Below are 72,089 nucleotides of genomic sequence, written 5' to 3' on the forward strand. Positions count from 1 at the left end.
CATTATCTAATTGTGTCCTGGAAACATGTACTGTATTTAACTATCATGCTTTTACCCATGCCAGAATAAAAGAAATCCACTGTGCATAATATATTGGATTCATCCTCTAGATCAGGGGTGGGGAATCTGTTTTCTTTCAATGGCCATTTGGATATTTATACCATCCTTCGGGGGCCATACAAACTCCGCCCACAAAGTACATCCTGACTCTGGCACTGGTGTCAGGGCGTAATCTTTCATTGCATGCCCTTCAGTGTTCTGTAGTGAATACTGCGTGTGTGTGCTAACAGAGCAAGAAGAAATTAATGAGCTTGTGGCAATCAAAATACAGCTCCCTGCCCAAGAATTAGTTCCCTGAGAATCTGCTCGAGGGCCGGATAAAAGGTCCTCAAGGGCCGTAAATGGCCCTGGGGCCTGAGGTTCCCCACCCCTGCTCTAGATGTTTATAACAAAAACATTTACAGAAAACTCCTTCTTGTTGGACTATTTAATTCTTAAAAGGGCAGATTCTGGCGAGTGTGTTATAAAGCCGTCTGATCTTGTGAGATCAAAGTGGTAGCCTGGAATGCTCGAAACTTATTAGAATATTGTGTCTTGGTATTATTTCTAATCTTTATTTCCCTGCATGTATTAGAGGAATTCTTATAATGCAGTAACTCTTTGTTTACTGCTGTGCCCATCCGATAATTCAGATTACATATTGGAAGCAAACCTGGGGCTGCAAAAACACGACAATCATCACTTCTATTAACGGTGAGTGTGTGATCACAAATGACAATATATTGGTTTCAATATTTCAGTAAAGGCAGCATCATTTCTGTATTTCACTAATCAATAAACTGTCAGTCAAATCCCACCAAGGACAACATCTGCAAGGAGTTTGTATGTTCTCCCCGTGTTTATGCGGGATTGCTCCGTGTTCTCCGGTTTCCTCCCACACCCCAAAGACATAGTGATGGGGCTCAGAATCTAATTTCCTTATTAGGGACAGTGATGATAATGTCTGTAAAGCAATATGGAATTAATGGCGCTAAATAAACGACTAAAATAAATAAATCAACTTCTAAACCAACTTTTGCACCAGCGCCCTTCCAGAAATTTTGGCACAGGGTGCCCAAGAGCTTGCATGACATTGTTATACACAAAGCAGAATCGGAAAATTACACTACCCTCATTTTAAAAGGCTCTGCTTCGTTTACAATATTTGTTCGGTAAAGATAGGCAAATGTTACCCTTGCAAATTTGGTCCTGCGCTATTCCCAAAATAGCAAATTACAAAGGATACACTAAAAAAAATGTATGCAACAGGCACTCATCAAAGATATATAGCACACTTGTCACATTATTGAAGTCCTGAGACAAAACAAAGCTTAAAAAGTCATAAAGAGGAACAAGATAGCGTTCCAGGCGATGGCCATTTTTGCGTGAACAATTCTAACAACGTAATGACGACCTTGGATGAAACTCAGATGTCGGAAGGAAGTTCAAACACTACAGCTCATTAGTGGCGCCTGATTAGCTACAGTGCTACATGGCATACTAATTTCAGGCAAGCCCCGGAAGACACATCTCTGGAATGGTACCAGTGCAGGAGCAAGGAGGTATCTGTTATTTTTATTTCACATTGAGGAATACAGTATTTAACAGGTCAGTTGCCAGTGAATAGCAAAAACCATACTCTACTCTGGGAGAATAGCCCTAAACTGCATGAGATATGATGACAGTCATTTCATGTCCTTCAAGTGACCCCTCCATGGTATTTCTCTAGTTTAATAAAATAAGTTTTCAGTGCAAATCCAAGGTTTTCCTTTCCACATTTTGATTAAAATAATTGAATAGTTTCATCCCACTCATCAACAGGCCACAATCCATTGGGCAGAACATTGGAAGGGGAGTTTTTCCAGTCCCAGACTTTAACAGGCACTTCCCAGTTCTTGCCATAATTTGCTTCTATGTAAGCTACAGTTTCACATGGTACTTGGACCTTAAGCTCCAAAAATTCTGTCCAACAAAGCGTAAATTTCGGAAATAGGTATCTGAAAAAAATAAATAAGTATCAGAATAAAACATGGCAGCCATTTAAATTCTGTCATAATAAAAAAATCACCGATCTAAAGAAATTCTTGTAGAAAAATTAGTAAGCAATAATAACTAAAGTTTTGCTATAATATAAAGGATCCGTTCTAAAGTCTTTTAGATAAAAGTAAAAATGAAAGGAAATGCAGATACAGATAGCGGAGAATATTTTGGTGGAGAATGGAGCCGCCGACTCATTCTTCCACCAATCAGCTAATGTGACCACTGATTGAGCACCTTTTCCGGCTGCCACAGTGTTTTCTTTGACTGGTCTCCCTGAGGTCAGTGATTGTTTCGTGATTTTGGTCTACTTGGCATTGCTCTCACCTAGCCAGAATCCTACTCCACACTGATGAGGGGCAACACCCCGAAACAGCTGTCTGTGGATGGATACCTGGCCTTGGTATTTCCCTTGTCATATCTGTAAACTCGTAAAGAGCTGGATATTGACTTAAAGGGCCACTTAATATGGTGATAATGGTGGTTTCAGAAAGGAGCCACCCTTTTGCTGGGTCCTTCCCTGGAGGAAGATATGGCTAGTCCCATGTTTGAGACTCTTAAATGAGGCTTCACGGACTTTATTTGTATATTCGTATTTCCCAGGGAGCATTGCACCTAGGATTTCATTGATTGAGTGCCTTTGCCGGCTGCCGCAGTGTTTTCTTTGACTGGTCTCCCTGAGGTTAGTGATTGTTTCGTAATGTGACCGAAACAGCAGACGTGATGATGTCACTACATCGCATCTGTTGTGCGGAGACTCAGTGTAACGGAGCAGAACACCATGGAAACATGAGCAAAGTGAATATTTGTTGGTTTTTTTATATGTCTATGCGATGTGTGCCTATATACAGTTGTGCTCAAAAGTTTACATTACCTGGCAGAATTTTTGCTTTCTTGGCCTTTTTTCAGAGAATGTGAATGATAACACCAAAACTTTTTCTCCACTCATGGTTAGTGGTTGGGTGAAGCCATTTATTGTCAAACTACCGTGTTTTCTCTTTTTTAAATCACAATGACAAACCAAAACATCCAAATGACCCTGATCAAAAGTTTACATACCCTGGAGATTTTGGCCTGATAACATGCACAGAAGTTGACACAAATGGGTTTCAATGGCTACTAAAGGTAACATCCTCACCTGTGACAAATGCCAAGAAAATTGTTCCGGATGCAAAGAAAAACCCACAAATAACATCAGCTGAAATACTGGACTCTGAAAACTAGCAGTGTGGCTCATTCAGGATGCACAATAAGGAGGCACTTGTAGAAAAATGGGCTGCATGGTCGAGTCGCCAGAAGAAAACTATAAGGCTGCTTTCACATTTGCGTCTGTGTGCGCAGCGTTTCATTGGCAGCAATCCGCATGCGTCATGTTTCCCCATCTTTAATATAGTGTACGCAGGGGTTCACATGAAAATGCGTACGCATGCGTCATTTCGCGGTGTGCGGCGGTGTCCAGAACGCATGATGTTCATTTTTTGAGGCGTCAAAAATCCCTCAAATATGCGCAGGCATGCGTATGCGGATGAGTGCATAAAAAAAAGCATTACTGTCTATGGAAACGCATGTGAACGCAAGGACATGCGTACGCATGTGTTTGAAATGCATGCGGTTTTCAAATAATCATGTCCGGGAAATGAGACACGCCCATTGGGTGTGGCTTGTGTCAAGGAAATTCTCCGAAGGCATGTGCTGAAAAAAACGCATGCAAATGCAGCATTTTTTTGCCGTCATGCGTAAGCTGATGCGGATAAAAAACGCTCCGAAAACATGCGTTTGTATGCGTTCTGACATGCGTTTGGGCATGCAGACGATACGCTGTGCACACAAACACTAATGTGAACTTGGCTTTACCGCGCAAATGCCACAAAGTATCTCGCCTACAATACGCATAAAAGCACAGAGACAAGCCTCAAAACTTCTGGAACAATGTAATTTGGAGTGATGAGACCAAAATTGAACTTTTTTGGCTACATCCATAAACGTTATATTTAGAGAAAGGTCAACAAGGCCTATGATGAAAGGAACACCAGTCCTACTGTAAAGCACAAAGGTGGATCGCTGATGTTTTGGGGAGGTATGAGCTACAAAAGGCACAAGAAATTTGGTCAAAGTTGAAGGAAAGATAAATGCAGTACGTTATCAGCAAATACTGGAGGCAAATTTGCAATCATCAGCCCGTAAGCTGCACATGTGACGTACTTGGACGTTTCAACATGACAACGATCCAAAACACAAGGCCAAGTCGACCTGTCATTAGCTACAGCAGAACAAAGTGAAGGTTCTGAAGTGGCCATCTCAGTCTCCTGACCTCAATGTCATTGAGCCACTCTGGGGGAATCTCAAGCGCACAGTTCATGCTAGATAGCCCAGGAATTTACAGGAACTGGAGGCTTTTTGCCAAGAATGGGCAGCTTTACCATCTGAGAAAATAAAGAATCTCATCCACAATGACCACAAAAGACTTCAAGCTGTCATTAATGTTAGAGGGGGCAATACACGGTATTAAGAAATGGGGTATACGAACTTTTGATCAGGGTCATTTAGCTTTATTCTAGCTACTCGACCATGCAGCCCATTTTTAATCAAGTGCCTCCTTATGTGCATCTTGAAACAGCCACACCGCTAGTTTTCAGAAAGTCCAGTATTTCAACTGATGTTATTTGTGGGTTTTTATTTGCATTTCGAACAATTTTCCTGGCATTTGTCACAGGTCAAAGGTGAAGATGTTACCTTTAGTAGCCATTCAAACCTATTTGTGTCAACTTCTGTGCATGTTTTCAGGCCATAATCACTAGAGTGTGTAAACTTTTCATCAGGGTAATTTGGATGTTTTGGGTTGTCATTATAATTTAAAAAGAGAAAACACAGTAGTATGACAATAAATGGCTTCAGCCAACCACTAACCATGAGCGGAGAAAAAGTTTTGGTGTTATCATTCATATTCTCTAAAAAAGGGTCAAGAAAGCAAAAATTCTGCCGGGGTATGGAAACTTTTGAGCACAACTGTATATGTTGCTATGTGGGGGCTCACACTGTATATAGGAGACTTTATGCGGACTTATACTATGTATAGAGGGGCAATGTGACAATCATATTGTATGTAGGGGGCTGCGTGGGGGCTCATACGTTATATAGGGGCTATGTGAGAGCTTACACTGTGGAAAGGCTATGTGGAGGCTAAAACTGTATGTAAAGGGGACATGTGAAGACTCATACTGTATTTAAGGGGGCTATTTGGAAACTCATTGTATATAGGGGCTGTGTGTGGGCTCAATACAGTATATAGGGGGCTATATGAGGGCTCATAAGGTACATAGAGGGTATCAGCATACTTTATTCTGCTCAATATTAAGCGATTCAACTAATATAAAATAATTCTAATATGTTAATATCAATATTGAGGATAATTATTTTCAGCCTATTTGTTCAGCCCTCCACAAAAGCCACAATCTCTCATATGGCTCCTAGGGAAAAATTAATTTCTCACCCCTGGTATTAACTGTATATGAATACTTTTCACTTGCACATTGGAGGTTCAATATCACTTTATGTACACAGGTAATTTTTACCGCACAATGAACACCATATAAATAAAACAGAAAAAAACAATGGCTGAATTGTGTTCACCATTTCAGCACATTTGGATTTTGTTCCATGTTTTTCAGCATATTGTATGGTACAACGAATGGTGTCACACAAAACGTTAACAAACAAGCCCCTACACGGCCATGTAAACGGAAAAAAAAAATATGACTAACAAAAAACCACAGAAAGAAACGCGAAAAAAAAATGCCCAGTCCTTATGGGAGAAATAACTGGAATTCCTCGTGGACAAAGCGGATGAAGGTATTCTAATATATTTGCTATTTTCTAGGGTGATCTCTTTTCTCCCAACCTGTAGGAACAATGGGGAAAACTACAAAATAAAAAAATATTTTAGAAGTTACACAATAATGGCTTATTCAGACATCAGTATTTTGTATTAGAATTTGTGCGCCAAAATCAGGAGTGCAACCTACAGAGTTAAAAATGTATAATGGAGGGATTTACATCTTTTCTGCCTTTGGTAGCCCCTCATGGTTTGCAAATAGACCAAAAAAAACTGATGTGTGAATAAGGTCTAAAAGTGGAATGTAATCCTAAATCAGATGAGAAGTCATTAGAAAGCGACTCACATTTTTTGAAAAATAAGTCACAAATCTAAATTATGTTCTTCACTTCTCTTAAATTCCCTAACCCAGCTCAGATACGGTAAGACTGCGCTTGGCGTCAAATATCACTATATTTGCTCATCTCCAACTATACAAGAGCCACTTTGTAATACTTTCAAGCAGGACCTCTTTGACAGTGCCATACAATGCACGAGACCTTGTTTTTCACTGTTTTGACCCCCAAGGACAATAAAGAATATGTAAAAATCACAACAGTTAAGAAATGATAGACAAAAATGATATTTAAAAAGCTTCTACTTCAACATAGATAATATAATATATGCCAAATAGGTCAACAGTCATACCCTAGCTATAAAAAAGAAAAGTTCATACTTAAATTTCTTGCCACTTTTGGCCTGTGTGCCTCCATTCCACATATAGTCCTGTTCTTCATAGAAGAAAAAAAGGTCAAGTTTCACATCATCTCTCCCAAGAAAAGAGAGTTCCAAGCTATCTTCTACCTAAAAATGAAAGGACATCAGACAATATCATTATGTATGAAGTGAGTTTAAATTACTGTACGTAAGAATACTAATTCATTATTGAAGCTTTTTTCGAGCCTCTGATGCAGCTACTGTCAAATCCTGTCCTTGTATAATATATTTAGGTGACATACATGATGTATCTTACACCTATTGTCCCATATCTTTGACATATACCGTAATCTGATCACTGATTGATATTATTGATCATCTGAACTAAAAGTTTATAAAAATTCTCAGCATAATCTGTTTCAATGTGTGATATTCTTTTATTATCTGATCAAATTAATATCAGACCTACAAGCTTTCTGATACTTGATTTATTCCCTTAAAGCAAATTTGTCCGCAGGTTATTGCTACCTTATCTGAGAGCAGACTGGGTGCAGCAGTTCTGATAGTTTTTAGATTTAGCAATGCAACAGAGCTGAGAAAGCTAGCCCCGCCCACACTCTCTATATACAACTAGCTGAAGAGCCCGGCGCTGCCCGGGCATAGTAACTAACTGTGGTTAGTTATAGCAAATTATAATTATCCTCCATCCCATAGTACCGCATCATACATATCCACGATCCCATAGGCCCGTGCCCATATACCCATCATACATATCCTCCATCCCATAGTCGAGTGCCCATATACCCATCACACATAGAATCATAGAATCGTAGAGTTGGAAGGGACCTCCTGGGCCATCTGGTCCAACCCCCTGCTCATCCTCCATCCCATAGTCCCATGCCCATATACCCATCACACATATCCTCCATCCTATAGTCCCATGCCCATATACCCATCACACATCCTCCATCCGATAGCCCCATGCCCATATACCTACCATACATATTCGCCATCCCATAGTCGAGTGCCCATATACCCATCACACATCTTCATCTCATAGTCCCATGCCCATATACCCATCATACATATCCTCCATCCCATAGTCCCGTGTCCATATACCCATCATACATATCCGCCATCCCATAGGCCCGTGCCCATATACCCATCATACATATCCTCCATCCCATAGTCGAGTGCCCATATACCCATCACACATCTTCATCTCATAGTCCCATGCCCATATACCCATCATACATATCCTCCATCCCATAGTCCCGTGTCCATATACCCATCATACATATCCGCCATCCCATAGTCCCGTGCCCATATACCCGTCATACATATCCTCCATCCCATAGTCCAGTGCCCATATACCCATCACACATCCTCCATCCCATAGTCAACCATTATGACATCATAATGAGCGGCGGGGCTTGCAAGCTATGATGACATCAGCGTCGCCATGACAACCATATGACATCATAATGAGGGGCGGGGCTTGATACACACACACACACTTTTTCCCCATTATGTAGATAGGTGCAAAATTGTTTGGTGAATTGGAACGCGCGGGGTTAAAATTTGGCCTCACAACATAGCCTAGGACGCTCTCTGGGTCCAGACGTGTGACTGTGCCAAATTTTGTGGCTGTAGCTGCGACGGTGCGGATGCCAATCCCGGACATGCACACATACATACACACACTTGAGCTTTCTATATTATATGTCTATAGACAGTGAGCTGCTTATCACATGAGGGGGCGGAGTCGGACTTGCAAGCCAATGACAGGTAGTCACACCATTGTTAATCAACAGGTGATAAAACCTTCAGTGTAACAGCACACAGCTTGACATGCGACACATCTTTAAATTTAGTGTTTTAAAAGGGAAGGTACTGAAATTCTTATTTTTATATTAACCCCTTCAGCCCGTTCTCACCAAGCCAAATTTTTAAATTTTGACCAGTGTCACTTTATGTGGTAATAACTCTGGAACGCTTTACGGAATCACTTTGATTCTGAGAATTATTTTTCATGACACAATGTACTTTATGTTAGTGTTAAATTTAGGTTAAAATGTTTTGCTTTGTGAAATTTGTGAAAATATTGGCATTTTGGTGAAAATTTTGCAATTTTCAAACTTTTAATATTTATATCCTTAAAGCAGTTAGTCATGCTGTACAAAATAATTTATAAACAAAATTTCCCACATGTCTACTTTACAGCTTTACATTTCTCCTGAGTATGCTGATACCCCAGATGTGGTGGAAAACTACTGTTTGGGAGCATGGCAGGGCTCAGAAGGGAAGGAGCATCGTTTGACTTTTGGGGCACAAACTTGTCTGTAATAGCTAGCGGACGCCATGTCGTGTTTGTAGAGCCCCTGATGTACCTAAACAGTGGAAACACCCAACAAGTGATGCCATTTTGGAAACTACAGCCCTGAAGGAACTTATCTAAAGGTGTGAGCACTTTTAACCCACAGTTGCTTCACATGATTTTATAGTGTTGAGCTGTGAAAACAAAAAAAAATAAAAAAATTTGCACACAAAAATGTTGATTCAGCCCCACATTTTTTATTTTAACAAGGATAACAGGAGAAAATAGACCATACAATTTGTTGTGCAATTTCTCCCAAGTACACAGATACCTCATATATGGCGGAAAGCTGCTGTTTGGGCGCACGGCAGGGCTTCGAAGAGAAGGAGCGCCAATTGAATTCTACAGCGCAATTCTGACTGGAACAGATTTCGAATGCCATGTCATATTTGACGAGCCCCTGACATGCCAAAATAGCAGAAACTCCCACAAGTGACCCCATTTTGGAAACTATATCTCTTGAGGAATTCATTTAGTGGTATAAGGAGCATTTTTAACTCTCAAGCGGTTCACAAAATTGTATAACATTCCGCTGAGTCAATGGAACATTACCATTTTTTTCCACAAATATTTAACTTTTGCCCCAAGTTTAACATTTTCAAAAGGGATAATAGGAGAAAATGGACCACAAAATAATTTATGCAATTTCTCCTCAGTACACAAATACCTCATACAGTGGGTACGGAAAATATTCAGACCCCTTTAAATTTTTCACTCTTTGTTTCATTGCAGCCAATTGGTAAATTCAAAAAAGTTCATTTTTTTCCATTAATTTACACTCTGCACCCCATCTTGACTGGAAAAAAAAACAGAAATGTAGAAATTTTTGCAAATTTATTAAAAAAGAAAAACTGAAATATCACATGGTCATAAGTATTCAGTCCCTCTGCTCAGACACTCATATTTAAGTCACATGGTTTCCATTTCCTTGTGATCCTCCTTGAGATGGTTCTACTCCTTCACTGGAGTCCAGCTGTGTTTAATTAAATGGATAGGACTTGATTGGTAAAGGCACACACCTGTCTATATAAGACCTCACAGCTCACAGTGCATGAACTTTTTTGAATTTACCAAGTGGCTGCAATGAAACAAAGAGGGGAAATTTAAAGGGGTCTGAATACTTTCCGTACCCACTGTGTGTGGTCGAAAACTAGTTTTGAGGCACGGTGCAAGGCTCAGAAGGGAAGGAGCACCATATTGAAGAACACATTTTTCAGGAATGGTTTGAGGGTGCCATGTCACATTGGCAGAGCCCGTGAGAGGCGAGAACAGCAGAATCCCCCATAAGTGACCTAATTTTACAAACTACATCTCTCGATTAATTCATCTAGGGGTGCAGTGATCATATTGACACATGTGACATGTGTAACAGAATATTATACCATTGGGCGGTGAAGAAAAAATAATTACATTTTACATGATGGATGGTGGCACAGTGAAATAGCTGCTGCTACTTGTATGGGGCTGCGTATTGGAAGGGATAATGATAATGAAGGGCTGTGGGGAGAAGTGGGTAATAATGAGGGACTGTGTGAAGAAATTGGTGACAAAGATGGGGGATGATGAGGAGGTGTTGTGTATAAAAGGGGTGATAATGAAGGGCTGTGAGGAGAAAGGAGTGATGATGCAGGGCTGTGTGGAGAAGGGGGTGATGATGAGGGGCTAGAAGACAAAGGGATGATGATGAGTGGCTGTGCAGAGAAGGGGGTGATGATGAGGGTCTGTGAGGAGAAAGAAGTGATAAAGATGAAGGGCTCTGCAGAGAAGGAGGTGATGAGGGACGGTGAGAATGGAGTGATGACTATGAGGAGCTGTGTATAGAAGGGGTGATGATGAGGGGCTATGAGGAGAAAGGAGTGATGATGAGGGGCTGTGCAGAGAAGGGGGTCATGATGAGGGGCTGTGCAGAGAAAGGGGTGATGATGATGGTGATGAAAGGCTGTGCAGAGAAGGGTATCTAATAAATCACTAAAGAATACGTGAAAAGCGGAACCAGTATACTCTCGAATTCAATCCCTAAGTCAGAGGATGGTTCCCCTATGTGTGAGCTTACAGCTTTTGACGCTTTGGTTCAAGGTGCTCAGCATCTTTACCGACAGATCCATGTAAGATAGAAAAAGTATGCGGCACTCACCAGTAGCGTTCGTGAAAAAATCCTTTAATCCATCAGACAATCACAGGACATTAGAAGTGGATAGCTAGGTGTGAAGGCATGTTGGGAGTGAGGTGGACGACGGGCGTTTCACGTGTATACGCTTCAACGGGTCCAGGTGAGTAATCAGTTAGAGATACTCGCTTTTAAGGGGTGGTAAGGGTGACTTAATCAAAAGACATGTGAAACACACACAACATGCTTAGTCAAACTAAGGCTGGTTTCACATTTGCGTTTTTTAGCGCTGGAAAAAAACGCTAACCTGCGCATGCGTTTTTTCCCCTATATTTAACATGGGTGCGCATACCTGCGCGCTGCCATGCGCATGTATGCGATTTTCATGCGCTGCGTTTTTTTGGGGTATGCGTTGGTATTTTCCAGACGCAGCATGTTGCATTTTTTGGCCCTGCAAAAAAGCGCATGCGCACATATGCGCACGTTTTGCGCTAAAAATGGCCATTATAGCCTATGGGTGCGCATATGTGCGCATTGGCATGCTTATGTATGCGTTTTTTTGCACAAGCGTTTTTTTTTTTTAACCATGGAATTTAGGGGTTTGGGTTAGAGTTAGGGTTAGTTAAAGGGGTTTAGGGTTAGGGTCAGGGTTAGGGTCAGGGTTAAGTATGGTTTGGTTAAGGGTTAGGGTCAGGGTTAGGGTCAGGGTTATGGTTAAGTATGGTTTGGTTAAGGGTTAGGGTCAGGGTTAGGGTCAGGGTTAGGGTTAGTTAGGGTTAGGGTTAGGGTCAGGGTTAGGGTCAGGGTTAGGGTTAGTTAGGGTTAGGGTTAGGGTTAGTTAGGGTTTAGGGTTTGGGTTAGGGTTAAGTATGGTTTGGTTAAGGGTTAGGGTCAGGGTTAGGGTTAGGGTCAGGGTCAGGGTTAGGGTTAGTAAAGTCTTGGTTTGGGTTAGTGTGAGGGGCCACCTAATGTTGGAAAAAAACGCAAACGCGGTAAAAACGCACTAAAAACGCTTACAAACGCATAAAAACGCTGCGTTTTTTTCATGCATGCTCATAAAAATGCTTGAAAAAAACGCAGCAGTTGTATGCTTTTGTATGCGTTTTTTTAATGCGTTTTTTTGCGGGAAAAACGCGCTGCAAAAAAAAGCAAGTGTGAAACTAGCCTTACAAAGATTACAATCCTTTACAAAAATGCAACCAAGTCACTAAAGAATATGTGAAAAGCGGCAACAGTGTAGTCTTGAATTCAATCCTTAAGGCCGGGGTCACACTTGTGAGAAACTCGCACGAGTCTCGCGTCTCAATACCAGGCACTGCCGCCGGCACTCGGACTGGAGTGTGCAGCTGCATCTACAGTACTTCTATGCAGCCGCATACTCCAGTCCCGAGAGCCGGAAGCAGTGCTGGGTATTCAGACGCGAGACTCGTGCGAGTTTCTCTTAAGTGTGACCCCAGCCTAAGTCAGAGGATGGTTCCCCTATGTGTGAGCTTACAGATTTTGTCTGAATATAGAAAGTATTCAGACAAAAGCTGTAAGCTCACACATAGGGGAACCATCCTCTGACTTAGGGATTGAATTCAAGAGTACACTAGTGCCGCTTTTCACATATTCTTTAGTGACTTATTAGATACCCTTCTCAGCACAGCCTCTCATCACTGTCATCATCACCCCCCCTCATCATGACCCCCTTCTCTGCACAGCCCCTCATCATCACTCCCTTCTCCTCACAGCCCCTAATCATCAACCCCTTCTATGCACAGGTCCTCATAATCATCACTCCTTTCTCCTCACAGTCCCTCATCACCTCCTTCTCTACACAGCCCCTCATTATCATCACCCTCTTTCTCTACACTGCCCCTCATCATCACCCTCTTCTATGCACCAATTTTTTTTCTATCAAAGAACCCGTAATATAGGTGATATTCTTGTTTCTGTCTTTTACCTCCAAATAAAAATTGGTCCTCAAAATTATACACCAAAAGGCAATTTCAATTGTGGTAATTGTCCAAGCTGCCATTTAAACTCTACAGCTAATCCACTAAGCATTGGTTCAACTGTACACATTGTTAAGGATTTTATAACATGTAGAACACAGTTTATTATTTATGTTCTATTGTCCGTGTCAATTTTATTATACAGGAAAAACAATCAGACCATTGAAAACAAGATTTCAGGAGCATTACAGGATCTATTTCCTCAGGAAACGGTACTTTGAGATTAATTAACTGTATGAAAACTTATAACTCAGACCCAGAGACCTTGAGCTTTGCAGGAATAGAAACTGTTAGATACCCTGTACAGGGTGAAAATCATAGTACTATATTACTTAAGACAAGGAGCAAGATGGATACTAAAAACGTAAGCACAAGGTCCCATCGGTCTTAATGATAAAATTGATTTATCTGTCTCTCTACAGTAATGTTACATTTTTGTAAAGGATTGTAGTCTTTGTTAGTTTGACTAAGTATATTGTGTGTGTTTCACACACTTCTTTTGATTAAGTCACTCATACATCCCCTTAAAAGGGAGTATCTCTAACTGATTACTCACCTGGACCCGTTGAAGCGTATACACGTGAAACAGCCGTCGTCCACCTAACTCCCCGATAGCCTTCACACCTAGCTATCCACTTCTAATGTCCTGATTGTCTGATGGATTATAGGATTCTTCTCTCAAAGGCTATTGGTGAGTGCCGCATACTTTTTTATTTTACAAGGATATCTAATGCCATTATGTGTGGTACGCCCCAGAGAGTGCATCTAATGCCATTATGTGTGGTACGCCCCAGAGAGTGCATCTAATGCCATTATGTGAGGTACGCCCCAGAGAGTGCATCTAATGCCATTATGTGCGGTACGCCCCAGAGAGTGCATCTAATGCCATTATGTGCGGTACGCCCCAGAGAGTGCATCTAATGCCATTATGTGCGGTACGCCCCAGAGAGTGCATCTAATGCCATTATGTGCGGTACGCCCCAGAGAGTGCATCTAATGCCATTATGTGCGGTACGCCCCAGAGAGTGCATCTAATGCCATTATGTGTGGTACGCCCCAGAGAGTGCATCTAATGCCATTATGTGCGGTACGCCCCAGAGAGTGCATCTAATGCCATTATGTGCGGTACGCCCCAGAGAGTGCATCTAATGCCATTATGTGCGGTACGCCCCAGAGAGTGCATCTAATGCCATTATGTGCGGTACGCCCCAGAGAGTGCATCTAATGCCATTATGTGCGGTACGCCCCAGAGAGTGCATCTAATGCCATTATGTGTGGTACGCCCCAGAGAGTGCATCTAATGCCATTATGTGCGGTACGCCCCAGAGAGTGCATCTAATGCCATTATGTGCGGTACGCCCCAGAGAGTGCATCTAATGCCATTATGTGCGGTACGCCCCAGAGAGTGCATCTAATGCCATTATGTGCGGTACGCCCCAGAGAGTGCATCTAATGCCATTATGTGCGGTACGCCCCAGAGAGTGCATCTAATGCCATTATGTGCGGTACGCCCCAGAGAGTGCATCTAATGCCATTATGTGCGGTACGCCCCAGAGAGTGCATCTAATGCCATTATGTGCGGTACGCCCCAGAGAGTGCATCTAATGCCATTATGTGCGGTACGCCCCAGAGAGTGCATCTAATGCCATTATGTGCGGTACGCCCCAGAGAGTGCATCTAATGCCATTATGTGCGGTACGCCCCAGAGAGTGCATCTAATGCCATTATGTGCGGTACGCCCCAGAGAGTGCATCTAATGCCATTATGTGCGGTACGCCCCAGAGAGTGCATCTAATGCCATTATGTGCGGTACGCCCCAGAGAGTGCATCTAATGCCATTATGTGCGGTACGCCCCAGAGAGTGCATCTAATGCCATTATGTGCGGTACGCCCCAGAGAGTGCATCTAATGCCATTATGTGTGGTACGCCCCAGAGAGTGCATCTAATGCCATTATGTGTGGTACGCCCCAGAGAGTGCATCTAATGCCATTATGTGTGGTACGCCCCAGAGAGTGCATCTAATGCCATTATGTGTGGTACGCCCCAGAGAGTGCATCTAATGCCATTATGTGTGGTACCCCCAGAGAGTGCATCTAATGCCATTATGTGTGGTACGCCCCAGAGAGTGCATCTAATGCCATTATGTGCGGTACGCCCCAGAGAGTGCATCTAATGCCATTATGTGCGGTACGCCCCAGAGAGTGCATCTAATGCCATTATGTGCGGTACGCCCCAGAGAGTGCATCTAATGCCATTATGTGCGGTACGCCCCAGAGAGTGCATCTAATGCCATTATGTGTGGTACGCCCCAGAGAGTGCATCTAATGCCATTATGTGTGGTACGCCCCAGAGAGTGCATCTAATGCCATTATGTGTGGTACGCCCCAGAGAGTGCATCTAATGCCATTATGTGTGGTACCCCCAGAGAGTGCATCTAATGCCATTATGTGTGGTACGCCCCAGAGAGTGCATCTAATGCCATTATGTGTGGTACCCCCAGAGAGTGCATCTAATGCCATTATGTGTGGTACCCCCAGAGAGTGCATCTAATGCCATTATGTGTGGTACGCCCCAGAGAGTGCATCTAATGTCATTATGTGCGGTACGCCCCAGAGAGTGCATCTAATGTCATTATGTGCGGTACGCCCCAGAGAGTGCATCTAATGTCATTATGTGCGGTACGCCCCAGAGAGTGCATCTAATGCCATTATGTGTGGTACCCCCAGAGAGTGCATCTAATGTCATTATGTGCGGTACGCCCCAGAGAGTGCATCTAATGCCATTATGTGTGGTACCCCCAGAGAGTGCATCTAATGCCGATCAAATGTGATATGCCCAGAGCCATGAATCTAATGCCCATCAGATTACACTACTGCACCCACATAAGTAGACGGAGCAGTGTCACAAATTACAAACATTAGATACTGTGTATCTAATTCCATCCTGTGTGATACACTCCGCTGAGCCCTATATCTAATTATATCATATGATGCCCTACACTGAGCCCTGTATATAATCTCAGTCTGTATTACACTCTGTGTATCTAATCACAACACGTGATATACTTTGAGTATCTAACCCCAGCATATAATTCGGTGTGCAGCACTAACAGAATCAACGCAGCGAGCCATCCTCGGTGACACTTTCCACATCTCAGTATCACATTGCAGTCAGCAACAAAACGGCTTCTCGCGGTGATCCTAAACTCCATCCTTCCTTATCCTTTTGCAAACACCTAGAAGGGGCGGGGAGCAGTGACATCACACACATGAGCAGGCCCCGCCCACATTTACTGCAGTGCAGTAATGTGAGCTAGTTGTACACTAAGTTTTTATGGCAAATTTCCACTGCTGCTCCCCCTAGTGGTTATTTTTCATATTTTACTCTATTAAAAACAAATTCTAATATTAAAAACTATATAAACAATTAATACTTGACATTTTTTCATTGCTGATAAAAAAATTTGGGCAGATGGCACCTTCCCTTTAACCCGTACGTTTTCAGATTACGCAGCAAAACCTGTTGACAAATTCCCTTTAAACTGCATTGTGTTAAACTACTATTTGTTAATAGCTATGTCATTATGTTGTCCGTGTGGCTGCACAGGACAGTTTTGATCGTATCATTTAAACACTGCAAATGTAATTGTCTAATAATGTTTCCTTCCATGAGTAACTAAGTTAGTGCATTTATTTATTCTGGATGTGCAAAATACTAGCAACATCCACATATTGCGGTTTAGCACTGTGGCTTGCAATACAACTGTTAATTGGTGCTGCCATCTAGTGGAAATTTTGAGAAGAAATCATTTAAAAAGAAAAATGCAACTGTTATAATGATGACAAACTTTAGTAAAAACAGGTTATATTGGAAATAAATCATTTTGCTGGTACTAATCCTGAAATGATATATAAATATTAGAGCTCTTAGAGCTCTTTCAAGTCAACTCTAGAGAAATAATATTTTTTACATTCGCTACGTGCTATGGTTCAGGTACCTGCCCCTGTGGGATCCAGCAGGGTCACCCAATAATAGAAGATACTTAGAAAAAGTAGGATCTTGACTGGCTTCTGTCTCTGGACAGTATTAGAGAATTATTTATTCTAAGACTGCGAATTTGGAAAGAGTTAAGGAATATTGGCAGAAAACAGGTTAATTACTCGCCAAAGTTTTTACTTAAGTATTTAGGCTTTCTTTGAAACAGTAATGCCGAATACTTTTTACTCTTCTCCTGTATTGTCAAATAACAAAATAATAATGTCAAGCCAGAATTTAGAAAAAAAAAAAAAAGCCAATGGCAAACTGTGATCCAGATATGTGGGTGATTGGCAGAATGTGTAGAATATGACACTGGAAGACAATGATATTTTACACATTTGTATGTGTGAAAGCTTTAAATGAAGCACTGGTATTCTTAGCTTGGTTATTGCCATTTATACCTCTGCGCTCGATAATCTGTAAGAAAGGATGTAGTAATCTAGCAATAAATGACTATAACACATTTAAAGGGAGACTCAGCTGGATTTTACACCCCCCATACTAATGTCATCTGTGTAAATTTGCAGTAATGTTGATTAAATCCATAGATTTATTTAAGAAATCCTTGTTTCCACCTTTTAAAACAGCCATCAATGAATTTTTATGGAAATGAGCCGCAAGTGCAGCAGGGTTGGCAGTGCACTTGCAGCATTTTGGCCTCTCTCCCTATCCCCCCTCCACACCCAGTGACAAACAGTGTCTTCCCCGCCCAAGATCTCACACAGGTGTTGTCATGATGGTGCCTATACAAGATCTTGGGCCTGTGAGATAAAAGTGACCTATCAGTCACTGAACGGAAGAAGGCGGCGAACGGGAACATAGGGAGAAAGGCTGTAAGTGCACCGCCAACCCCACTGCATTTGCAATTAATCTGCATAAACGTGTCAATGGATTTCTCCAAGAAGGAAAACAAGGATTTCTAAATCAAATGTATGGATCAACATTACAGCGACTTTAGTGTAAAAACCTACTAGTAGATTCCCTTTAAGATATCTCTATATGTAACTGCTGGTAAAAACAGTACTCCAACCTTGCCAAACTTGTGCTTCAGTGAGAGTCCGGCTTTCTGAAATGCTGGAACTAGATCAGGCTTGTAGTTCTGTATAAAGATCCCTAAATCCACATCTTTACTGTATGTAATGATGTTGCACTGCCGATACCAACCTTAAAAAAAATGTCAGGTTATTAATTTTGATTATACAGCTTTATTATATGCTCCCCTGTTGCGAAGCACGGTGACAATGGTAACAGCTTAGTATTAAATCCCCAAGTTTCATGAGGTGCACATAACAGGAAATATATAAATGACCTAAACATTTCACAATATAAGACTATGTTAAAAATAACTCATCACATTAATATCTGATACTATAAAAAATCGTATTAGCTAATAACTCATTATATATTAAATATTACCTGTCAGTAGATGTGACAGAAAATGTAACAAAAACAAACACATGCTTTAGCTTCATCAGTACAACCCCTGGCAAAAATTATGGAATCACTGGCCTTGGAGGATGTTCATTCAGTTGTTTAATTTTGTAGAAGAAAAGCAGATCACAGACACGGCACAAAACTAAAATCAATTCAAATGGCAACTTTCTGGCTTTCAAAAACACTAAAAGAAATCAAGAACAAAAAATGTGGTAGTCAGTAATGGTTGCTTTTTTAAATCAAGCATAGGGGAAAAATTATGGAATCACTCAATTCTGAGGGAAAAAATTATGGAATCATGAAAAACAAACAAACAAAAAATCACTCCAACACATTACTAGTATTTTGTTGCATCACCTCGATAACAGCTTGCAGTCTCTGAGGCATGGACTTAATGAGTGTCACACAGTTCTCTTTATCAATCTGGCTCCAACTTTCTCTGATTGCTGTTGCCAGATCAGCTTTGCAGGTTGGAGCCTTGTCATGGACCATTTTCTTCAACTTCCACCAAAGATTTTCAATTGGATTGAGATCCGGACTATTTGCAGGCCATGACATTGACCTTATGTGTCTTTTTCAAGGAATGTTTTCACAGTTTTTGCTCTATGGCAGGATGCATTATTATCGTGAAAAATGATTTCATCATCCCTAAACATCCTTTCAATTGATGGGATAAGAAAAAAAGTGTCCAAAATAGCAACATAAACTTGTGCATTTATTGAAGATGTAAAGACAGCCATCTCCCCAGTGCCTTTACCTGACATGCAGCCCCACATCATCAATGACTGTGGAAATTTGCATGTTCTCTCCAGGCAGTCATCTTTATAAATCTCATTGGAACGGCACCAAACAAAAGTTCCAGCATCATCACCTTGCCCAATGCAGATTCGCGATTCATCACTGAATATGACTTCCATCCAGTCATCCACAGTCCACAATTGCTTTTCCTTAGCCCATTGTAACCTTGTTTTTTTCTGTTTAGGTGTTAATGATGGCTTTCGTTTAGCTTTTCTGTATGTAAATCCCATTTCCTTTAGGCAGTTTCTTACAGTTCGGTCAAACTTTGACTCCAGTTTCCTCCCATTCGTTCCTCATTTGTTTTGTTGTGCATTTCCTATTTTGGAGACATATTGCTTTACGTTTCCGGTCTTGAGGCTTTGATGTCTTCCTTGGACTACCAGTATGTTTGCCTTTAACAACCTTCCCATGTTTGTATTTGGTCCAAATTTTAGACACAGCTGACTGTGAACAACCAACACCTTTGCAACATTGCGTGATGATTTACCATCTTTTAAGAGTTTGATAATCCTCTCCTTTGTTTCAATTGACATATCTCGTGTTGGAGCCATGATTCAGGTCAGTCCACTTAGTGCAACAGCTCTCCAAGGTGTGATCACTCCTTTTTAGATGCAGACTAACAAACAGATCTAATTTGATTCAGGTGTTAGATTTGGGAATGAAAATTTAGAGGGTGATAACATAATTTTTTCCCACAGAATATAGTGAGTCTATAATTTTTCCCCTCTGCTTGGTCTAAAAAAGTAACCATTACTGACTACAACATTTTTTGTCCTTGATTTCTTTTAGTGTTTCTGAAAGCCAGAAAGTTGCCATTTGAAATGACTTTAGTTTTGTGCCATGTCTGTGATCTGCTTTTTTTCTACAAAATTAAACAACTGAATGAACATCCTCCAAGGCCAGTGATTACATAATTTATGCCAGGGGTTGTAGTATACACACGTGGTCAAAATTGTAGTTTCCGTTCGTTTAATAATAGAAAAACCCACAATAGTGACAGAAATAACTTGAATCTGACAAAAGTAATAATAAATAAAAAATCTATGAAAATGAACAAATGAAAGTCTTATATTGCTTTTCAACTATGCTTCCACGGAATTAAAATAATTTTTTTTATATTTTAAAAAAACAGGATTTTTGGGTTGCTTACCGTAAAATCTGTTTCTCGGAGCCTTCATTGGGGGACAAAGAGACCAAGGGTGTATGCTGCTGCCACTAGGAGGCTGACACCATGCAAAAAAAAGGTTAGCTCCTCCTCCGCAGTGTACACCCCACCGACCGGCAGGGAATTTCCTCAGTTAGTGAGAAAGCAGTAGGAGAAGTAACAGAATAGATTGAGAACCGAACAAACAACTCAACTGTAACCAATCAACCAAAGTAAGAACAGGAGTTGTAGAACATGGGAGGGTGCTGTGTCCCCCAATGAAGGCTCCGAGAAACAGATTTTACGGTAAGCAACCCAAAAATCCTGTTTTCTCGTTCGCCTTATTGGGGGACACAGAGACCATGGGACGTCCCAAAGCAGTCCCTGGGGTGGGAAACAAACTTCCATCAGGCCAGTGGACTCACCACCGCTGCCTGCAGAATCCTCCTACCTAGGCTGGCATCCGCCGAAGGGTAGGTGTGGACCTTGTAGAATTTCAAACGTGAGAACCGATGACCAGGCAGCAGCTTTGCAAAGCTGCAGCGCGGAGGCTCTGTGGCATACCGGCCAGGAAGCACCCACTGCCCGGGTAGAGTGCGCTCTGATCCCCGGAGGGGCCACTCGATGCTTAACCCGGTAGGCCTCCAAAATTGCCCGATCTGATCCAGCAAGCAATAGTAGCCTTGGAAGCCGGATGACCTTTCCACGCCCCATCTGGAATGATGAAAAGAGAGTCTGTCTTCCGCAAGGAAGTTGTCCTAGACAGATAGATTCTCATCGCCCTGACCAGATCCAGCTTGGTCAGGGACCGCTCCCGAGGGTGAGTAGGACTCGGACAGAAGGACGGCAGAACAATATCCTCATTGAGGTGAACGGAGGAGACCACCTTCGGAAGAAAAGAGGGCGGAGGCCGTAGAACTACCTTGTCCTGGTGAAGTACCAAGAAAGGAGAGCGTAAAGAAAGAGCCGCTAATTCCGACACGCGCCGGATGGAAGTGATGGCCACCAGAAAAGCTACCTTCCAAGAAAGGAGAGAAAGGGAAACATCCCTGAGAGGTTCAAAAGGAGAACCTTGCAGAACCTCAAGAACCAAATTAAGATCCCATGGATCCACGGGCGCTTGGTACGGAGGAGCCGTGTGAGCCACGCCCTGAAGAAAGGTTTTGACCTGAGGGTGGGAGGCCAACGTCTTCTGAAATAAAATGGACAGCGCCGAAACTTGACCCTTCAAGGAACTGAGAGCAAGCCCCGCATCCAGCCCTGCCTGGAGAAACGCCAGAACGGAAGGGAGCAAAAAACACATGGGCGCGATGTTATTGTCCTCACACCAAGTGAAATAGGCCTTCCAAGTACGGTAGTAAATCTTGGAAGACGATGGGCTCGGATCATGGTATGAATTACTCGACCGGAGAATCCTGCTCGTTTCAAAACCTCGGTCTCAATAGCCACGCCGTTAAATTGAGCGGCCGAGAATTGGGGTGGCAAGTCGGGCCTTGAGACAGCAGATCTGCCCTGTCTGGAAGCTTCCAGGGGACGTCTGCGAGAAGGTTGACAATGTCCGCGAACCAAGACCTTCTGGGCCAATTCGGGGCGATGAGAATGACTGGAATTCCTTCTGCTTTGATCTTCTTCAACAGCTTGGGAAGAAGAGGCAGGGGAGGGAACAGGTAGGGGAGCTCGAACTGCGACCAAGGAATGGCCAGAGCACCGGCGCCCACTGCGAGAGGATCTCGAGCCCTGGATACAAACTGTGGGACTTTCCTGTTGAGGCGAGAGGCAGCAGATCTACGTCCGGGGTTCCCCAACGACGGCAAAGCTGAAGAAATACATCCGGATGTAGGGACCACTCTCCTGCCGCGAGACCCTAGCGGATGAGAAAATCGGCTGCCCAGTTGTCCACGCCGGGAATGTGTACCGCGGAGATTGTCGGTACCGAAATCTCTGCCCACTGAAGGATCTTGGACACTTCTGCCAGTGCTGAGGCACTCCGTGTCCCTCCTTGACGGTTGACATATGCCACCGCTGTGGCATTGTCTGTCTGAATCCGGATAGGCAGGCCCCTGAGGAGCCTCTCCCAGTGTACGAGAGCCAGATAAATCGCTCGTATCTCTAGGACGTTGATCGACAGGGCTGATTCCCGAGTCGACCAACGACCCTGAACAGTGTGATTGCGGAACACTGCCCCCCCATCCGAGGAGGCTGGCATCCGTTGTTACAATCTGCCAGTGAATGGGAAGAAAAGACCGCCCCAAGAGGATGAGAGGTGATGTCAACCACCAGTTGAGAGACCGCTTGATCCAGCATGAAAGACGAACAGGGCGATCCAGGGACAGAGCAGACCTGTTCCACCTCAACAGAATGGCGTGTTGGAGAGGTCTGGCGTGAAATTGGGCAAAGGGAACTGCCTCTATCGCCGCCACCATCTTTCCCAGGTCCCTCATGGTTGTTCGGAGGGACGGAAATCGTGTGGTCTGCAGCGATCGTACATCCTGCTGCAGGGAGAGAATCTTCTCTCGTGGGAGAAAGACCCTTGACCGACGAGTGTCGAACAGTAGGCCCAGAAACACAAGGCGTTGAGAAGGAACCAGACAGGACTTTTTCCTGTTGACGATCCACCCGAGATTGGAAAGAGTGTCTAGGACGATCTTCAAACTTAGGCGGGCCTGGTGAAAAGAGGGAGCTTTGATCAGAATATCGTCGAGGTACAGAAAAAGAACGAGACCTCTGATCCTCAACAAGGCCATCAACGCAGCCATGATCTTCGTGAAGACTCTGGGAGCGGTGGCGAGACCGAAGGGCAGCGCAACGAACTGGTAATGTTCCTGGCGAACCGCAAAACGCAGGAACTTCTGATGTCCGGAGAATATGGGAACATGTAGATAGGCATCTTGGATGTCTATTGAACACATGAACTCCTGCTCCTCCATGGAAGCGATTACCGAACGAACCGACTCCATTCGGAATCGGCGAAGACGGACTCTCTTGTTGAGCAGCTTGAGATCCAAGATGGGTCTAACCGCCCCTTCCTTTTTTCGGCACCACGAATAGGTTTGAATAAAACCCTGTGAACCGCTCCGATTCGGGAACGGGCACAATCACCCCGGAACAGAGGAGAGAGGCGATGGCCGTAAAGAACCCCGGGATCAAGGCTGGATCTTTTGGAGGACGGGATTCGAAAAAACGATTCCGTGGAAGAGAGACGAACTCTATCTTGTATCCTGACGATACGACCTCCCTGACCCAGGCGTCCTCTACTGAGGCCAGCCAGACGTCCTTGAAGAACAAGAGTCGACCTCCCAATTGGAAGGGACCCTCGGGAGTCCGAGCATAGTCATGCTGAAGTGGACCGTCCAGATCTGGATCTGGATGGTCTGCCCTGTGAAGAGTGGGATCGCCAGGAGGGAGTGGGTCTGAATGAAACTTTCTTCCTATCTTGGCGTGCCTGCGGCCTTTGTTGGTTGGAGGAGGTCTCCGCCGTATTGAAACGGCGGAAGGCCCGAAAGGGTCGAAACTGACGCATTAGTGGAGGTCTGCGAGGTTTGGACTGAGGGAGGAGGGAACTCGTGCCTCCGGTGGCGTCCTTAATAATCTGGTCCAATTGGGAACCAAAGAGGCGCACTCCCTGAAAAGGCAGATTAGTAAGAGACTTTTTAGACAAGTCCGCCTGCCAGGCTTTGAGCCAAATTGTACGTCGGATTGCCATGACGTTGCTTGACGCCTGAACTGTGCAGGATGCGGCATCCAATGAAGCAGAAAGCAGATAATCCCCCACATGGGAAATCTGATTGGCGAGATCGGCCAATCGATCTGGTTGTGCTTTCTCTAGGATGCCCTGACGAAGATCCTCTGCCCAAGTACCTATGGCCTTTGCTGCCCAAGATGAAGCAAAGATTGGGCATACCGCCGTCGAAGCCGCTTCGAAGGCAGACTTCGCCAGGGATTCTATAATTCTATCATTAGAATCCTTTAAAGACGCCACACCTGAAAGCGGGAGAACCGTGTTATTAGACAGTCTGGACACGGGCGGGTCCACCGAGGGAGAGGCAGACCAGTTATCCGTGAGCTCTATAGCAAACGGGTACAGTACGCCGAGACGCTTTCCTCTTTGAAATGAATGAAAAGGAAATACCCTGGGGGGTGTTTCCTCAAGTCTGAACGAAACCTCCTGATCTGAGGATTTCGCAGGGGAGTCAGAGATTTCGAAGGTGTGGTTAATTGCCGCAATGAGGTTCTGTAATGTAACCTTCAAGTCCGCGTCCTGGCCAGATTCCAGCTCTACAATCCCTTCAGAAGACATATCCGAGAACGCTTCACCTGACTCGGGTGAGGAGGCACGGGAGGGCGACTGCTGGGAAGGACTAGGTGCAGATGAGGGGCCAGGAGAGGATTCCGGCCGGAGATCCTGCCTGGGCCTTTTGCGGCTTCTGGTAGCTGGCTCAGATGGAGCGTCTTGTGACCTACTGGACCCTGCAGAAGTGTCCAGGGGCAACTTGTCAAGAACGGCCACTAGGGACTGAGACACCCTGGTGAGGTCTGCCACAGATTGTGAAAGAGACGAGGCCCAGCCAGGAATGGGTGGTTCGCTTTCCTGTGGCGCAATAGGTGGTTCCTGGACTGGGTCATGCTGAACGGGATTGCTGCAGTCCAGGCAGATAGGAGTAGGCTGACCTGAGGGAAGCTTGCGATTGCAAGAGGAGCATGCGAAAAACTGGGTGCCCGTGGGAACTGGCGGACGGCCACGATCAGGCTTAGAAGTAGACATGGTGAAGGAAGAGAAGATGAAAACCTGCGGAACTGCCGGAAGGTTGGGGGACAGAAAGGCAGAGTAGGGTGTCAGTCTGCAGATGCAGAAGTACTCACGGTCTGGTGACCCCGAAAGAGATGAATTAGGCTCCTGCAACTGGCCAGGGACCGACAGGAAGTGCTGGTCTCTGCTTTAGTCTCCGGCTGTCAGGCTGCAAAGATGGCGACAGCCCGACGTGAGGAAGTAAAAAGCGCGGTTTCTGTGCAACAAGAAGGGCGGAGCTAGTCGCCTCCCCAGAGGGAAAACTCGCCCCCCCTTCCCAGCCACAAGCCTGAAGAGGCGGTGGGAGGGCTTAGGAAGGCAACGGCCTATGAGAGCGGACGGGGGCGTGGCCGCGACGGGCGCGAAGGCCCAAAATGAAGCCGGGGGCTAAATTAGACACGGCGGCCGCCTGTCAGCACGGGGCGGAGCGGAAGAACTGCGGCGCAGCCGCGCCCCCTAAGACGCCGCCCTAGCCCCTACGCAAGAATACCGGGGTGAAGAAAGCCCGCACCGCAGCTGGGGCCAAAGGGGATGCGGCGACTGGGAAGCGCCGGCCGCTGATAACCTGTGGCGCTACTTTGGCGCCACAACCCGGCGTCCTTGTGGAGACTCTGGGTGGCGTCTTCTTCCGGTCCAATAAAGGTACCTTCCATATCCCACGCTGTCTGTTCATGTCCTCTGTCTTCGCGCCTCGTCCAACCGACAGGCTCTGGTGGGCGAGTGGGTGGGAGGCAGGGGGCAAGGACCATCCGTTTTCGCTGGCACGTCCTGTGCTGAGCCCGTGGTCCACCCGGAGAGCTATGAGGATACGGGGTGGCAGTACACGCCGTACTCATAGTCTCTTTGTGGGAGTACAGTTGTGACCGTTCACACTGTATCCCGCCTAAGACCTGAAAGGGAACGACGCACATTGAGGTAGATATGGGTCCAATGAAGGACCCGTGTCCACCTCCTACTGACACTAAGCTAAACTGAGGAAATTCCCTGCCGGTCGGTGGGGTGTACACTGCGGAGGAGGAGCTAACCTTTTTTTTGCATAGTGTCAGCCTCCTAGTGGCAGCAGCATACACCCTTGGTCTCTGTGTCCCCCAATAAGGCGAACGAGTAATATTTTTTTTATTTTTTTACTTTTGGCATGCTTCAATAATCTCCATGGGAGACTAGAAGCTGCAACAGCCCGAATGGCTCTGCTACGTACAGGCAGATCGCCTCTATGTAGTAGAATTACTCACTTGCTATGAGCGCCAATCACCGGGTGACGTTCACAGGAAGCCGGCACTGACAACCATAGAGGTTCTCCAGGAGACCTCTGGTTGTCATGCCAACCAACCGGTGACCCGTGATCACGTGATGGGGGTCACCAGTGGGCGGATTTCCGGCCCAATGGCTGGAAGCGTGAGTTAAATGCCACTGTCAGCGTTTGACAGCGGCATTTAACGGGTTAATTGCCACAGGTGGATCGCTATTCCAGGCACATGTCAGCTGTTCAAAACAGCTGACATGTCCTGGGAAAGATGTGGGCTCACCGCAGGAGCCCACATCAAATGAAAGGAGTCCGACATCAGCGTAAATTTACGTCGGAAAGGGGTTAAATGTGTACTGTGGAAAAATCACACATTATCCACACTAAATAAATACTGCAACATTTTTACTGCCAAGAAAGAACGTTGTGGCTGCAGAAAAAATGTTGCAAAAACACTGCATATGAACATTGCCTACCATATATTAACCCCTTCATGACCCAGCCTATTTTGACCTTAATGACCTGGCCATTTTTTGCAATTCTGACCAGTGTCCCTTTATGAGGTAATAACTCTGGAACGCTTCAACGCATCCTAGCGATTCTGAGATTTTTTTTTCGTGACATATTGGGCTTCATGTTAGTGGTAAATTTAGGTCAATAATTTTTGCGTTTATTTGTGAAAAAATCAGAAATTTGGCGAAAATTTTGAAAATTTCGCAATTTTCAAATTTTGAATTTTTATTCTGTTAAACTAGAGAGTTATGTGACACAAAATAGCTACTAAATAACATTTCCCACATGTCTACTTTACATAAGCACAATTTTGGAAGCAAAATATTTTTTTGTTAGGAAGTTATAAGGGTTAAAAGTTGTCCAGCGATTTCTCATTTTTACAACAAAATTTACAAAACCATTTTTTTTAGGGACCACCTCACATTTGAAGTCACTTTGAGGGGTCTATATGGCAGAAAATACCCAAAAGTGACACCATTCTAAAAACTGCACCCCTCAAGCTACTCAAAACCACATTCAAGAAGATTATTAACCCTTCAGGTGTTTCACAGCAGCTAAGGCAATGTGGAAGGAAAAAATGGACATTTTAATTTTTCCAACACAAATTTCCTTTCAGCATCAATTTTTTCATTTTCACATGGGCATCAGGATAAAATGGATCCTAAAATTTGTTGGGCAATTTCCCCTGAGTACACCGATACCTCATATGTGGTCATAAACCACTGTTTGGGCGTACAGCAGGGCTCAGAAGGGAAGGAGCGCCATTTGACTTTTTGAATGGAAAATATGCTGGAATATTTAGCGGTTGCCATGTCGCGTTTGGAGAGTCGCTGTGTGCCTAAACACTGGAGCTCCCCCACAAGTGACCCCATTTTGGAAACTAGACCCCCCAAGGAACTTATCTAGATGCATAGTGATCACTTTGAACCCCCAGGTGCTTCTCAAATTGATCCGTAAAAAAAAGAGCACTTTTTTTCACAAAAATTATCTTTTAGCCTCAGTTTTTTCATTTTCACATGGGCAACAGGATAAAATGGATCCTAAAATTTGTTGGGCAATTTCTCCTGAGCACACCAATACCTCATATGTGGTCATAAACCACTGTTTGTGTGCACAGCAGGGCCCGGAAGGGAAGGAGCGCCATTTGACTTTTTGAATGGAAAATTAGCTCCAATCGTTATCGGACACCATGTCGCGTTTGGAGAGCCCCTGTGCACCTAAACATTGGAGCTCCCCCACAAGTGACACCATTTTGGAAACTAGACCCCTTAAGGAACTTATCTAGATGTGTAGTGAGCACTTTGAACCCCCAAGTGCCTCACAAAAGTTTATAACATAGAGCAGTGACAATAAAAAATCTTTTTTTTTTTCCTCAAAAATGATTTTTTAGCACACTATTTTTTATTTTCACAAGGGTAACAGGAGAAATTGGACCACAAAAGTTGTTGTCCAGATTGTCCTGAGTACGCTGGTACCCCAAATGTGGGGGGGGACACTGTTTGGGTGCACGGCAGGGCGCAGAAGGGAATGAGCGCCATTTGACTTTTTGAAATGAAAATTAGCTCCAATCGTTAGCGGACACCATGTCGTGTTTGGAGATCCCCTGTGTGCCTAAACTATTCACAGAAGTTTATAATACAGAGGAGTGAAAATAAAAAATCTTTTTTTTTTCCTAAAAAAAAATTTTTTAGTCTGCAATTTTTTATTTTCACAAGGGTACCAGGATAGATTGGACCCCAAGAGTTGTTTTCCAGTTTGTCCTGAGTATGCTGGTACCCCATATGTGGGGGGGACCACTGTTTGGGCACACGTCGGGGCTCGGAAGGGAAGTAGTGACATTTTGAAATGCTGACTTTGATGGAATGGTCTGCGGGCGTCATGTTACATTTGCTGAGCCCCTGTGTGCCTAAACAGTAGAAACCCCCCACAAGTGACCCCATTTTGGAAACTAGACCCCCCAAGGAACTTATCTAGATGTATGGTGCGCACCTTGAACCCCCAAGTGCTTCACAGAAGTTTATAACGCAGAGCCGTGAAAATAAAAAATCATTTTTTTCCCTCAAAAAAAAATTTTTAGCCCGCAATTTTTTTTTTCACAAGGGTAACAGGAGAAATTGGACCCCAAAAATTGTTGTCTAGTTTGTCCTGAGTACGCTGATACCCCATATGTGGGGGATGACCACTGTATGGGCACACGTCAGGGCTCGGAAGGGAAGTAGTGACGTTTTGGTATGCTGACTTTGATGGAATGGTCTGCGGGCATCATGTTACATTTGCAGAGCCCTTGATGTTCCTAAACTGTGGAAACCCCCCACAAGTGACCCCATTTTGGAAACTAGACCTCATAAGGAACTTGCCTAGATGTGTGGTGAGCACCTTGAACCCCGAAGTGCTTCACAGAAGATTGTAACGCAGAGCCATGAAAATAAAAAATCTTTTTTTTCCTCAAAAAATGAATTTTTAGCTCGCAATTTTTTACTTTCACAAGGTTAACAGGAGAAATTGGACCCCAAAAGTTGTTGTCCAGTTTGTCCTGAGTACGCTGGTACCCAATATGTGGGGGGAAACCACTGTTTGGGCACACGTTGGGTCTCAGCAGGGAAGTAGTGACATTTTGAAATGCTGACTTTGATGGAATGGTCTGCGGGCGTCATGTTACATTTGCTGAGCCCCTGTGTGTCTAAACAGTAGAAACCTCCCACAAGTGACCCCATTTTGGAAACTAGACCCCCCAGGAAAACTTATCAAGATGTGTGGTGAGCACCTTGAACCCCCAAGTGCTTCACAGAAGTTTAGAACGCAGAGCCGTGAAAATAAAAAATCATTTTTTTCCCTCAAAAAAAATGATTTTTAGCCCACAATTTTTTTTTCACAAGGGTAACAGGAGAAATTGGACCCCAAAAGTTGTTGTCCAGTTTGTCCTGAGTACGCTGATACCCCATATGTGTGGGGGAACCATTGTTTGGGCACACGTCAGGGCTCGGAATGGAAGTAGTGACGTTGTGAAATGCAGACTTTGATGGAATAGTCTGCAGTCGTCATTACGTTTGCAGAGCCCCTGATGTGCCTAAACAGTGGAAACCCCTCACAAGTGACCCCATTTTGGAAACTAGACCTTCCAAGGAACTTATGTAGATGTGTGGTGAGCACTTTCAACCCCCAAGTGCTTCACAGAAGTTTATAATGCAGAGACATGAAAATGAAAAAAACATTTTTTTTCCACAAAAATAATTTTTTAGCCCCCAATTTTTTATTTTCCCAAGGGTAACAGGAGAAATTAGACCCCAAAAGTTGTTGTGCAATTTTTCCTGAGTACGCTGATACCCCATATGTGGGGTAAACCACTGTTTGTGCACACGTCGGGGCTTTGAAGCGAGTGAGCACCGTTTGACTTTTTGAACGCAAAATTGGCTGGAATCAAAGGTTGCACCATGTCGTGTTTGGAGACCCCCTGATGTGCCTAAACAGTGGAAACCCCTCAATTCTAACTCCAACCCTAACCCCAACACACCCCTAACCACAGCCCTAACCCCAACACATCCCTAATCCCAACCCTAACCATAACCCTAACACACCCCTAACCATAACACTAACCACAAGCCTAACCCTAATTCTAACCCTAACCCTCTTTCCAACCCTAACCCTCTTTCCAACCCTAACCCTCTTTCCAACCCTAACCCTCTTTCCAACCCTAACCCTCTTTCCAACCCTAACCCTCTTTCCAACCCTAACCCTCTTTCCAACCCTAACCCTCTTTCCAACCCTAACCCTCTTTTCAACCCCAACCCTCTTTTCAACCCCAACCCTCTTTTCAACCCTAACCCTCTTTCCAACCCTAACCCTCTTTCCAACCCTAACCCTCTTTCCAACCCTAACCCTAACCCTCTTTCCAACCCTAACCCTCTTTCCAACCCTAACCCTCTTTCCAACCCTAACCCTCTTTCCAACCCTAACCCTCTTTCCAACCCTAACCCTCTTTCCAACCCTAACCCTCTTTCCAACCCTAACCCTGATGGAAAAATAAAAATAAAAATATTTTCTTTATTTTATTAGTTCTGCCTACCTATGGGGGTGATAATCGGGGGGTTCATTTACTTTTTATTTCATTTTGATCACTGTGAGAGTGATCAAAATGAAATAATGGAATCTGCAGTCGGCAGATTCGGGCGGGCGCACTGCGCATGCGCCCGACATTTTCTAAGATGGCGGCGCCCATGAACCGGACCCGCCGGACACCGGGAGCGACTGGGGGACTTAGAAGGTGCCGGGGGCGGTCAGAGTGGGTGAGGGGGTTATCGGATGCTGGCGGGGAGCGAAGGGAATGGCAGGGGGGGCAGATGATGACAGCGGCGGCAGATCGCCGCTGTCATTCAGTGGCGGGGGGGGCGATCGCCGGTGGGGGGGTCAAATCGGTGTCTCCAGCCATGTCCGATGCTACTGCAGCATCGGCCATGGCTGGATTGTAATATTTCATCAATTTTCATTGATGAAATATTACTATCGCTCTGCTTGGCTGTTAAAAGTGAAACAGCCAATCAGAGCGATCGTAGCCACGTGGGGGCGAAGCCACGCCCCCTGTGGTGAATTACAAAGCCCCCTGTATCTGCGGGTCAGGTGACCTTTCATTGACCCCCGGTCACCCGACCCGCAGGGGGCTTTGAATTCATGACACAGGGTATGCGTCATAGGTCGGATTGGCACCGACTTTCATGACGCATACGCTGTGTCACAGGTCGGGAAGGGGTTAATGGTATTTAAGACATTCTATTTATTAATCATTATTTTCTTAGGCTAGGTTCACATTTGCGTTTAGGAGGGCTGCGGATGGCTGCCTACTTCCTCCTTTCTTGCTCCTTGAAGCTCCGCCCACGCTCCGCCCTACTTCTGTATGTGTCCTGCGTACCCAATGTTAACGATAGGTACGCAGGGAAACACAGGACATGTACAGAAGTATGCGGCGCTTCAGGGAGGAAGAAAGGAGGAAGTAGGCAGCCATCCGCAGCCCTCCTAAACGCAAATGTGAAACCAGCTTCTTTGTGATTTTTTAAAATTCTTTGCTATGTAGCCATTTTTTGCTTATCTAGGTTACTTTCCCAATCTGTTTTTTATGCTGTGGGTGGTAGCAATATACCATACTGAATTACCTAAACATGTCCCGCTGCTGATCCAGAAACTCACACCCAATGAGTCCAAAGTTGCTGCTGCCAGGTGTAAAAGTGCCTTGGCTTTCTTTCTAAATTCAACCCCTTCTAGCGATAAGTCATCAGGATAGAGCTAGGAGGAAACATAAGGGATTTCAACACATCATCATAAATGTTTTGATCTGTCACAAAAAGAAAAAGTTTATTGGATGTCGGCAACACTTCACTACACAGTTCAAAGTGCTACAATCTGGGAGAAGTGCATTTAAAAGAGCATTAACAAGAACACCCCCTTCTATACTGGCGAGATGCCATGTACAGTATACAGCCCCCAAACTCTGTGTCTGGTAGTCTAAGGCCTCTTTCACACTTCAGTTATAATCCGCCAAAAAGGTAGACAAGCGGATCCGTTATCAACTGATGTGAACGGATGGCACAGGATCCGTTTTTAGACGGATCCTGAAAATGAGGAAATGTAAAGGGATAGAGAGGGAGAGGGAGAATTTTTTTGTCCGGCACCCGGACAGATTTTGGGGTTAATTCAGTGTCTGGAGGATCCGCCGGCCAAAAAAACGTTGCAAGGTCCGTTTGGAAATCTTTGAGGATGTTGACGGACACTAACATTGTGGCGGATCCTCAAAAAAACGGATGCAACGGACGGCAATCAGTCAGGATACTCCGATAATGAAAGTCAATGGTGAAAAAAACGGATCCGCAAAGAAAAATGGTGGATCCGTTTTTTTTCAAAATTGGCGGATCTTGACTGATTGTCAAAAACGGAAGTGTGAAAGAGGCCTAATACTGGTAGACTAGATGCCTTTAGCAATGAGTAAAAGTCCTTAAAAATCCGGTAGTCGGAAGACCAACATTTCTAAGTGAAAGGAGTCGTCCGGTCTTAAGCTACAAGTCTGCAGTGACTCTATGTGACTGCATGATTGTGAATCCTCACCGCACGCACTGCACGCTCTGAGGATTCTTAGGTGCCGCCAACTGGACACAAGACTAGATGGGTATGGTCTCGCTCAGTACAAGTGTACTGACCAAGGCCGGATTCAGTCTAGTCGGAATGTGGCTGGAAGTGTGCAAATTGCATACTTGTGGCCGCATGTCTGTCCACTCCTAACACAAGAGAATCCTCACAGCATGCAGAGTGTGATGTGAGGATTCTCAAGTCTGCAGTCACATAGAGTACACAGTGGAACCGAATGGGTTAATTCCTGCGCTGCCTGGACAGAGAGAATGGTGACAGATGGAGTCAAAGACCCGTGAAGGATAAATGTTGTTTATTGTCAACGCATTTCAAAGTAGCACCATTCTTCTTCAGGACAAACCAAAGTGACCCCATTTGCGCTACTGTAATTACATTTTACTTTCTCCCATACAGTAACTGCAGACTTGTAGCTACCGTTTCACATCTGCACTACGCTTTCCATTTCTAACTGGTGCCAAACCCTTTGGCAGATCCAAGCAGCTCCTTGGGCACTCGCTTATGAAATCGGTCTTTTACTTTTAGGTTTGTTATTTTGACGGCAAGAACTGAATTGCATGCGGCAATATTCTTGCCGTCCTATGGGATGGTGACATTTATGGAAGCCACAGCAGAAGAACCAAACGCAAACCAAAAGAAACCGAGCATGTGAAATACCTAATCATGTAACACTAGGAAAAGGAGTTCTCTACATTTGAAAAGCCTATGAAAGTGAAGAATTTAATGACAAGAAAACAAAACCAACCTTGAAATAAGACCGAGCTTCTTTGTAACGGCACTCTAAAAACCTTGAATGTGCAACCTCAGATAAAAAGTGTGAGGGATCTCTGGGGATCTTCACCTTTACTCTGTCTACAGTAATCTGGACCAGATCCACACTAAAAAAAAAAAAAAAAGAAGAGTGTAAAGGAAAATTCTAGTCACGGCACAAAGTTACAATAATGGCATCTCAACCCTTTTCTAGCAAGATGCTAACAGGACAACAGTGGTGATAGGGCTCAAAAAAGGTCTTTATTACATAAATATATCACTGTTTATACAGCTGGAAAAGGCACCCATGAATGTCTAAAGTGTTGGCAGCGTAACTTGGGTGAATAAATTCACATCTTTTATTCCTTTATTTGCTTTTTTTTCTCTATATCCAAGTGTAATTTGCCATGTTTCTCAATAGTCAGAGGAACCCAGTTGCGTACATCTCACCACTAGCATGAGTAAGTGAGAATCTCCATATTGTGAACACTGTACACATCGTAAAAGCAGCAATTTAATCTTATAGTATAGGAAGCAGCCAATAAAGGGAAGAACAAAGACTTAGGTCTGTTTCACGGTCCGAGTACAGACCATGACTTAGTCTTCTGACCTGAACTTATCTACCTCGTATGTGTCTGTTATAGGGATCAAAATGAGTTATTTATCATAGGCCTATGAGGCTGTTGAATTTGGGTCAGAAGATTTGCAACATTGTGGTCTAAACTCGGACTGTGAAAGTCAGAAATATTAAACTGGCTTTATGTAGCGGTAGAGAATTTATTTATTTTTTTACGGTCAGGAACCTTTTACAGCAACTTCTAGTATTTTACCGCTCATTTAAAGGTCTCATAATCTGCCTTCACCATAAACTTTACCTGCTGTAGGCCCCAGCATATCGACCAAACTGAAGCTTTCGGAAAGGCGCAAACTTCCTATCCATATTTCTCCTCAGTCGTAAAGGGCCGTGCCAGAGATAGTTGCCACTCCTTTCATAAAACACTACCAAATGTATGGTGTGTGCTGCCATCTTGAAGATATAATGAAGAGGTATTTCTGTGCCTGAGAGATCATCCATGCCTTCCAGTCGTGGGTCTCGTCCATCATATTTCTGCCACTGAAATCCCAGTTTTTCAGCAGCTCGAAAAATACTGCCCTATGAAACATTTTTACATTATAGAAAGTATGTCATGAAAAAGGACAAGATCACAAATCATATGAAGACATCTGGAAATGTAATGGCGACTAAAATATCAAATATCAATTATCTAGTTGATTACATTCCTTTTCTCATAAGGCCAGGGCTGCATGGGGACATCTACCACGTAACACTAAACTAGTGTTGCATTGCGACATCCATCTAATGATTTCCTATGAGCCTGCAACCTCCTGTGACTGGGATGCAGTTGCAAGTGTTTCCAGATGTTTTGGATTTTTGCTCGCTGGTCAAAAAGACTTCAATAAAAGTCACATGTGACTGTAACTTGTGTGCAACTTATCTAGGATTTGGCAATCTTTCTAAAGCTTTAAAATAGTCAGAAGACAGCAAGTCTCAGTGTTTTGTGCAACAACTCCATTCCTGTCTATGAGTGTTTAGTTGCTAGATTTGTATGCGGTTTATAAAGTTTAAAAAAAAAAACTCCCAGAGGCTCACACAGGGAGAGCATGTGGCTGTATTTCCTGTTTTTCCTGCGTCTGTGTATGAGAGAAGCAGCCTGCTGTAGATGCTGCACAGATAGAGACACACAAATTATTTATTCCAAATTTATTAAGCATATTGTTTCTGATTGTTGAATACTAAATAAAGAAGCTCTGTTGTCACATGCTTGGAGAGTATCCTGAATAATCCATTGCCAACAGGTTAAGGGCCCAGAGTGACACAGAACCCCAGAGTAACACAGCAACAGAAGCCCAAAGCAAAAGCAGCACAGAGCAACAGAGAAGAGCAGCAATCCTGTCAAGTTCTCAGCGCCAAGCCTCACTAACCAAAACTACCAGTCCTGGAAATTCAAGGTGAAGATGCTGCTCATATGAGAAGGCACATGGAAATATACTCAGGAACAAGTGCCTCATCCATTACCAGATGATTGGCTAGAGAATGATCAGAAAGCACAAAGCACGATCTCCCTCAGTGTAGATGATAATCAGATTGTGCATATATGCAAGTGTTCAACTGCAAAGGAGATGTGGGATGAGTAACAGAAAGTGCATGAAAGATCAAATCTCACCAATAGGCATTATCTCATGAGAAAGCTGTATCAGTCTAAGCTAAGTGATGGACAGAATATGCAGGACTATATAAGAAACACCCTAGAGATTGTGGAGCGTCTCAGGGGCATTGGAGAAGAAATAAAAGATTTTCATGTTGCTGCACTTCTATGATGTGGTCTTCTAGAGAGTTATATCACACTCGTGACTGCACTAGATGCACAGCCAGATGATGAGCTGACACTAGAGTATGTTAAAGGCAAACTTGTGGATGAAGTCAAGAGAAAAACGCAGCATGTAAGCAGCAGTAATGAATCCAGAGCAGAAACAGCATTAAAGACACAGAATTTCCCTAAATATAAGAGCAATCTAAGAGAAACTCGTGAATGTTTTGTCTGTATAAAGCCCGGCCACCTTAAAGCAGACTGCAGAATTTGGAAAGCAAGAATGAGTCAGCTTAAAAAGCAGAACAGTCATCAAAGGGTTAAAACAGCTGTAAAGGAAGATTCTGCATGTGTTGAAGCTGCATTTAATGCCAGTACAGGCCCATCTGCAAAGTATATATGGTGTATAGATTCTGGTGCAGGCATCCAAATGACAAATAACAAAGATTTCTTCACTGACCTTGAAAGCAAGTCAGAAAAGGTCATCTTAGCTAATGGTCACTATATGACTTCCGAAGGAGTAGGAGATTACTACCTCCACTGTCCAGTTCCACAGCACAAAGCAGAAAGATCCCAGTAAAGGATGTTCTCTATGTTCCCAGCCTTGAAAGCAATCTTCTGTTAGTAAAGAAGCCCACGCAAAAGGGGAATGTAGTTACTTTTAAAGATAACAGCTGCATCATCTCAAAGAAGGGTCACACTCTTGCAGAAGGAAAAATCCAAGATGAAATTTTTCAGCTAAAATGCAAAGAAAGAGTGTATAGTGCTAGACAAGATCTGCATAAGAACTGTATCCATGTATGGCACATACGTCTTGGGCACAGAGACCCAGGAGCAGTAAGGAAGCTAGCTCAACCAGTATAGTCAAATGATGAAGTGCACTAGCTGTCTTAAAAGGGAAAATGTCCAGAAAATCCTTTTCTAAAACTAAAATAAGCACCACTAGATTTGCACAGCCACTGGATCTGATACATAAAGATGTATGTGGTCCAATGAGTGTTCAAACTCCTAACAAGAAGAGATATTTTCTCACATTTATTGATGACTACTCCAGATATTCAGTCGCTTACCTGCTTCACAGTAAAGATGAAGTTCCACAGAAACTTGAAGAATATCTTGCTGTAGTGTTTAACAAATTTGGAAGAATGCCAAAAGCCCTGTGTTCAGATAATGGAACCGAATATACAAGTGGTAAGGTGCAAACCATTTTGAAAAAGGATGGAATCATGTTCCAGACTACCATTCCATACAACCCAGAGCAAAATGGCATTGCAGAGAGAAAGAACCGTTCTCTCTATGAAAGTGGAAGAAGTATGTTGTTTTATGGGAATCTACCTACAACGTATTGGGGAGAAGCCATCATGACAGCTTGCTATCTTCAAAACAGAGAGCCAGGTAAAGCTACAAATAAAACTCCATATGAGCTATGGAACAGCGAGAAGCCTAACATGAAGCACCTCAGGATATTTGGAAGCAAAACATTTGTGTATGTTCCCAAAGAAAAACGTTCCAAGTGGTAATAATACGCAAAGCAAGGAGTCCTGGTGGGCTATAGCAAAACTCAAAAGGGATACAGAATCATGCACCCAGAGACCAACACAGTAACAATCAGCAGAGTAGTGATTGATGAAAACTCTGTATTGCTCAAATTCCATGAAGTTACACCAGTTATTCAACCTAAGAAGCAAGAACGAGAATCTCAATCACCAAACTCAGACACCGAAAAGGATAACACTGAAGTCTGAAGTGTGGATAAGCTCTGAAGCCACCAAGGAAGACACAGAAGAACCAAGTCAACCTCCAGTCAGGAGTCAGAATGGCCAAACAAAGGTATCCCAGCTAGATGCCTTTCTTATATGGTCAGAACACTTCCTGAACCAGAGCCAGAGTCATGGCAAGAGATGCAAAAACTTCCTGCTAACAAGAAGAAGAAGTGGATAAATGCCGCTAATGAAGAGATGGAGTCCCTTCACCAACTCCAGACACGGGAGCTTACTGAGCTACCACAATGAAAAAGAAATTGCAAAGCTAGGTGAAATTCTCAACCAGCACTTTAAAACTAGGGACCTTGGAAATGTGACACATTATTTGGGAATCCAAATCCAGAGAGAGGAAGATGGGAGTTTTCTTAACAACCAAAGTTCTAAAATTTCCACAATCCTAAACCAGTTTAGAATGTCAGAAGCCAAAGGTGCGTCAACACCAATGCATCCGTCCTACTTAAAGTTAGAAGAAGAAGAAGATCTGCTACTCAGCAATGAGAGTTACAGACAAGCAGTGGGGGCGCTTCTGTACATAGCAACCCCAACTCGTCTGGATATCACAGCCACAGTTGGAATTCTCTGCTGAAGTGTAAGCATGCCACGCCAAAGATACTGGAATGCAATTAAGAGAATTCTTCAATATCTTAACTCAAAGGCTAAATCTTAAGATATCTGCATCAGGAGATCTCACTCTCAGAGGTTATGTGGATGCAGATTGGGCTAGAGATTCAAGTAATCAGAAATCAACAAGTGGTTACTTGTTCAAGTAAGGAGAAAATTCAATTTCTTGGTCGAGCAGAAAACAAGTGTCAGTAGCATTATCTTCTACAGAAGCAGAATATATGTCTGCTGCTTATGCAAGTCAAGAAGAAATTTGGTTGAAACAACTTTTGGAAGATTTCGGCGAGCCATTAGCTCAACCAACAGTTATCTATGAGGACAACCAAGGATCCATTAAACTTGCCAGCAGTGAGAAGATTAGTGCAAGGACTAAGCACATTGATGTAAAACATCACCACTTACGTGACTTAGTGGAACGTGATGTACTCGAGTTTGGATATTGCGAGGCTGACAAAATGATAGCTTATGGTATGACAAAGCCATTATCAAGAGCCAAGTTTGTGGACTTCAGAACCGCAATGGGACTAACAGGATAAGTAGTTGTTGAGTGGGGGTGTTGGAATTTGTTTGGTGCAACAACTCCATTTGTGTCTATGAGTGTTTATTTGCTAGATTGGTATGCTGTTTATAAAGAAAAAAAAACTCCGAGGCTCACACAGGGAGAGCATGTGACTGTATTTGCTGTTTTTCCTGTGTCTGTGCATGAGAGAAGCAGCCTGCTGTAGATGCTGCATTTTTACAGACACACAAATCATTAATTCCTGATCTGTTAAGCTTATCATATATTGTTCCTGATTAAAGAAGCTCTGTTGTCACCCGCTTGGAAAGTATCCTGAATAATCCCCTGCCGACACTCAGACATGTTGCAAAGATGTTTTTGGATGTACAATTAGTCTGAGAATAGTTGTTGTAAGACACTACTTGGACAACTCCTTCTTACATTAAATGTTCGGCCCCGATAAAATAATTAAGTCTATATTCACCTCCCTGTTCCCGCGGTGTTGGCAATCACTCTCCCGGGGCTTTGATGCGGTGTTGTGACATGTAACAACTGCGCCCAATCAGCGCTGGCGTCACTGTCTCTGCCTTCGGACAAACTGAACATGAAGCGGAAGTCCAGGATGCAGATCTCGGACTTCCTCTTCATATTCATTTCGACAGGAGGCAGAGACAGTGATGTCAGCGCTGATTGGGCACCGACATCTTGTGTCATTTCTCCACATCACAGCCCCGGGACCTCGAGCACCGACACCACAGGAACGGAGCCAGTACGAGAGGTGAGTAAAGGTTTTTTTTTTTGGGGGGGGACGAACATTTAGTTTCAAAAGGGATTGTCCTAGTAGTGGACAACACTTTTAATAAAAGAAATATTCGGTTATTCAATACACAGGAAAACATGGCTGACAACCTAAGTGGTAGAATTAATGGAAGCAATTACCCTTACTTTATGTTCCCATGTCTTGTCTAGTAGGCCTAAAGTAGTGATGTCTCTCTGCTTGCAAAAATATTGACACCCTGGTGGCAAACTGTCCGGCGAGCTCCTCAGCTGTTCTAAATCATTTCTTAAGCGTCCCAAAATCTGAGAATCCAATAGAAAAACTGGTACATTGTGATTGGAAACCAGATTGAAAAAGGTTTTAACCACTTTCTGTATCAAAGGAAAGAAAAAATAAAAAGTGTTTATTATCTTATAACATTTGATTTTCTTCTTTCTGATAAACATATGGACTCACTAAATTACCAGCGAAATGAAGCACATCTATGATTGCTATCAGAGCTGCAGAGTTCTGAAAGCGGTTTCTTTGAGATATTCAGGCACATTTCTATATAGAGTCTATAATGGGAAGAACATACGAGACTGTACATTGGCAGTGTCTGCTCCGTATACACTCCCTGACAAAAGTGATGTCGCTTATCCATGTCATGTAAATAAAAGCTTATAACCTGACGTTAAATTCATCCATTGGTTGTATAAATTATTCTTTTGGAACCTGAATCCCTCCGAAATGTGGCTTAGGTTAAGAAATTAAATTGGCATCAATGCAGAAATATTGATCATTTAATGGACACAGAATGGTCAGATTTTGGCAAGACAAAAGTTTTGTCGCCTGGTCATATAATGCACCCAATCCTAGTTTACATCCTCACCTGTGCTCAGTAAATGATCGGTTAATTAGAGGGTGTGTATAAAAAGAAACCCAGCACCCCAGACTCTCACTTGAGCTCTGACAACATGCCAAAAATCCACCCTGCGACCAAAGCCTGGATTATCAAGAGGCTGAAGACCAGATCCACTGCAGAGGTGGCTGGCACCTTTAATGTGTCTCAGCGTCAAGTACAAAGAATTAAAAAAAGATTCGAAGAGACTGGAGATGTGTTTGATAAGCCCAGGTCCGGCAGACCCCGCAAGACAACTGCTCAGGAGGAACGTTTGTTGGTTAGAAAATCCAAAGCCAAATCCAAGTCAAACTGATTGACAGGTTGGTCACACTCGTCAAACATAGTGTTTGACAAGTGTGACCAACTTTTTACTATTGATGCTGCCTATGCAGCATCAATAGTAAAAGATAGAATGTAAAAAATAATAAAAAAAAAAAAATAAAAAATAATGTTATTCTCACCTTCCGACGGCCCCAGATCTGCTCTGCGGCGCTCCCAGCATCTTTCGGTCCCAGTAATGCTTTGTGCGAAGGACCTGCAATGACGTCACGCTCCCGAGAGCGGTCTTGGCACAAAGCATTACTGGGACCGGAAGATGCCGGGAGTGTGGTGAGAGGTGGGAAGGACTCCGGTGGCCGTCGGAAGGTGAGAATAACAATATTTTTTATTTTTATTCTATTTTTTACAGACCCTGGGTACCATTCGCACATGAAGCGCTCACTTCACGCATGGTGGGCATAGTCACATGTGAAAAATGAGCGTTTCAATGCAATCCTATGGGTGCGGAATCCCAGCAATTGTGAAAAAATAATGAGCATGCTGAGGATTTTTCTGCTATGTGATTCCGCAGCGGAAAAATCCGCAGCATTAGCACAGCATTGCGGAATCCCATAGGATTGCATGGGATGCGCTTTTTTGCGTTTTCGCTGTGATTCCGCGCATACAAAAATGTAAAAAAAAACGCTATGTGTGAACACAGTCATAGGGTGGAAAAAAAATTAAATAAATTGCTGGCACATAATGCAATAACAAGACAGACCCCTCTTTTCTGAAAAGGAAACCTGTAGACCTGCAAAGAACATGACAAGGAGATTCTACTTACCCAACGTGTACCGTCCTGAGCTGACAAGCTTCCTTTCAACTTTGAGAAAGCCGGGCCATGCTAAAAAAAAAAAAAAAAAAAAAAAAAAAAGACACACTATGAAAAGAAATTAACGAAAAATACAAGCCAATTGGCTGATACAAAATTCACAGGTTGCAGTGAAAATCTGCAGAAAGACCCAGAGATATGAAACTACATCTGGATTTGACGGCAGATTTAATCTCAAAAGAATAGGTTAGGTCCTCGGAAATCTGCAGCAGAAGATTACATAATACACAGTATAATCTTGTCTCCATGCAGATTTTGGAAACAATAGCGAAACATTTACAAAAAATCCTCAGCCTGGTCCAAAGGAAGTGGATAATTATCATCCTATTTGAAAATGCACTGCATTCTAGTATTTCACAGCATCCTGGCACTTCACACAGGTTAAGTACAATGCGGTTTTGAAAACCCGTAAACCCTGGTGATTCTGAAACATCTGGCTCCTGCCTTACAAAGTTTTTGTTGGTGTTCTTTTAAATTTTAAAATACTGGGGAAGAGGTAATTTAAAAAGTCTATAGTTCTGACAAAAATTAAGAGACCACTTTCAAATGTTCAGCTTGTCTGACTTTTCTCATTATAGGTATATTTTTGAGTAAAATGTAAATTGCTCTTTTAGGCTGTGTGCCCACGATGCGATTTTTAAGCGTTTTTGCCGTGATTTTCGGTGCGAAAACGTTTAAAAATCGTGTACAGAACGCCCCCCATGCATTCCGCACATGCTGTGCTAATGCTGCGCTTTTTTCCGCGGCGGAAACGCATCACGGAAAAAATCGCAGCATGGTCATTCTTTTGTGCGGAATCCAGGGCTGTGGAGTCGGAGTTAGTTTTGGTTGGAGTCGGAGTCGGTAGAAATGTACCGACTCCAGCTTTAAAAAAAATGTATTAATATTTCATAATTGAACTTTCATATGAATTTTATAAATGTTACTCAAATATATACAGTATGTTCTATCAAACTATGAACAACAGTGATAAGCAGTTCTGCTGGAGATAGAGACATTTCTTACTTCTTGTGTGTCACTGTTCTCCACTGCCCTTATCTAATCTTATACTTGGTTAAGGGGGTTTTACACTAAGCGATATCGCTAGCAATATCGCTAAAACGTCACCAGTTTTGTGACGTTATAGCGATATTGCTAGCGATATCGCTATGTGTGATACTTACCAGCGACCGGCTCCCCCGCTGCTCATCGCTGATCGCGCGAGAATGTCCGGCTCCATTTCTCGTCGGGCGCTTCCTGCTGAGACTTCCTGCTGTGACGACGAGCGACGCTGGACGCGGGCGGGAGGACGCAGGATCGCTGTGTGTGAATGGTAAGTATCGTGCGCTGCGTCGCTGCTGCATCGCTGTGAGATCTTTCTGTATGAAAGCTCACTAGCGATCATTTAGTGATGCACCAGCGATCCTGGCCGGGTCGGATCGCTGGTTGGATCGCTGGTGCATCGCTAAATGTAAAAGGGCCTTTAACCTCATGCTGCCCCAACCCCCCTACTTACAATGTATGAAACTGAAAGTGAAAATGTGTTGCAAATTCTTAGTAGTAAAGCTCCTCCTCTAGACTAGATCATACTAGGTGTGCGTCTTCCAAGCATCTCACAGCTGCCTGCTACTCAGAAGAGGAAGACTGTAAGGCCGGAGTCACACTAGCGATTAAAACGGTCGAATGCAATGCGATAAAAAAATCGTATTGCATTCGAACCCATGTTATTCTATGGGGCAGCTCACATCATGCGATTTTTTATCGCATCCGATCCTCGGACCGAGACAATCGCAGCATGCTGCGATTGTCACCGATTTTCGGATCGGATTCCCCAATGCAAGTCTATGGATGCGATAAAAAAACGCATGGAAAAGGCACCAAACGTGTGACTTGCGATTAAATCGCACAACTTCTCCAGGTCAACAGGATAGGGCATCAGGCATTGGCATTGGATGTCAATTTGATGCTTAGATGCGATTAAAATTGGTTCCTTGCCGGAAAATGGGATGACAGACGGATAGCTGGCCAAGAATTCTTTGTGCGATTTCGTACCGTTAAAATGGGACCGATTTTTTAATAGTTGTGTGTGACTCCAGCCTAAGAAGTATTATCCTTTCAACAAACTTTGCATCAGTTAACTGTGAGTACATGAGGAATAATAACAGTATTACTGACCACTATATCAGTTGTACGACCTGGCAATAATTTTGTACAATTGTTTTTAGGAAAAACAATTGTCATTTGGATTGTGAATGCAGAATTAAAAACCTGAGAATGTCAAAGAAGCATCACATTAAATCAGCTGTATTTGAACATTTCACCATCACTCAAGATAGAAAACATTATGTCTGTCAGTGTATGACAAATGATCCAGACGAAAACAAATGCTGTGAAGCCAAGATGAGTGCATATTCAGGCAAAGATAAAAATGCTCCTACCAGAGCTTCTAATCTAAAGAGACATTTACAGCGCTTTCATCCAGAAGTACTGAAAGCAGTGGATGAGAAAGACTGCATCCAAACCAATGAACCAGTGCCCAGCTCTTCCAGCCAAACAAAGGAGCAGAGAACTTTGCAGCCATCAGTTGCAAGATATTTTGTCAGTGACAAAGTTACTGTGACAATGACAGTAGATACATTTAAAAAACAGATCATAGAGCTTGTTGTAAAGGATAGTGTGCTTATTTCATTATTTTCACGACCAGCTTTTATGTGTCTGAATGGGGAAATGGCCCGCAAGCTTGGTGTTTCTCTGGAGAGAGTGTATTAGAAAATTAGTAATCGAAGAAGCTTTTAAACAAAAGGAAGAACTTAAAAAAACTCTCAAGGGACGCTTTCTGTTTCTTAAAATGGATGCCTGCACACGTCACAGAGTGAACTATTTTGCCATCAATGTCCGATTTGTTTGTGACAAAAATGAAATAGTTACCAAGACATTGGCAGTAAAAGACACCAGTGAGTTTCTCCAGGTCTTGGTGGAAAAGGTTCTGCAAGACTATGAACTTAAAAAAGAGCAAGTTCTTTCTGTCGTAACTGACAATGCTTCAAATATGATAAGTACTATTAAGCTAATGAATGAGAATAATGATGGTGACTAGCAGCTAGAAGAACATTCTGGGTCCACAGACACAGAAATGTTTGAAATAGAGGAACACAGTATTGTAACTGAGGAGCAAACTGAAGTTGCTTCAGATGAACAGCAACATGATAGTTTAGATGATCTTGTTGAAACTGTGTCAATATGTTCTTTCATTCATCACATGCGCTGTGTTGTGCATACGCTACAGCTGGCTATAAGAGACAGTCTGCAAGAAGGACATGCTGCTGCACTGATTGGCAAGGTGAGAAAATTGGCTACTGTTGCCAAAACCCCTAAAGTTGACTCAATTTTGAAGAGACGTGCTGGAAAAGGGGCAATTATTGATCAAGCCACACGATGGGGCAGTACTTACTTAATGATTCAGCGCTTGGTTGAACTGAAAACCTTTCTTGTAGACATGGCTAACCCTCAACTGACGCTAAATGAAAGTCAGTGGAATCAGGTGACTGAGCTGGAAAAATTGCTAGAGCACCCATTTACAGTGACTAAAAAATTACAAGCAGAGGACTTAACTCCAGGTATTTTCTTAAAGGAGTGGAAGAACCTGATGTTTCGCCTGTCCCAAAGAGGAGGGTTAATTGCAAGTGGCATTGCTACATCAATGAAACGGAGAGAGGAGCTACTATTACAAAATAACATTCTTTTGGCAGCTGTTTATGTAGACCCAATGCATCGGATTCTTCTAGATGATCAACAGCTAAGTAAAGGAAAAGAAGCTCTGTTTGAAATAGCAGTAAGGATGAAAGGGTTGCAGAACAGTCAGGAGGAACAAGAAGAATTTGGTCGTCCTGCCACATCTTCACCCTCATCATCAACTGATGAAGAATTTAATTTCGAAAAATATTTGGATCACAAGGACCATGCAAAGCGTTCCCGCATAGAAGAAGAGTCATCCCCATCAAGGAACACAGCCAGTACATTTCAGCAGAATTTTTCATGTGCACTAAAAGAAATTGAGAAATTTGACCATTCATCAAAAATAACAGTGCAACAAGCGATTCCTCTGTATCCTGACATTGTCAGAGATGTTGCCCGAGTGGTTACTGCTTTGCCACCAACACAAGTTAGTGTAGAGAGGTTGTTCTCTGCTCTCAAAATAATTAGATCAGATTTGAGGGCATCCATGAAGGAGGATCTGACAGAGGCAATACTTTTTCTGAGGACAAATTTCTAGATTTCTTCTTATTAACTGCATAAAAGTGTTTATTGCATATTTACTTACAGTTTAGAAAAGTTTATAAAAGTTATTTGCTATATTCTAATAAATGTAGTTTTTGCTCTAAGTGGTCTGATTACTTATATGATGGTGAGAAACTGAATAAGCACGATGTTTAATATTTTACAACAGTAAATTTGTTGTTATGAATTGGCCATTTATGAAGGAGTCGGAGTCGGAGCCTGATAAAATCCAGGAGTCGTGAGTCGCAACTGTGGCTTACCGACTCCACAGCCCTGGCGGAATCGCAAAGAATTGCCGCGATTCCGCACCCATAGGAATGCATGAGAACCGCTTACTTCCCGCATGTGGCTATGCCCACCATGCGGGAAGTTAAGCGTCTCATGTGCGGTTGGTACCCACAGTGTGGAGGAGAGGAGACTGTCCTCCAGGCCCTGGGTACCATACCCCTGTGAAAAAAAGAATAAAAAATAAAAAAATCGGGGTATATTTACCTTCCGACATCCCGCACTGCATTCCCGGCCTAAGCGTTCCCAGTAAAGCCTTGCGGCACGGTCCTGTGATGACGTGATCTCGCGAGATCGCTATAGTAACGCAAGACCAACGTCATCACAGGTCTCGCAAGGCATTACTGGGAACGCTGAGGCCCAGGATGGCAGCGTGGGACGTCGGAAGGTAAATATACCCCGATTTTTTATTTTTTTATCATTTTTAACATTTTATCTTTTACTATTGATGACGCATAGGCGGCCTATGTTTGACAAGTGTGACCAACCTTTCAATCACTTTCCAACCGATGCTTCAAATTGCTTGGAAAGTGCATGAGAAAATCGCGGCAAAATCGCGAACAGAATCGCGGTGAAATCGCGCGGGAAAAAACGCGCGATTTCTGGGAAGGAGTCCGGTTTTCAGTGTGCGTTTTAACACGCAACGTGGGCACATAGCCTAAATCTACAAACTTCTGACAACATGTATCCAAATTTCCAAGCAATACATTTTGTTTGTTTTTTTCTGAAAAGGAGAAATGGTCAAAATAAAAAAAAAAAAAAAAAAAGTGCTTTCAGACCTCAAATAGTGCAAAGAAAACAATTTCATAATCATTTAGAAACATCAATACTAATGTTTTACCTCAGGAAGAGTTCTGAAATCAATATTTTGTGGAATAACCATGATTTTTACAAACAACTTTCGTGCGTCTTGGCTGCTTTCCACCAGTCTTTCACACTGCTTCTGGCGCAAAACTTTAAGTAGTTGTTCTTTGTTTGATGGCTTGTGACTATCCATCATCCTCTTGATTACATTCCAGAGGTTTTCAATGGGGTTCAGGTCTGGAGATTGGACTGGCCATGACAGGGTTTTGATGTGGTGGTCTCTTAATTTTTTGCCAGAGCTGTACAGTAAATTATTGAAAAGTCTAAAGATAGTCTTTTTTAGCTTCCTCCTCTAAGCGCACCATGTTCTGGCATTTTTTTCTGATGTTTTTTTCCTATAAGGTTTAATTTAAGGGTGTGCAGTTTTCTTTAACCCCTTAACCCCCAAGGGTGGTTTGCACGTTCATGACCGGGCCAATTTTTACAATTCTGACCACTGTCCCTTTATGAGGTCATAACTCTGAAACGCTTCCATGGATCCCGGTGATTCTGACATTGTTTTCTCGTGACATATTGTACTTCATGTTAGTGGTAAAATTTCATTCAAATAACTTGCGTTTATTTGTGAAGAAAACGGAAATTTGGCGAAAATTTTGAAAACTTCGCAATTTCCCAACTTTGAAATTTTATGCCCTTAAATCACAGAGATACGGCACACAAAAAACTTAATAAATAACATTTCCCACATGTTTACTTTACATCAGCACAATTTTGGAACCAAAATTTTTTTTTGTTAGGAAGTTATAAGGGTTAAAAGTTGACCAGCGATTTCTCATTTTTGCAACACCATTTTATTTTTAGGGACCACATCACATTTGAAGTCACTTTGAAGGGTCTATATGATAGAAAATACCCAAAAGTGACACCATTCTAAAAACTGCACCCCTCAAGGTGCTCAAAACCATATTCAAGAAGTTTATTAACCCTTCAGGTGCTTCACAGGAATTTTTTGAATGTTTAAAAAAAAAAAAATGAACATTTAACTTTTTTTCACAAAAAAATTACTTCACGTCCAATTTTTTTTATTTTACCAAGGGTAACAGGAGAAATTGGACTGCAAAAGTTATTGTGCAATTTCTCCTGAGTATGCTGATACCTGATATGTGGGGGGGAACCACTGTTTTGGCGCATGGCAGAGCTCAGAAGGGAAGGAGCGCCATTTGACTTTTTCAATGCAAAATTGGCTGGAATTCAGATCGGACGCCATGTCACGTTTGGCAAAGCCCTGATATACCTAAACAGTGGAAACCCCCCACAAGTAACCCCATTTTGGAAACTAGACCCCCCAAGGAACTTATCTAGATACGTGGTGAGAACTTTGAACCACAGAAGTTTATAACGTACAGCCATACAAATAAAAAATCATATTTTTTCCACAAAAATTATCTTTTCACCCCCAATTTTTATTTTCCCAAGGGTAACAGGACCCTAAAAGTTATTGTGCAATTTGTCCTGAGTATGCTGATACCCAAAATGTGGGTGTAAACGACTATTTGGGCGCATGGCAGAGCTCAGAAGGGAAGCAGCGCCATTTGACTTCTTTGGCTGGAATTGGGATTGGACGCCATGCAGCGTTTAGAAAGCCCCTGATGTACCAAAACAGTGGAAACCCCCCACAAATGACACCATTTTGGTAACTAGATCCCCCAAGGAACTTATCTAGATGTGTGGTGAGCACTTTGAACCCCCAAGGGCTTCACAGAAGGTTATAACGCCCGGGCATGAAAAAATCATATTTTTTTCCACAAACATGATCTTTTAGTCACCAATTTTTTTTATGTTCCCAAAGGTAACAGGAGAAATTGGACCCCAAAAGTTGTTGTCTAATTTGTCCTGAGTACGCCGATACCCCATACGTGGGAGAAAACTAATGTATAGGCACACGTCGGGGCTCGGAAGGGAAGTAGTGACGTTTTGGAATGCAGACTTTGATGGAATGGTCTGCGGGTGTCATGACGTGCTTGGAGAGCCTCTGATGTGCCTAAACTGTAGATACCCCATATGAGGGTGTAAACGACTATTTGGGCGCATGGCAGAGCTCGGAAGGGAAGCAGCGCCATTTGACTTTTTTGGCTGGAATTGAGATCGGACACCATGTCGCGTTTGGAAAGCCCCTGAAGTGGCAAAACAGTGGAAACCCCCCACAAGTGACACCATTTTGGACACTAGACCCCCCACGGAACTTGTCTAGATGTGTGGTGAGCACTTTGAACCCCCAAGTGCTTCACAGAAGTTTATAATGCCCTGGCGTGAAAATAAAAAAATCATATTTTTTTCCACAAAAATGATATTTTTGCCCCCAATTTTTTATTTTCATAAGGGTAACAGGAGAAATTGGACCCCAAAAGTTGTTTTGCAATTTGTCCTGAGTAGGCTGATACCCCATATGTGGGGGTAAAACACTGTTTGGGCGCATGGCAGAGCTTGGAAGGGAAGGAGCACCATTTGACTTTTTCAACGCAGAATTGGCTGGAATTGAGATCAGACGCCATGTTGCGTTTGGAGAGCACCTGATGTGCCCAAACAGTGGAAAACCCCCCAATTCTAACTCCAACCCTAACCCCAACACACCCCTAACCCTAATCTCAGCCCTAACCCTAATGGGAAAATGGAAATAAATACATTTTTTTTATTTTATTATTTTTCCCTAACTAAGGGGGTGATAACGGGGGGTTTGATTTACTATTTATGGCGGTTTTTATGTTTGGCAGCTGTCGCACGCTAAAAGACGCTTTTTATTGTAAAAATAGTTTTTGCATCACCACATTTTGAGAGCTATAATTTTTCCGTATTTTGATTCATGTGAAGTCTTATTTTTTGTGGGACGAGTTGACTTTTTTATTGGTATCATGTTCGGGCACGTGACATTTTTTGATCGCTTTTTATTCCGATTTTTTTGATGCAGAATGAACAAAAACCAGCGTTTCATGAATTTCTTTTGGGGGGTGCGTTTACACTGTTCTGCGTGCGGTAAAATTGATAAGGCGGTTTTATTCTTCGGGTCAGTACGGTTACAGCGATACCTCATTTATGTCTTTTTTATGTTTTGGCGCTTTTATGCAATGAAAACAATTTTATATAAAAAATAATTATTTTTGCATCGCTTTATTCTGCGAGCTATAACTTTTTTATTTTTTCGCTGATGACGCTGTATGGCGGCTCGTTTTTTGCGGGACAAGATGACGTTTTCAGCGGTACCATGGATATTTATATGCGTCTTTTTGATCGCGCGTTATTGCACTTTTTGTTCGGCGGTATGATAATAAATCATTATTTTTTTGCTTCGTTTTTTATTTTTTAAGGGGTTCACTAAAGGGGTTAACTAATGGGACAGTTTTATAGGGCGGGTCATTACAGACGCAACGATACTAAATATGTGTACTTTTATTGTTTGTTTTTTTTATTTCCAAAAAAATGAATTTATTAGGGAATATATATTTTTTTTTATTTAGCGATTTTTTTGTAAATTATTTTTACACTTTTTTTTTAACTTTAGTACAATGTCCCAGTGGGGACATAACTGTCATGTGACAGATCGCTGATCTGACACATCACAGATCACTGTGACAGATCAGCGATCTGTCACAGGCACTTCAGAAGGCTTCCTCATGCCTGCGCTTTGCAGGCACTGAGGAAGCTCCCTGCAGGCCCCCGAAGGTCCCTGCCGCCATTTTGGATCCGGGGATCTGCAGGGAAGGAGGCCCCCACAGCAGCGCTGCACATTGCGCTGCTGCGGGGGTCGCAGGGAAGCACGGAGGGACCCCCCTCCCTGCCGATGCTTCCCTAAACCCCTGGTACACTGCGATCGTGTTTGATCGCAGTGTGCCAGGGGTTAACGTGTTGGGGGCGGTCCGTGACCGTCCCGACACATAGTGCCAGGTGTCAGCTGTGATAATCAGCCGACACACACCCGCGATCAGCGGCGCTCACTGTGTGAGCGCCGCTGATCGCTATGTCGTACTATCCCGTCCATGGACATAGGGGCCCGGGTCCCATGGACGGGATAGTACGTTAGATGGCAGAAAGGGGTTAAGTGTATTTTGGAACGAGACTGCTCCTAAAAGTGGCTGGAGGTGTTGCCGTCATTTTTCACTGTCTTTCTGCTATGATTTGAACTATAACCAGCAGCTTTGAGTTGAGTTGTGTACAATGATTCAAATAGCAGCAGGACACTTATCCAAAACACATCAGCAAGTCCACCTGTAAATGGCTTAAGAAAAAACAAAATTAAGACTTTGGAGTGGTCTACACAAAGTCCTGACCTTAATCTGATTGAGATGCTGTGGCATGACCTTAAAAGGGCAGTTCATGCTCGTAAACCATGCAATGTGGTTGAATTACCACAATTCCGCAAAGATGAGTGGGCCAAAATTCCTCCAGAGCATTGTAAAAGACTTATTACCAGTTATCGCTACCGCTTGATTGCAATTGTTGCTGCTGAGGGTGGCCCAACCAGTTATTAGGTTTAGGGGGCAATCACTTTCTCACACAGGGCCCTGTAGGTTTGGATTTCTTTTTCACTTAGTAATAAGGACAATCATTTAAAAACTGCATTTTGTGTTTACTTGTGTTATCTTTGTCGAATATTTAAATTTGTTTGGTGATCTGAAACATGCAAGTGACAAACATGCAATAGAAAAGGAAATCACGAAGGGGTAAACACTTTTTCACACAACTGTAAAACTAGCAACTGTCTTTCTAGCAGAAACCACCTTAAGAATGAATATGTTACTTTTTTGAACCGCTTCATGGCTTCCAACTTCTGAAGTGTTTAAAAGGAGCGACAAAAGAGTGAACGGGTGCAAAGCACATCGTTTTGACACTGAGGTGCATTATGTTTCTTTTTGCTGTGGGTTTGCAGCACTTTTTTATAGGCAGATTCCAGGTGGAATTTGACTGAAAAAGATATCTTGTGCACATACCTTTAAGTTATGTGCACACTGAGTTTTTTTTTTTGGCGTTTTTATGGCAGACATTCTGAAAATTTGGAGTTTCTGCTCAGGTTGTTTCTTACTAGCTTTCAATATAGGTCCATAAGGGGATGGATTTTCCATACATACAGTAACTCAACTTATGAGTATCCAGTGTTAACAAGAATAAAATCCCCTAAAAATATCACAGTCTATACCCCAAATATCTCGATAGTGGATCACAGTGCTGTATATGGGAAGAAATATTACCTTGGTAGATATGTAGTATCGGTAGTAGTACAGCTGGAACAGAAGAAACAGTGTACTTGCCGCTGTCAGCACAGCCAGCATTATGTTTTTGTTGACTCGTTGCATTATCCCGGACTCGCAGATGTGTGATAGCAATGCATATCAGATCTGGGCATTGTTGTCAGATCACATGGAGTATACACTGTAATATGGCACAATAAGAGAGTTATTGCAATCATGTCATCAATACGCGCAGAAAGCAAAAAATGCATTCTTTCTATATCGGAAAGGTCAAGGACTGTGAGGAGCTGCAAAGATGCCACCGGTGTTACATGGCAAGCAGAAGACTTCAAGAGGAAAGTCAGCTAAGGCCGGGGTCACACATGCAAAAAACTCGAATGTCAGTACCGGCACTCGGGAACGGAGCGTGCGGCTGCATGTATTTCTATGCAGTAAAAAGTTATGGCTCTTGAAGGAAGGGGAGGAAAGAACTACAACGCAAACATGGCCCTTATACAGCCTCCTGGCTCTCCTCTGACAGTTGATGCTGTGGAAGACAAGATTCTGGATGTTGGAATCTCAATGACTGGTGAAGTACAGCCGCTGCCAGAGGTGTCCAGGCTTAAGGGGGTTTTACACTAAGTGATATCGCTAGCAATATCGCTAAAATGTCACCGATTTTGTGACGTTATAGCGATATTGCTAGTGATATCGCTATGTGTGATACTTACCTCCGACCGGCTCCCCCACTGTCCATCGCTGATCGCGCGAGATCGGGCGGCTCCATTTCTCGTTGTCAGCTTCCTGCTGTGTGAGACGAGCGACGCGTGGAGGCGGGCGGGAGGACGTCAGGATCGCTATGTGTGAAAGGTGAGTATCGTGCGCTGCGTCGCTGCTGCATCGCTGTGAGGTCTGCCTGTGTGACAGCTCACTAGCGATCATTTAGCGATGCACCAGCAATCATGACCGGGTCGGATCGCTGGTCGGATAGCTGGTGCATCGCTAAATGTAAAAGGGCCTTTATTCCTAGAGATAAAACATAAGCAGGGCCCAGCACTATGTGTATGGCGGAGATGGCCACAGCGATGCCGGGTGTGAGGCCAGCTTCACACTATGTTCACATGCAGATTTGTTGCAGGGATGTCGGTGTTTTTCCCATTTATCTGTACAGGGCTCGTACATGGTGTTTCCTGGAGAAAGTAAACGCATACAAGCAGAGACTAATCACATACAGAATGTGAATATTGTGCAAAATCTGCCGGGTCCTCCGAGAGGTGGGACAGGGGAAATGGCTTCACATAGAGGGTCCTTCCTACAGTTCAGAGAATGCCCCCGTTCATGCAGACGACAATTCTATGCAGTGGGATCCATACAGTGTATTTATCAGAGCACTCAAATATATATATATATATATATATATATATATATATATATATAACACACACAGATGTGTAAATGCACATTATAGATGTATACTGTCCATACATACACAGATCTATACATACAGACACATTACATGCGTATAGATGTACAAACAAGTGTATAGATGAGCACACACGTCCAGCACTATGACACAGAACCGCCCCCCCTTCCTGGCATATTACCTGCCCCCGTCCAGTCCTTTGGTCAGGTGCACAGTCATCTGAGGAGCCTCTGCCGTAAAGCAGACAAGAGTAGAGATAAACACACCGTGAGGCTCTAGAGTCACTGTCACTTTAAGAGAATGTTCTTTCTAGAGATGGTAAATCTTAGTGAACAAAAGGACCTTTGATGATGTCATGACCATGTGATCAGTCACATGTGTAAGGGGCGTGGTCAGGCACTCCGGCTGTAGACTGTGGCGGTGAGATGTGAAATGTCTGTGTGCGGAGACAATAGCTTCTAGCTGGGACTGAAGCTGCTCCTGTGAGGTGTGGCGCTCCATGTAGAATGCTGTGTATATGTGAGCAGAACTGTATATAGGTATGCAGTCTTATACATTGTTCTTGTGGCAGAGCTGGGCGTGTTATGGGACTGCGTGTGAGAAGTGAGGCTGTGCGTGAGAAGTGAGGCTGTGCGTGAGAAGTGAGGCTGTGCGTGAGAAGTGAGGCTGTGCGTGAGAAGTGAGGCTGTGCGTGAGAAGTGAGGCTGTGCGTGAGAAGTGAGGCTGTGCGTGAGAAGTGAGGCTGTGCGTGAGAAGTGAGGCTGTGCGTGACTGCGCGTGGTGACTGCGCGAGATGTGAGGCTGTGCGTGAGATGTGAGGCTGTGCGTGAGATGTGAGGCTGTGCGTGAGATGTGAGGCTGTGCGTGAGATGTGAGGCTGTGCGTGAGATGTCAGTCTGGCCGTGTTATGTGAGGCTGTGTGTGATACGTGAGGCTGTGCTTGAGAAGTGAGGCTGTGTGTGATGTGAGGCTGTGCGTGAGATGTGACTGCATGAGATGTGAGGCTGTGCGTGAGATGTGACTGCGTGAGATGTGAGGCTGTGCGTGAGATGTGACTGCGTGAGATGTGAGGCTGTGCATGAGATGTGAGGCTGTGCGTGAGATGTGACTGCGTGAGATGTGAGGCTGTGCGTGAGATGTGACTGCGTGAGATGTGAGGCTGTGCATGAGATGTGAGGCTGTGCGTGAGATGTGACTGCGTGAGATGTGAGGCTGTGCGTGTTATGTGAGGCTGTGCGTGAGATGTGACTGCGTGAGATGTGAGGCTGTGCATGAGATGTGAGGCTGTGCGTGAGATGTGACTGCGTGAGATGTGAGGCTGTGCGTGTTATGTGAGGCTGTGCGTGAGATGTGAGGCTGTGCGTGAGATGTGAGGCTGTGCGTGAGATATGAGGCTGTGCGTGACGTGAGGCTGTGCGTGAGATGTGAGGCTGTGCGTGAGATGTGAGGCTGTGCGTGAGATGTGAGGCTGTGCGTGAGATGTGAGGCTGTGCGTGAGATGTGAGGCTGTGCGTGAGATGTGAGGCTGTGCGTGAGATGTGAGGCTGTGCGTGAGATGTGAGGCTGTGCGTGAGATGTGAGGCTGTGCGTGAGATGTGAGGCTGTGCGTGAGATTGTGATGGGCAGTCCGGCTCTTTTTGGTGATCTGGCTCACTCTGCTCACCAAAAAGAGCCGGCTCTTTTTGGCTCAAAAAGCGGCTCTTCTTGCAAAAAGTGCTACTTTCCCCACTTTTATCACTCCAGTCTCTTAACTATAAAGCCTGGGCCTCATTATACAGCTATACAGGGGTCTAGTGAAGGCTTTTTAGCCATTTTCTCAGAGTGTAAGCTCCTGGGATCAGGCCCCCACTCCTGTCCATATTGCTGTTTTGTGTTATCCTCTAATATCTGATATTTGTCCATGTGTTCTACATTAGTCAGTGCTGTGACATCTGCCGGCACTGATTATTCTAAGGCTATGTACACACGTTGCGGATTTGCTGCGGATCCACAAGTGATTTACAGTACAATGCTATTCTATGGGGAAAAAAACCACTGTGTACATGCTGCGGAAAAATCCAAGCGGAAACGCAGCAGTTTATTTTCCGCAGCATGTCAATACTTTGTGCGGATTCCGCAGCGTTTTTACACCCATTCCATTATAGGAATACGCAGGTGTAAAAACGCAGGTGAAATCCGCACAAAATCCACAATAAATCTGCATAAAAACCTCACGGATTTAGACCTGCGGATTCTGCCAAGAGATGCAGATTCCGCACAGAAAATTCCACACAGCAATCTGCAACATGTGCACATACCCTTATACAGTAAGTAAATCCTTGGCGACATGTTCCAGGTTCTTAAAGAGTAACTCTGATATCTGCACCATACAAGGCACCCCTTACCTACCAATCCTGGTATGCATGGCCCCCTCATCCCCAATCCTGGTATGCCTGGTACCCCTCATCCCCCAATCCTGGTATGCGTGGTCACCTCACCCCCCCTACCCTGGTATGCATGGTCCTCTCACCCCCCCTACCCTGGTATGCATGGTCCCCCCTCATCCCTATTGTAGGATGTATAGTCCCCTCATCCCCAATCCTTGTATACATGGCACCCCTTACCTACCAATTCTGGTATGCATGGTACCCCTCACCCCCCCATCCTGGTATGCATGGTCCTCTCACCCCCCCATCCTGGTATGCATGGTCCTCTCACCCCCCAATCGTGGAATGCATGGTACCCTCACCACCCTATTCTGGTATGCATGGTCCTCGGACCCCTAATCCTGGTATGCATGGTCCCCTCACCACCCTATTCTGGTATGCATGGTCCTCTGACCCCTAATCCTGGTATGCATGGTCTCCTCACCCCCTATCCTGGTATGCATAGTCCTCTCACCCCCCTATCCTGGCATACATGGTCTCCTCACCCCCTATCCTGGTATGCATGCTACCCCTCACCCCCCCAATCATAGTATGCATGGTCCTGTAACCCCCCTATCCAGGTATACATGGTGCCACAACCCGCCCTCTACTGATTTTAAGGTGAATACTCGATCGGTAATCTTTTGTGCCGTGATGTGAGAGGGCGGAATTGGCGCCTGCACATTCCTCTCTTTCTGTCGCCATTTTCTTGAAGACACAATGCAGTGTGTCTTCCACAAAATGGCGCCGGAAAGCGCGGACTGCACATGCGGCTATTCCGGCCCAACAACCCGCCCTCTCCTGTCATCACCGCCAGACGCAAGACCCCGCGGCAACACCGAATCGGTAAGGTGTTGTACCGGGGATCGCGGTATGCGTTCAGTGCTTACGCATACCGCGATCTCGTGGGGGGTGCGTCACTCTGTCTGGAGCCAGACTGCGCAGGTGCGTCGCACTTGTGCAGTCTATTAAGGCTTCGGACAGAGTGATGCTTAGAGCGTTATATCTAAAATATAAAGCTCAAGTGTGTGTATGTATGTCCGGGATAGGCATCCGCACCGTCGCAGCTACAGCCACAAAATTTGGCACAGTCACACGTCTGGACCCCGAGAGCGTCCTAGGCTATGTTGTGAGGCGAAATTTTAACCCTGCGTGTTCCAATTCACCAAACAATTATGCCCCTATCTACATAATGGGGAAAAAGTGTGTATCAAGCCCCGCCCCTCATTATGATGTCATAATGGTTGCCATGGCGACGCTGATGTCATCATAGGTTGCAAGCCCCGCCGCTTATTATGATGTCGTAATGGTTGACTATGGGATGGAGGATGTGTGATGGGTATATGGGCACGGGACTATGGGATGGAGGATATGTATGACGGGTATATGGGCACGGGACTATGGGATGGAGGATGTGTGATGGGTATATGGGCACGGCACTATGGGATGGAGGATATGTATGATGGGTATATGGGCACGGGACTATGGGATGGCGGATATGTATGATGGGTATATGGGCATGGGACTATGAGTTGAAGGATGTGTGATGGGTATATGGGCACGGGACTATGGGATGGAGGATGTGTGATGGGTATATGGGCACGGGACTATGGGATGGCGGATATGTATCATGGGTATATGGGCACTGGACTATGGGATGGAGGATATGTATGACGGGTATATGGGCACTGGACTATGGGATGGAGGATATGTATGACGGGTATATGGGCACGGGACTATGGGATGGCGGATATGTATGATGGGTATATGGGCACGGGACTATGGGATGGAGGATATGTATGATGGGTATATGGGCACTCGACTGGGATAGCAAATATGTATGATGGGTATATGGGCATGGGACTATGAGATGGAGGATTTATGATGGGTATATGGGCATGGGACTATGGGATCGAGGATGTGTGATGGGTATATGGGCACTCGACTATGGGATAAAGGATATGTATGATGGGTACATGGGCACGGGCCTATGGGATGGAGGATATGTATGATGGATATATGGGCACGGGACTATGGGATGGTGGATATGTATGATGGGTATATGGGCACGGGACTATGGGATGGCGGATATGTATGATGGATATATGGGCACGGGACTATGGGATGGCGGATATGTATGATGGGTATATGGGCACGGGACTATGGGATGGAGGATATGTATGATGGGTATATGGGCACTCGACTGTGGGATAGCAAATATGTATGATGGGTATATGGGCATGGGACTATGAGATGGAGGATTTATGATGGGTATATGGGCATGGGACTATGGGATGGAGGATGTGTGATGGGTATATGGGCACTCGACTATGGGATAAAGGATATGTATGATGGGTACATGGGCACGGGCCTATGGGATGGAGGATATGTATGATGGATATATGGGCACGGGACTATGGGATGGTGGATATGTATGATGGGTATATGGGCACGGGACTATGGGATGGCGGATATGTATGATGGGTATATGGGCACGGGACTATGGGATGGAAGATAATTATAATTTGCTATAACTAACCACAGTTAGTTACTATGCCCGGGCAGCGCCGGGCTCTTCAGCTAGTTATACATATACTCCGGATCTGTCCACAGAGTTTCTCTGCCTCAGATTTCTTTTATTACTTTCCCACTGTAGAGCAGCAGGAACTACAGAAAATAATGAGAGGGATAAGATGGCTGTCAATGCCTGACCTCAGCGCCTCTGCTCATCCTGCAGCTGCCAGACATCCAGTGTTATGTCAGACAGTGACAGTCTCTGTGACTGCACATTGTGATCTATCACAGATCATGTGTGTGCACTCACTGCACTGAGCAGCCAATCACAGTACAGCTATGTGTTCATATGGGAGGAGCCCAGTCGCAAGTCAAAGCCTTGCCAGTCACTCCCCACTTGTACTCACTGCACTAAGGGTATGTGCACACGCTGCGGATTCGCAGCAGATTCGGCCGCTGCGGATTCGCAGCAGTTTTTGCTGCGGTGTACAGTAGCATTCTAATCTATGGAAAAAAAAAACGCTGTGCAGACGCTGCGGAATTTTCCGCGCGGAATTGCTGCGTTTGCCATCTCCATTGGGGAGATGAAAAACCGCAGGCCAATCCGCAGGTAAAACCACAGGTCTTTTGACCTGCAGATTTACCTGCGGATTTTACAAAATCCGAGCGGCCAAATCCACAGAGCATTCCGCAGCGTGTGCATGTACCCTAAGGCCTCTTTCACACTTCAGTTTTATGCATCAGTCAAAATCCGCCAAAAGGGCGGATTGCGGATCCGTTTTAGTACTGATGACAACGGATGCCACCCGTCCGTTTATTTGACGGATCCGCAAAATGAAGAATTTTAAGGAATCGCAGCCTGGAAAAGGAGAGAGAGAGACTGACTGACTTTTGGCGGATCCGCAAAAAAACGGATGCAACGGACGGCAATCCGCCAGTAATGGAAGTCAATGGGGAAAAAAAACGGATCCTCAAAAGAAAATTGAGGATCCGTTTTTTTCAAAACCTGGCGGATTGTGACTGATTGTAAAAAACTGAAGTGTGAAAGAGGCCTAAGTCTCCTCAGCTCCTCCCAGCCAGGCAGGAAGAAGCTACGCAAACAGCAGGGGAAAAATAAAAATTGGCTCAGCTCCCAGTGGTGAGCCGACTCCCGTCGGTCACATGAAAGAGCCGGCTCTTTGTCTCGGTTCGTTCACGAATGACACATCACTAGCGTGAGATGTGAGGCTGTGCGTGAGATGGGAGGCTGTGCGTGAGATGGGAGGCTGTGCGTGAGATGGGAGGCTGTGCGTGAGATGGGAGGCTGTGCGTGAGATGGGAGGCTGTGCGTGAGATGGGAGGCTGTGCGTGAAATGGGAGGCTGTGCGTGAAATGGGAGGCTGTGCGTGAAATGGGAGGCTGTGCGTGAGATGGGAGGCTGTGCGTACTGTGTGAAGCTCTGTGTGTATATTGTGCGAGGCTCCGTGGTTTTTATGCCTTAACCCCTTCGCCCTGCAACCAATTTTACCATTATTACACTTTCATTTTTTCTTACAGCATTCATTTTGACCTTACAAAATGATTCTCCAGGTCTGTTAGAGTTTGGCAATGCCAGACTTTTAAAGCTTTTTTTTTTTTTTTTTTTTTTTATATGAAGGGAACCTGCTAGCTCTTTCCAGCACCAACACAGGTGATTGATGGGCCTCCCCCTTTGCCCAGTCTATGTCTAGCTTGTACAAAGACCTGCAGCAGCTCGTGTATTCAAATCTATGGTTCACAGCCAGATCCTAAAAGTACAAGTGCTGCTCGCTAACTTAGAAAATCATCAAAAAGTTAATTTATTTCAGTTCTTCAATACAAAACATGAAACTCGTATATTATATAGAGTCATTACAAACAGAGTGATCTATTTCAAGTGTTTATTTCTGTTAATGTTGATAATTGTGGCTTACAGGTAATGAAAACCCAAAAGTCAATGGTGGCCTACTGAAATGTATGTTCAGTAAATGCACTCAGTACTTGGTCGGGGTTCCTTTTGCATCAATTACTGCATCAGCGCGACGTGGCATGGAGGCGATCAGCCTGTGGCACTGCTGAGGTGTTATGGAAGCCCAGGTTGCTTTCATAGCAGTCTTCAGCTCATCTACATTGTTGGGTCTGGGGTCTCCCATCTTCCTCTTGACAATATCTCATAGATTCTCTATGGGGTTAAGGTCAGGCGAGTTTGCTGGCCAATCAAGCACAGTGATACTATTGTTTTTAAACAGGTATTGGTACTTTTGGCAATGTGGACAGGTGCCATGTCCTGCTGGAGAAAAATTTCCATCTCCGTAAGGCTTGTCAGCAGAGGGAAGCATGAAGTGTTCTAAAATTTCCTGGTAGGCGGCTGTTCTTACTTTGGTCTTGATAAAACACAGTGGACCTACACCAGCAGATGACATGGCTCCCCAAACCATCACTGATTGTGGAAACTTCACACTAGACCTCAAGCAGCTTGGATTGTGTGCCTCTCCACTCTTCCTCCAGACTCTGAATGAAATGCAAAATTTACTTTCATCTGGAAACAACACCTTTGACCACTGAGCAACAGTCCAGTTCTTTTTCTCCTTGGCCCAGGTAAGACGCTTCTGGCGTTGTCTATTGGTCATGAGTTCCTTGACACAAGGAATGCGACCATTGTAGCCCATGTCCTGGATACATCTGTGTGGTGGCTCTTGAAGCAATGACTCCAGCAGCAGGCCACTCCTTGTGAATATCCCCCAAATTTTTCAATGGCCTTTTTTTAGCAATCTTTTCAAGGCTGCGGTTATCCCGGTTGCTTGTACACCTTTTCCTACCACACTTTTTCCTTCCACTCAACTTTCCGTTAATATGCTTGGATACAGCACTCTGTGAACAGCCAGCTTCTTTAGCAAGGCCTTCTGTGGCTTACCCTCCTTGTGGAGTGTGTCAATGACTGCCTTCTGGACATTGTCAAGTCAGCAGTCTTTCCCATCATTGTGGAGCCTACTGAAACAGACTAAGGGACCTTTTTAAATATATAGGAAGCCTTTGCAGGTGTTTTTTGTTAAATATTCTAATTTACTGAGTTAATGAATTTTAGGTTTTCATTGGCTGTAAGCCATAATTATCAACATTAACAGAAATAAACACTTGAAATAGAGAACTCTGTTTGCAATGACTATTGTGAGGTAGTGCTGTCATGGAGGTAGGGGGATCACTCGCTTGCAGCCACAAAACCAGATCCGGCACAGGTTTTCCATCAAATCATAACAGTCCATGAGGTTTATTAGGCATCATAAACCATGACCAGCAACATAAAGATCATATAAACGGCATAGCGTCCAAGACAGAGCTTCACTCTGTTAGCAATGTCCAATACGCAGGCTTTTTAGCCTCACAGTTATATCTCACCCAGTCAGGGTTCTCTCTTGGCTGCTTCTCCATACTGTAGACATTCATTCCCTCCAGGGAACTCTCAGGCACTTTCAGCCAATAAACACAGCGTCCACATACTGTCAGGAAGGTAGCCACACGAGACCTTCCAAACGGACCAATCGGGTCCCTGCATTCACTCCATGTGACCTACCCTGGCCACATTATATGGTTCATAGCCACGCCCACCAGGTCACATGACTGACCTCATCACAGGTCCTTCAAGCATTTACACACTCTTTTCAAGTGTTCTTTTAACACACCCCCTGGGTGGGTTTGTAGGTAACCAGGCCCTCCCATCTCTCTAGTTACCTGGAGTCTTCTCCCTGACACCTTGAAGCAACACCTCAGCAATGTCCTTGCTGATCAACACACATACATAAGTCTCCATCTCAAGGCCACCCACCTTGAGATACATAACCGTCCTTCAGGATTCTGCCACTCACCCTCTCTCTTGGGACATCCATACAGCGCCCCCTAGCGGACGCAGTGGTTACTACACCACACTATATAATGAGTTTCACTTTTTGAAATTTATTAACCTTTTTTTAAATTGGAATATTAAATAATTTCAATATGATTTCCAGGATGTTCGATACAAAGGTTAATGCGGTTTGCAAAATTCACGTGAACTCAATGTAATACATCCACATTGCCATCAATTTTAGCACATTCATTCTTTGTGTTCAATTAATTTTCCTAGCATATATCTTGTCCGGTAAAGGTTTTCGAATGAACCCTTTTAAGATCCAAGCTGTTAAGGAGTTGGTGTAACCCAAATCTCTGAAGACTTTTCAGCATTTCCTTTGGTTTGCCAACTACTATCTTAAATTTATTAAAAAAATGTTGCCAAACCACTGACTAACTTGACCAAGAAAGGGGTAGATATAGCTACGTGGAAGCCTGGCCAAATCCGTGCCTTCATGGAGTTAAAACAGTGTTTCTTATCTGACCGTGTATTGGTTCACCCTGATTTAGAATGTCATTTTATAGTGAAGGTCAATGCCTCTGAGATTGATGTTAGAGTGGTGCTGTTGCAAAGTACTCCGTTTCTCACTCGCCTTTGTCCATGCACCTTTACAAAAACTTTCATCTGCTGAGAAAAATTATGACATCGGTAGTTGTGAATTGTCAATCAAGTGGGAAGGTGCCAAATATAATTGTCATGGTTATTACTGACCACATCAATCTTACTTATCTTGATTCTGCCAAAAGAATGAATTTTAGGCAGACTAGATAGGCTCTGTTTTTTTTCTAGGTTTGTGATTTTGTGGTTGTTTTAGACTTACTACCAAGTATGTTTAAACTGATGCTCTTTCCCCAAGCTTCTGTTCATCTGAATCAGAGGACTCTGAATAAGTTTCCCTAGATCTTATGGAGGAGATCCATAAATTTCAAGCATTGCTATAGCTTCATACAATACATTCACCCAAAAATTGTTTGTCCCACCACCACCTGCAGTTTTGTGTTCAAATCCTTTAGGAGTCCCATAATTCAGTGCTCACAGGTCACCAGGTGAACAACAATACAGTTTGACTGGTAATCAGAAATTTTGGGTGGCCAACCTTGCATGAGATATTAAGGATTACATGTATGTAATTGCTTGTTAAATCTGTGCCCGAGCTAAAGCTCCCCAAACTTGTCCTGCTGGACTTATTCAGCCATTACCTACTAGAGGCCCTAGGACTCATCTCTCCATGGACTTCATTAGTGGCCTGCCATCTTCAGAGGGAAACACTGTTATATGGGTATTGGTTGACAGGTTCAGTAAACAGTGTCATTTTATCCCTCTGCTTAGGTTACATAACTCTTAAACCTTAAGTAAATTATTCATTGAACATTTTGGGGGGTTACATGGTGTTCCAGAGAATATAGATTCTTACCTGGGGACTCAGTTTCATTCAAAATTCTGGAGTGCATTTCGTAACAAGATCAATGTAGAATTGTTCTCATTTGCTTACCAATGGTCAATAAACAAGCAACTCAATTTCTTTGGAGTTGTGTCTCTAACCATCAGTCTGAATGGGTGAAATATCTGCCTCTTGCCACCTCCGAATTCAACACCCCTTGGGCCCATAAATCCATAGACAAATTAAAGATTATCTAGTCTGACATCAGAAAAAAACTAGAGATGGGTACAGGACAGACAGTCATCTTTGACTAATAAGAGACTTACTGATTGACCAACTTTTGGGGTTGGGTACAAGGTGTGGTTATCCACAAAAAAATATTAAAAACTTAAGGTTCTCACAGCTAAGCTATGACCCAAATTAATTGGTCCATACAAAAAACAGGTTATCAATTCTGTGGCCTTCCGCTTGAAGCTTGCACAGATATGGCTGAAAAATATAGGTGTAGTGCAACGTCAAAAATTTCACTTCTTACATTACATGAGTGATATCAATAGCTCAGAAACTGGATAGTGTAGTCCACCATACTGTATAATGGACACCAATTACCATATATACTTGTGTATAAGCCGACCCGTGTATAAGCCGACCCCCCAATTTTGCCACAAAAAACTGGGAAAACTTATTGACTTGTGTATAAGCTTAGGGTGGAAAATGCAGCAGCTACTGGTAAATTTCAAAAATAAAAATAGATACCAATAAAAGTAAAATTATTTGAGACATCAGTAGGTTAAATGTTTTTGAATATCCATATTGAATCAGGAACCCCATATAATGCTCCATACAAAATACACCCCATATAATGCTGCACAAAGGTTAATAATGGCCCCATAAGATGCTCCATAGAATAATATACCCCATATAATGCTCCATAAAGGTTATGGCCCCATAAGATGCTCCACAGATTATGCCCCCTTAAAATGCTCCATGGATTATGCCCCCATAAAATGCCCCATAGAATATGCCCCCATATGCTGCTCCATGGAATATGCCCCCATATGCTGCCCCATGGAATATGCCCCCATATGCTGCTCCATGGAATATGCCCCCATATGCTGCTCCATGGAATATGCCCCCATATGCTGCTCCATGGAATATGCCCCCATATGCTGCTCCATGGAATATGCCCCCATATGCTGCTCCATATAATATGTGTGATGACTCCTGGAGTGGACCCTCTGGGTCATGGCACCAACACTCCCAGGGCGAGCTGACCTAGAGAGGACCACCCCCTATACAAGGAGTGTCAGGGGCAAGCCCAAGGTGGTAAGGTACCACGACTGCTGGCACCAGGTGGCCGGCTCACAGGAGATACGAATGAGTGTGTCTGCAGGAACGTGTAAAGCATGGACACAGGGACACGTGGTGTACAGGACGGTACAGGGTGTACTCGGGAACACAAGGCGTGTACACAGGAGTGCGCTAGATACAGGATAGTGCAAGACGGGTACACGAGAGCACGTATGGCGTGCAGCGACTAGTACGTCCGGGTGTGAGCAAAGCAGGACGCATGCAAAGGAGCACGTCAGAGTACTGAGTTAGGCAGCAGGTGTGCCAGGAGGTGTAACAGAGTACAGGATCAGAGCATGTGCCAGGAGGCACAACTGAGTATAAGACAGAGCACAGGATCAGAGTGTGTGCCAAGAGGCACCACTGAGTATAAGACAGAGCACAGGATCAGAGTGTGTGCCAGGAGGCACAACTGAGTATAAGACAGAGCACAGGAACAGAGTGTGTGCCAGGAGGCACAACTGAGTATAAGACAGAGCACAGGAACAGAGTGTGTGCCAGGAGGCACAACTGAGCACAAGGCAGAGTGCAGGTTCAAAGCGTGTGGAGGCACAGCAGATTACAAGGCAGAGGACCCAAATACAGCACACAGCTAGGCAGGGACACGGCAGACCAAGCCAGGAAGTACAACAATAATCAGGCACATCCCATAGGATGAGGTAGCCTGATATAGCACATGATCACTAGGGCTTCCGAGTCAAGTCCTCCAATACCATAGAGGACAGACCTGGAGACAGAGATGAGAAGAACGCTCGTACGCGCACAGAGCATGGAGAAAACATGAACCTAAGTACGAGAGGTGCGCATGCGCACCCGGCGGGACCCCCGAAGCGGCAGCAGCTCCGGAAGAGATGATGTCGGGACCGAGGTCCCACCCCCAGGTGAGCGCGGCGTGACAATATGCCCCATATATTATGCCCCCATATGCTGCTGCAAAAAAAAAAGCCTTAAAATCTCGGCTTATACACGAGTATATACGGTAGTACTCCATACAGAATAATATGCCCCATATAATGCTCCATACAGACTAATGAGCCCCATATATTGCTCCATACAGTATTATGGGCACCACATAGTACTCGATAAAGAATAATGAGCCCCATATATTGCTTCATAAAGTATAATAAGTCCGATAGAATGCTCCAAACAGTATAATGAGCCCCATATAGTGCTCCATACAGTATAATGGACCCCGTATAATACTCCATACAGAAAAATGGACCCCATATAATGCTCCATACAGAATAATGGACCCCATATATTGCTCCATATGTAATGAGCCCCATATAAGGCTTCATACATAATGGGCCCATATAATGCTTCATACAGTATATAATGGGCTCCATATGATGCTCCAGTATATGATGGGCCCCATATAATGCTCCAGTATATGATGGGCACCATATATTACTCCATATATAATGGGAAATCAAAGAATGTATAAGGCCTAAAAAAAGGCACTTCAAAATCACAAAAAATTCAGAAAAAATACCTAAACGCCATAGAGTGGACAAACTTTATTTTGACACATGAATAAAAACCAGGGCTGTGTGTCGGAGCTCATTTTGGTGGAGTCGGTATAAAATGGACCGACTCCGAAAATATATAATAAATTGGGTACAGTAGTTCAATGCAGAATGTGCTGAATATTTTTTCATAGGAATTTGGGAAAGTTATGAAATGCCCTATAAATGACTGTTCTATTCCTGATCTAAGGCTACATTCACACACAGCATTTTTGCTGCATTTTTTGTGGATGCGTTTTTCAGCTGCAAAAGCCGATCAGATTTTTAAAAAACCGCATCACCTGAAAGGTTTTTCAGCTCATAGATCATGTTTTCAATATCAAAAGCAGATTAGAAATCTGCTCTATCTATCCATTTATCCATATCTGTCTCCATATCTTGTGTGTACCAAAAAGAATGAAAGCTCGGTAGCACAGAGACTAACACTTCCTGCCAGGCAAAGGAGGAGGAAAGAGCGTCTCAAACATTAACACAATATTTTGTAAGTGACAAAGTTACTGTAACAATGACAGCAGATATGTCTAAAAGACAGCTCATACAGCTTGTTGTGAAGGACGGTGTACCATTAACATTATTTGCACGACCAGCTTTTACAGCTCTTAATGGAGAAACGGCCCCCAAACTTGGTGTTTCTCTGGAAAGAGAAAGTATTAGAAAATTAGTGATTGAAGAAGCCCTTAAACAAAAGGAAGATCTTAAAAAGACTCAAAAGACGCTTCATGTTTCTTAAAATGGATGCCTGCACACGTCACAGAGTGAACTATTTTGCCATCAATGTTCGATATGTTTGTGACAACAAAAATTGTTACCAACACGCTGGCAGTAAAAGATACTAAAGCTCATCACAGCAGCCAGTTTCTCCAGGCCTTAGTGGAAAAAGTTCTGCAAGATTACGAACTCAAAAAAGAACAGGTTCTTGCTATTGTAACGGACAATGCTTCAAACATAAGTACAATTACACTGATGAATGAGAGTAATGAACAACGCTAGAGGAACATTTAGAATTCAGTATGTTTGAGATGGAAGGCCACAGTGCTGTTCATGTAACTGAGGAACAAACAGATATTACTACAGAAGAACAGCAAAATTATACTGTAGAAATAGATGATCTTGTTGAAGCTGCTTCAAAACACTTTCCTATTCATCACATGCACTGTGTTGCAGCTGGCAATAAGAGATAGTCTGCAAGAGGGACATGCTGGAAATCTGATTGGAAAAGTGAGGAAATTGGTTATTGCCTGCAGAACCCCTAAAATTGATTCCATCTTGAAGAGACGTGCTGGAAAAGGGCAATTGTTGATCAAATAAAACCATTTCTTATAGATATGGCGATCCCTCAGGTAACCCTAAATGAAGGTCAATGGACACAGGTGGCTGAATTGAAGGAATTGCTTAATCACCCATTTACTGTGACTAAAAAATTACAAGCTGAGGATTTAACTCCTGGCATTTTCATGAGGGAGCGGAAGAACTTGCTATTTTGCTGTTTAATCGCAGACATTTCTGCTTCAATGAAACAGAGAGAGACACAGCTACTGGAAAATAAAATTTTTCTGGCAGCTGTTTATGTGGATCCAAGTCATCGTATATTGCTTGATGATCAACAGCTTACTAAAGGAAAAGAAGCTCTGACTGAGGTAGCAGTTAGGAAGAGTGGCCTACAGGAGGACTGCCAGGCGCAAGAGGACTCGGGTCCTGACAGTGCTACTGCTGCCTTAACGTCATCATCAGATGAGGAGTTTGACAAGTATTTGTATGACATGGAGCAGGCAAAGCGTTGCCGCAAGGAAAAAGATTTCACTCTCCTATAGCAAGCAGATTGACCATATTTCAGCAAAATGTTTCACTTGTTCTCAAAGAAATAGAAAAATTCAACCGTTCATCAAAACTGACTGTGCATGAGGCAATTCCTTTATACCCGGAAATTGTTAGAGATGTTGCCCATGTGGTTACGGCTTTGCCTCCAACCCAAGTTATTGTAGAGAGGTTGTTCTCTAGCCTTAAAATTATTAGGTCAGATTTGAGGTCATCTATGAAGGAGGATCTGATGGAGGCAATTTTATTTCTTAGAACAAATTCATAGATAGCACAAATGCTATTTAGTATGTTTTTGTTGAAAACTGTTTTTTGCCACTTATAGTTTATTACATAGTGTTATATATACATATATACACACACACACATACACACACACTATATATATATATATATATGTAATCAATATTACATAGTGCATTACATGTTTTCAATTTATTACAGTTTTTGTGTTCTAAAGTTGTATTCCAATAAATATTATGTTCTATCTAAATATCTTGATTATTGTATCATAAAAATGATTTAATGTGTGATGTTCACATTGTACTAGAATAAATTTTTCACTTAAATATAAGCAATATACGTGGGAGTCTGAGTCGTGGAGTTGGAGTCGGAGTCTGGGAAATTGAGGAGTCGGAGTTGCAGGTTTGGCTTACCGACTCCACAGCCCTGATAAAAACTATGTTAAAAGAGATACATTCCAAAAACGGTCACCTTGGTCTATATGTCCAAAACATGCAGGGTATAAGTATCCAAAATAGGAAATAGCATTAAGCCCACAATGATGTCAAGGAAACTAGATTCAGTAAGTATACACAGCATAAGGGTATATATATATATATATATATATATATATATATCTGTCTGGATCAAAACAGGAGCAGAGCTAAACTTCTCCTTGAGATGCTCAAAGGCCTTAACAGCCTCAGGGACCATTGGACAGTATTGGCACCCTTCTTAGTCAGATCAGTAAGGGGTTTGGCGATAACAGAAAAATTCTTTATGAATTTTCTGTAATAATTAGCAATCCCCAAGAACCTCTGAATTGACTTCAAGCATTTAGGTCTTGGCCACTCCAATACCACCTGCCCCATGACTGGAAACAACGTACCCCAAAAAGCTAATTTTTCCATACCACAAACTCGCATTTCTCCAGTTTAGCAAAGAGTGTGTTTTCGCTCAGAATCTGCAGAACCTCGCAGACTCTCTGCCAATGCGACTCCAGATCGGGCGAGTAGATCAAAATATCATCCAAATAAACGATAACGCTCCTACCGATCAACTGCCTCAGAATGTCGTTGATGAAATTTTGAAAGAACGCCGGAGCATTTGTAAGGCCGAAAGGCATTACTAGACACTAGAGTTGAGCGACTTTGGTCGGATCGGGTTTCATGAAACAAAATTTGTTTCAGAAGAAACTGGTCCGACTAGGGCAAAAAAAAGTCGGAGTTTCGACCGAAACCCGCCCCCAATGCAAGTCAATGGGGATTAAAAGTCGGCATTGAGTGGATGAATGTCATCCGCTCAATGCCGACTTTTATTTCCCATTGACTTGAATTGGGGTCGGGTTTTGGCCGAAACTCCAACTTTTTTTTCATCTGAAACAAATTTTGTTTCATGAAACCCGATCCGACCAAAGTCGCTCAACTCTACTTGACACTCAAAATGACCTTCTGGGGTATTAAAGGCTGCCTTCCATTCATCGCCTTCCTTAATCCGCAGCAAATTATATGCCCCACGGAGATCAATCTTAGAAAACCACTTGGCTCCAACTAATTGGTTAAAAAAATCCAGAATTAGCTGCAAGGGGTAAGGATTGCGCACAGTGATCTTATAAATCTCCCTGAAATCCAGACACAGCATAAGACCCCCATCTATCTTTTTGACAAAAAAGAATCCCACAGCCACAGGGGACTTGGAGGGTCTTATATGACCTGCAGCAAGACTAGTCTGCAGGTATTCCTTTAAGGCCTCCCTCTCGGGAATCGTCAGATTAAATAAATGACTCTTAGGGAGAGTAGCACCTGGAACGAACTCAATAGCGCAATCAATCTCTATGCGGTGGTAGAGCTTGTGACTCAACTTCAGAAAATACTTTCCAGAATTCCTAAATGGCTTCAGGTAGCTCATTTTTCACTACAGCAGCGATGTGTACATCACAACATTTCCCATAACACCCCTGACCCCAGGATCTTAAAGTATTTGACGACCAGTCCAGTACAGGGCTGTGCACTTTTAACCAGGGTAACCCCAGGATGACTGGAAAAGGCAATTTATCAAGTACAAACAAATCTAAAGATTCCTGGTGCTCCATATTCACAGTGAGTGGAAACCCGGTGACCTTTCTGGAAACGCACCCATGCTCTAGCGGAGTGTTAAGCCCCCGTTACACACTGCGCTATCGCTAGCAATATCGCTGTAAAGTCACCGATTTTGTGACGTTGAAGCGATATTGCTAGCAATATCGCTACATGTGATACTTACCTCCGACCGGCTCCCCCCGCTGGTTATCGCTGATCGCGCGAAAAGCTGCTGGATCATTTCTCATCGGTCACTTCCTGCGGCGCTTCCTGCTGTGACGACGAGCGACGCGTGGAGCCGGGCGGGAGGATGCAGGATTGCCTAGTGTGACAGGTAAGTAGCGATCCCCGTCCCCAGCAATGTCGCTGGTGAGATCTGCCTGTGTGGCAGCTCACTAGCGACCACCTAGCGATGCACCAGCGATCCTGACCGCGTCATATCGCTAGTCGGGATCGCTGGTGCATCGCTAGGTGTAACGGTACCCTTATCCATCGCCACTACAGGAAAAGGGGATGATAAAGGTACAGACTCAATCTTATACTTGTCTAGAAATTGTTGATCGATCAAATTCAGTGCAGACCCACAGTCCACCATCACTTGAAAATCCATAGTATGACCATGACAAATAGAACTACCAGAAAAAGAAACACCTACGGACCCTAAAAATGCAATACGAACGGGAGGGTTACTCAGACCCCTTTTTCTTTTCCTGATTTATGCGACTTTCATATTGCTTGATAAAATGGCCAGTCTTACCACAATAAAGGCATAGCCCCTCAGAGAACCTTCTCTCCCTTTCCTGGGAACGAGAGGACATTGCGCCAGGTTGCATAGGTTTCCAATAGTCCACAGGGGTCTCTTGAGAGACCGGACCCAGCAGAATTGAAGCCTTCTCTTTCTGCCTGTCTCTCAATCTTCTATCCACTCTGATGGCTAACTGCA

At 43.8% G+C, this 72,089-nt stretch overlaps 1 protein-coding gene across 4 annotated transcripts; it reads right to left on the minus strand.

Moving 5' to 3' along the window:
* Positions 1-1,586: 1,586 nt before the first annotated feature.
* On the minus strand, positions 1,587-54,305 carry FKTN (fukutin). Of its 4 annotated transcripts, none has more exons than XM_073542678.1 (10): positions 54,154-54,305; positions 52,571-52,751; positions 41,937-41,996; positions 40,113-40,253; positions 34,797-35,074; positions 33,917-34,049; positions 32,187-32,316; positions 18,155-18,288; positions 6,624-6,751; positions 1,587-2,036 (listed from the first exon to the last, which is right to left on the minus strand). In XM_073542678.1, exons 2-10 carry the CDS (start codon positions 52,673-52,675, stop codon positions 1,823-1,825), a joined length of 1,323 nt encoding a protein of 440 aa, XP_073398779.1. In that variant the 5' UTR covers positions 52,676-52,751; positions 54,154-54,305; the 3' UTR covers positions 1,587-1,822. The 4 variants fall into 4 exon arrangements, with proteins under 4 accessions (XP_073398779.1, XP_073398777.1, XP_073398778.1 ...); XM_073542676.1 differs by having other exon boundaries at positions 40,113-40,322; XM_073542677.1 differs by having other exon boundaries at positions 40,119-40,322; positions 54,154-54,304.
* Between the last annotated feature and the right edge of the window lie 17,784 nt (positions 54,306-72,089).

The sequence above is a fragment of the Dendrobates tinctorius genome, unplaced genomic scaffold (assembly GCF_039654945.1).
Source record: "Dendrobates tinctorius isolate UK_male_01 unplaced genomic scaffold, ASM3965494v1 ptg000128l, whole genome shotgun sequence".
Lineage (NCBI taxonomy): Eukaryota > Metazoa > Chordata > Amphibia > Anura > Dendrobatidae > Dendrobates > Dendrobates tinctorius.

Excerpts from the sequence above, each read along its gene's own strand:
- FKTN (XM_073542676.1), bottom strand. The coding sequence starts at position 52,675 with ATGCAACGAGTCAACAAAAACATAATGCTGGCTGTGCTGACAGCGGCA. Across the intron at positions 6,752-18,154 it reads TGAAGCACAAGTTTGGCAAG|GTAGAAGATAGCTTGGAACT; the intron begins GTTGGAGTACTG and ends TTTCATTTTTAG. Across the intron at positions 2,037-6,623 it reads AAAAGTGGCAAGAAATTTAA|ATACCTATTTCCGAAATTTA; the intron begins GTATGAACTTTT and ends TATTTTTTTCAG.